This window comes from Schistocerca gregaria, chromosome 4, assembly GCF_023897955.1.
Source record: "Schistocerca gregaria isolate iqSchGreg1 chromosome 4, iqSchGreg1.2, whole genome shotgun sequence".
NCBI lineage: Eukaryota > Metazoa > Arthropoda > Insecta > Orthoptera > Acrididae > Schistocerca > Schistocerca gregaria.
Genome location: NC_064923.1, coordinates 31,878,783 through 31,950,871, shown reverse-complemented (window position 1 = coordinate 31,950,871; position 72,089 = coordinate 31,878,783). Strand labels below are relative to the sequence as shown.

The 72,089-nt window shown below is 40.8% G+C and overlaps 1 long non-coding RNA gene across 1 annotated transcript; it reads left to right on the top strand.

The window, feature by feature from the left end:
- The first annotated feature begins 23,871 nt into the window (after window positions 1-23,871).
- LOC126266806 (uncharacterized) lies at window positions 23,872-60,588 on the top strand. The gene is made up of 3 exons (XR_007548927.1): window positions 23,872-23,957; window positions 25,243-25,339; window positions 60,180-60,588. It is a non-coding gene; the product is annotated as an uncharacterized LOC126266806 (long non-coding RNA).
- Window positions 60,589-72,089: the final 11,501 nt, after the last annotated feature.

Below are 72,089 nucleotides of genomic sequence, written 5' to 3'. Positions count from 1 at the left end.
CTTTCTATATGTCCTTCAGTATGATGATCTACAGCAGAGAAATTCTTTGGAGACAGCAGATATGTTTGTAGTACTCCTTTCTTGTAGTGAAAGCAGTGAATGCTTTTTATGTTTTGTACTCTTTATGCTGAAGAAAATATTTGAACCAAATTAAGTTTCACACTGATTCCTTGAATTTCATCAGTAGACATATGAAAAATCTGCATAGCTGTGGTTCTTGCAGCTACCTGAGCAAAAGTTAAGGCATCATCTAATATGAATTGTCACATTTTTCGTCATTCCACACTTGCCTTTTCACACATGCACCAATTCCATCTATGACTGCTTTACTGCATGATGTAGCAAAAAAGAAACTATTTTCAAATTTTCAGGTATAGTTGACAGTACCTTACTAATGTATGTAATCACAGTATCCTTGGAATGGATTAAGCTGTCAGAAACAACAACAATTGTGTGATGAGAACCTGAATGCCACAGTGACACAGTAAAAATACTAACTTGTGCTTGTATTCAACATGCACTTTGCACAAGATCTTGATAAAGGGAAATGTAATTTCCAACAAAATCAATGTGCAGCAATGCAAACTCCTTAAAATCTTGACTCAGAACAATTTCCTTTTGATACAGACTGAGGTCTCTTTGTATAGCAATGAACAAGAAACGGAAGAATTATGGAAATTTTGTATTTCACTGTATCTGCTGTGGAGTCTTCTTCTGTGATTTTAATAATTTTAGAGTTGTTTTGTTCCCTCTTCCAAATACACCATGATAGATTTGCAATTTTCAGCTTGTAAATTTATAGGCTACTTTGAAACTTCTACCATTTTGACAATTTACATTCATTCTGCCACCAAAGCTCTCTTTGTGGCTGGTTCATGATGGGTGATACATGTTTCCTATGAAGTTTGCTGATAGCATTTATGAAATTTTCATGACATTTACACAAACATATGTTATGAGGTAGTTTGCTACTTAATTGAACATGTGGTAGCTGTACTTCTGCAAACTTAGACTTCCCAATATGAACTTAATGGTTATCATATGTTTCCATGATGGACATGACTAAGTGACGAATGTGAACTGTCATTTCCTCGTTATTTCCTCTAATCATCATTGTGTCCTCCCTGCCTGGTGAATGGCAACTGACAAAACGACAGGGGAAACCAGTTACCAAAACTCTAGTTTCAGAACTAAGGTCTCTGTTTTGTGGACTACTGCCATGACTGGGTCTTTCAGACTTCCAATATGATGAATTTCCACACAAGTCACTGAACAGCTCAAGAACAACTATGATTTTACATCGCCTTGAATATGGCAAGAAACGATCAGCTCAAGCCATGGCTTTACTTAGAGCACTATGTGACTTTATTGTTGTTGTTGTTGTTGTTGTTGTTGTTGTGGTCTTCAGTCCTGAGACTGGTTGGATGCAGCTCTCCATGCTACTCTATCCTGTGCAAGCTTCTTCCTCTCCCAGCACGTACTGCAGCCTACTTCCCTCTGAATCTGCTTAGTGTATTCATCTCTTGGTCTCCCTCTACGATTTTTACCCTCCACACTGCCCTCCAATGCTAAATTTGTGATCCCTTAATGCCTCAAAACATGTCCTACCAACCGATCCCATCTTCTAGTCAAGTTGTGCCACAAAATCCTCTTCTCCCCAATCCTATTCAGTACCTCCTCATTAGTTATGTGATATACCCATCTAATCTTCAGCATTCTTCTGTAGCACCACATTTCAAAAGCTTCTATTCTCTTCTTGTCCAAACTACTTATCGTCCATGTTTCACTTCCATACATGGCCACACTCCATACATATACTTTCAGAAACGACTTCCTGACACTTAAATCTATACTTGATGTTAACAAATTTCTCTTCTTCAGAAACGCTTTCCTTGCCATTGCCAGTCTACATTTTATATCCTCTCTACTTCGACCATCACCAGTTATTTTGCTCCCCAAATAGTAAAACTGCTTTACTACTTCAAGTGTCTCATTTCCTAATCTAATTCTCTCAGCATCACCCATCTTAATTCAACTACATTCCATTATCCTCGTTTTGCTTTTGTTGATGTTCATCTTATATCCTCCTTTCAAGATACTGTCCATTCCGTTCAACTGCTCTTCCAAGTCCTTTGCTGTCTCTGACAGAATTACAATGTCATCAGCGAACCTCAAAGTTTTTATTTCTTCTCCATGGATTTTAATACCTACTCCGAATTTTTCTTTTGTTGCCTTTACTGCTAGCTCAATATACAGACTGAACAACATTGGGGAGAGGCTACAACCCTGTCTCAGTCCCTTCCCAACCACTGCTTCCCTTTCATGTCCCTCGACTCTTATAACTGCCATCTGGTTTCTGTACAAATTGTAAATAGCCTTTAGCTCCATGTATTTTACCCCTGCCACCTTTAGAATTTGAAAGAGAGTATTCCAGTGAACATTGTCAAAAGCTTTCTCTAAGTCTACAAATGCTAGAAATGTAGGTTTGCCTTTTCTTAATCTAGCTTCTAAAATAAGTCGTAGGGTCAGTATTGCCTCACGTGTTCCCATATTTCTACGGAATCCAAACTGATCTTCCCCAAGGTCGGCTTCTACCAGTTTTTCCATTCGTCTGTAAAGAATTTGCGTTAGTATTTTGCAGCTGTGACTTATTAAACTGATAGTTCAGTAATTTTCACATCTGTCAGCACCTGCTTTCTTTGGTATTAGAATTATTATATTCTTCTTGAAGTGTGAGGGTATTTCGCCTGTCTCGTACATTTTGCTCACCAGATGGCAGAGTTTTGTCAAGACTGGCTCTCCCAAGGCTGTCAGTAGTTCTAGTGGAATGTTATCTACTCCGGGTGCCTTGTTTCGACTCAGGTCTTTCAGTGCTCTGTCAAACTCTTCACGCAGTATTATATCTCCCACTTCATCTTCATCTACATCCTCTTCCATTTCCATAATATTGTCCTCAAGTACATCGCCCCTGTATAGACCCTCCATATACTCCTTCCACCTTTCTGCTTTCCCTTCTTTGCTTAGAACTGGGTCACCATCTGAGCTCTTGATATTCATACAAGTGGTTCTCTTCTCTCCAAAGGTCTCTTTAGTTTTCCTGTAGGCAGTATCTATCTTACCCCTTGTGAGATAAGCCTCTACATCCTTACATTTGTCCTCTAGCCATTCCTGCTTAGCCATTTTGCACTTCCTGTCAATTTTATTTTTGAGATGTTTGTATTCCTTTTTGCCTGCTTCATTTACTGCATTTTTATAGTTTCTCCTTTCGTCAATTAAATTCTATATTTCTTCTGTCACCCAAGGATTTCTGTTAGCCCTTGTCTTTTTACCTACTTTATCCTCTGCTGCCTTCACTACTTCATCCCTCAGAGCTACCCATTCTTCTTCTACTGTGTTTCTTTCCCCCATTCCTGTCAATTGTTCCCTTATGCTCTCCTTGAAACTCTGTACAACCTCTGGTTCTTTCAGCTTGTCCAGATCCCATGTCCTTAAATTCCCACCTGTTTGCAGTTTCTTCAGTTTTTATCTACAGGTCATAACCAATAGATTGTGGTCAGAGTCTACATCTGCCCCTGGAAATACCTTACAAGTTAAAACCTGGTTCCTAAATCTCTGTCTTACAATTATATAATTTATCTGAAACCTGTCAGGCATCTTCCACGTATACAACCTTCTTTTATGATTCTTGAACCAAGTGATAGCTATGATTAAGTTGTGCTCTGTGCAAAAGTCCACCAGGCGGCTTCCTCTTTCATTTCTTACCCCCAATCCATATTCATCTACTATGTTTCCTTCTCTCCCTTTTCCTACTACCGAATTCCAGTCACCCATGACTATTAAATTTTCGTCTCCCTTCACTATCTGAATAATTTTGTTTATTTCATCATACATTTCTTCAATTTCTTCTTCATCTACAGAGCTCGTTGGCATAAAAGACTTGTACTACTGTAGTAGTGTGGCTTCGTGTTGATCTTGGCCACAACAATGCGCTCGTGTGCTGTTTGTAGTAGCTTACCCGCATTCCTATTTTTTTATTCATTATTATGTGACTTATACAATGAAAAACCAGTTGTGCTAGATTGCTGATTACGCATCCTATGTTATACCATGTTTTCTAACTCTCTCCATAATTTTATCTGTTCTTTCTTCTAATAAGTCATTGCTTATGTGCACTTAAATGGAGAAATGTTTGTTTATGCTTCTGTTGACTTTTTCTAGTTTCTTTTAGATGCTGCTTCTTAAATTCGTCATATTTTTCTTCACCCTTTTATTTTTCCTACCTCCTTTTCTGTCTTTCTGCTTCTGCTAAGGGCATCCTGTCCTTGTAAGCTTACAAAAATATAACTGTGACTGGGATTATGTGACTCATGTTACACATTTAATTTTCTGATTTTACAATATTGGTTGAAATTGGGAAATTTTTAATAGTGTTATTAGTTACACATTCACACAAAGAAGTAAATTGCTAAACAAGACAAAGTTAGCTCTAACATTCCTCTTAATGTAAATATTAATTACATGATAGTGATTCACGTTACATGAAAGTTCATGCTGTTATATTATGTTATTCATCCTAACCTGTAATTTACCTACTTCAATTTTATACTGTTTATGCAATACAGTAATATAAATCATGATATACTAATTAGTTGAAATCAAGGTACAAAATCTCGAATAATTCACTCTGCCATCACATGAAAAACATATGGTCCTATAAAAATGGCTACAAATTATGGAGGGAAAGCAATAATGAGCAACTAACATTGGTGTCATACAGTAAAAAGTTCAGAATTTTCAAAGAATATATAAAATGTACCAAAATTTAAACTTTTAAAAATCATAAGTGTGTCCTACTTCACAAGGAATATCCCCACTGATCTATCAAGAAAGTACATTGACAGGAAATAATTTAGTAACCTTCATTTTTATGTTCAGTGCTGTTAGAGAACATCATGATTATTATGTTTATCTTATGCTCTACTGTACGTATGTGTACTGTAATTCGCTGTAGGCAGGCAAATTTCCCTCAAGACATTGTCTTCTCACTGGATGTTTGGTTGTCTCATTTATCGTCTGCTTGAAACAGGAAGTTTAAATGTGAGACCTCGAAATCGTCATAGAACATGAACAGATGAAGATGCTGATGTCGCTGTGCTCTCTGCCGTAGCAGTGAATCCGTAAGTCAGGACATCACAAATTCAACATGAAGTTGGCGTCTTGAAAAAAAGTGCACGTCAAGTTCTGCAACACTATAAATTCTATTCTTATCACGTTCACTTACTCCAAGAACTTCATGGAAATGACATCAATCATAGGGTTCAGTTTTGTCAGTGGGCTCAGCAACAACTTCTGACTAATCCGAATGTCTTTTCAGATGTTCTTTTTCTGGTGAGGCATCGCTCCAACAAAGAAATTGTCAATATGAGAAATATACATTATTGATCCATCATGATGGCTCTTAGAGGTAGTGCATCAATGTCCCTGGAACGTTAATGTTTGGTGTGGGATTATTGGAGCTTTCTTTGTAAGTGTCAACCAAAATGGGAGATGATATGCCCGTTTTTTAAGACACACACTTCCTGTTCTCTTAGATGTGGTACCTCTGAATTAGAGGATGGTCGTGTGGTATCAGGATGATGGGTGCCCTGAACATAACACCTTATTAGCACTGGTTCTGGACCATAAGTACCCTGGTAGGTGGACTGCACATGATAGGCCAGTTAGTTGGCCTGCCCAATCTCTGGACCTTACACTGCTGGATTTTTTTCTGTGGGTAGCAGTCAAGGATGCTGTGTACCAAAATATACCAACAACACCAGAGGACATACAGCAACGGATTATTGATGCTTGTACAGGCATCACAAACAAAGAAGTAGCACAATATAGGGTATCTATCATCCACAGAGTGGCCCAGTGTATGAATGCCAATGGTCATCATTTTGAGCACATGATCTAAATGCTCTGTTTTTCATGTAGTTGTAGTATCACAGTAAAAGTTACTACAAAGCGCCTTGTTGCTTCTGCATTGTCATAGGTACTGTAATACAGTACTGTACAGTGACAAGATCCAATTACTGTACAGTGCACTACTGTTGTATTTAAAGTTTATTGCTAATTTGTTAAGTGTTAAAACATTCCTTGAAGAGATTGAATGATTTAGTTAATGAAATTCACTGAAGTGATATTTAAATTAGAGAAGTTATGTATTATGTATCATCCCCATAGCTGCTAGTTTTGTGGATAAGATGGTACAGTGTGCTGCATTTTTAATACCTCTTGGAGAGGGTGAGTGTATTCTTGAATAAAATGTATATGGTTCCATTTAAAAAATTTAACTTCTATCCCATATCTCCTACATCTGTGGACTACATAAAATGTATACCCTGAGCAAGAACTACCCAATGATGTTAAAAATCATTGATGAAACAATTTTTCTTTTAACACGTCAGAAAAAAGTTATTTTGGGTGAACAAGATAAATGGGACACTTTGTACAAAAAATGTGAGAAAGATAATGTAAATAATTATAGATCAGTCACAATTTTCTCCTGCATTTCAAAAGTATTAGCAAAAGTTATGAATCACAAACGTATGAAATTTATAAATAAAAACAGCATTCTGTGCAATGAACAACATGGATTCAGAAGTAAATGGTCAACAACAACTGCTATTTATGAGTGTGCCAATTCCATGTTAAGCCTGAGAGACAAGAAACAGGAATCAATAGTGCTGTTTACTGACATGTCAAAAGCTTGTGACATGATGAACAATAGGATTCTGCTGTCAAAACTTGAAAAATATGGTGTTTGAGATCAGTCCAACAACTGGATCAGTTTCCAGAATAAAATTTCACTTTGTAGTAGAATATGTGCTGATATGAAACTTTCTGGCAGATGAAAACTGGTGTTCCGAGGTGTAGAAGCGACGCACACAAGCGACTAAGACAGACCGACAGGATGGCGCAAAGGAAAATACTCGTATCTTTTGGACGATATGACGTCATATACTCATGACTGGCTCTCTCCCTGCACAAGCCAATTTTGCAATGATTTTATTTTCTCGTTTTAGTGATTACTTATTCTTTTATTTTCTTCTTTTGCAACATGATCCAACCACCAGCAGTTTCAACGAAATGAATGGATCAAATCCCTACAACCCTTCTTTCGCCATGTAATGCGGGCAATATTCACTGAATAATTCACCTTGACTAGGAGCAATGGGTGTACCTGGTACCTTTCCACGTTGTGTGTTTTAGATATTACCTTTATTAACTTTAAAATCCACGAAGCTGATACACGGTATTTTACACTTTACCGTGTAGGCTGCATCTGGTGGTCTGCTCAAGGCTGCGAAACCTGTTGTGCATCAATAACACAATTTTATCAGCTGTCAGCTGAATTATTCTTAACAACTACAGAGAGCACTGTTTGTAGTTCGCTGTTCGTTTTCCAGTTCTGATGTGAGTTCTCGGTAGTGGGGTCCACATTGTGGTGCACAGCTGATTTGGAATATATACCATTATGAAACAAACAAACAAGCAGCCCGAACTACCACATCAGATTTATTCACCTCACAATTTATTGAAGTATCCAATACCTGGATCTTTGCCACTAACACACCAAAAGAACATTCTATAGATCTTGCTCCCCTGGATAATCTGTAGTCAAATATACGCCTTTCATTAATTAATTGCCTGTGAGAATATAGACTCATTATGTGCTTTGCGAGAGGAAAAGCAGTCTTCTTCAGGCAAAGGTTTAGATTCCGGAAGTGGGACCGTGTCTCCTAATGTTGCTTTAATGAAACAACTATCTTTTAACACTCTCCCGTCACTGTTACGGTGTTTCTCTCCTACGTCAACTGATAAAAACCATCCATTTACATCTAAAAACAGCTAACAAGTCTATGGACTGGAATTATAAAACATTGATGCAGATTTAGCAGGAGCTTTAAGACCTGATTTGCTTTCTGTCGAAGCTGCCATTACAGTTCGGTAGATCCCACACTTCCTAGTAATGATCGTCTGTTTTCTTCAAGAATTGTTGAGTTATTGTTGGTAAGTATTCAGGACGCACATTTTCTCATATTGTCTTTGACGCGTCTTCCTCAGAAGAAACAAAAGGATATCGGGCTACATATTCAAGTTTTTAAACACCTGAGGTTGCCATGGGGACTACGCCATACGCCACTTTCTGACAGAGTCGAAACTTTTCAGGGAGAAAATAAGGACACCAATTGTGCCTTAGGTGGCGGCACCCAACAGTTTGCGAGAAAATGGCGGTCAAAGTTTCGACGCCACTTCTACAGGGCACCTGCACAGTCTCAACCGTAGTGAGCTGGTTGCATACAAGCATCGCTTCGAATTTCTGCGCATTGGTTTGAAATCCAATCTTATACTGTATCTCTCTTTTCTTTATTTTTTGCTGTTGCAGAAGTATGTGACATCAACATTTTTGTGACATCGTGTAACATTATGAGTACAACTTTGCTTTCGCCGTTTTTCTAGAAGTTCGAGGCTTTGTGCAAAACTTACAAAAACTTTTAGCCTGAAAGTATTGGCCACTGCTTAATTCCGCCTTCTCGGGCAGCATACGAATACTGCGGCAGAAGAACTAGGCATCTTTTGAGGAGATCGATGAATCGATCCAAGTTTGCCCTTGTTCACATGACAGCAAGTGGTGGTCAGCCAGTCCGTGTGTCATTGATCGAAAAAGGTGCTAGTCAGACAGAACTATTGTATGTCTGGAGAATACGGCGGGTGACGTAGGACTTCCCGTTTCATTTTTTCCAAGTGCGGGTTTTGCGATGCTGCTCAAAATCACCTTTTCATCTCTTTCGCTGTATTGTGGCGTTTTCTTTCAGTGCTTGGCCCTACCACATCAGCTACTCTCGATAACGATCTCCCGTGATTGTCGGTTTCAGTAGCTTCGAAAACCTTTTCCGCTCCACTGCCATGCCGGTCCTGGACGTCAAAACGACCGTCCTTGAACCGTTAAACCATTCTCTACACGTTATTTCACTAATAGGTGCCTCACCGTAAGTCATAACGATCATTTTATGACCCTCAACCGCAGATTTCTTCATCTTAAAGCCGGAAGTAAAATTTTTCGCAAATGACGAGTATTGGACTCTTTAAGTTGACGTGCTCAAACGGGAGTAACTTTATGATGCAATCACGAAAGGATTACTATTTTGATGGCGTTATGCCTAAGCCTCCTGTAAGTTACGACCTATCACCCGGACCATTACTTGCCGCTACTGCCATATGTCGCAAAAAGGCGAAAGCAAAGGTGTAGACCTAATACAATGAAAGGTACAAGCATTTCAAATCTTATTAAAAATAGATTTTATCATCATAAAACTCATTTAATCTTATATCATGGACAGTAACTGAAAATGAAGAAATATAGAAATTCTAATATTTCAATTTTTGCTTTGATTTTTACTTTTACACTTCAAGAAGATCAATTCGTTCCCCATGGCGATATCTGTCAGAAAAGCATTCCAAGCATAAAAAATTCACGAGCAATAAGCGAGAGCACATATTTTTCATTCTCGGTTACCTTTAATAACACAAGAATACATAAGATTTACGTGGAGTTGGCTAGTCTCCCATGGGGCGCCTCCCCAGTTGGCGGATAGGGGAATTCTCAACAAACAGAAATTAGGGGGTACGATCGAATTTCAGAATTATGTGATGATCTATTGTGGAGTATCGCAAGAACAAAGAACTGCTCTCGGACTCTCCATCTGCGTGCGAAAAGCATTAAAGCTTAGAATACTTTCCTGCGTGTTTATAAATGAAAGAACGTTAGTGCTAAGTCTTAAAGCTGAGAGAGGATACGTTTCCATATTGCCTTTGTATGCGCCAGAGGAAGGCAGAACTCAAAAACGTCCGAGTGGAAGAGATCCATTAAAGACAGAAGGTGAAAATACACTGAATAACAGTAGAAAGAAGCTAACAGTTTCCCCATAAACAATTAATTACGAATAAAAAACACCTTTTTTTAACATCGTGCCATCTACAAATTTATAAGGACAGCTCGAGGCACAGCTTGCAAATAAAAAGGCGTGGGTAAGAATAAAAGACACAACAATTTATAGAAGCGTGGGTGTATCATCAGAGTACTTTTTAGTAAGAAGTGACGTAGCTTTTTTAAAAAAGATGGAAGAAACAACGCATAAACACCAAGTCGGATGTAAGAACTTAACAAGGTCCATCTACTCTAAGAATATAGCATCAAACTGTTATACCAAAAGAGACTAAATGAGAACTGTCAAACGAAACCAGTAAGCAACGGCATAAATAGAGAATGGAATACTATTAAAGAATTTACACACGCAGCCGCTGAAGCATTAGAAATGAGAAAAAAGAAATAGTCTAAAAGGGGACTACGTTTGGAATGATCATATTAGCAAGTTAACAAAAGCAAGAAGGTGGGTGTCTAAAACCTTTGTCATCGCCTAATAATTAGAATTACAGAGAGGATTCTAAAAGTAAATCTGCTTTATTACAAAAAGAAATACGAACAATTAAGCGGGAAAATTGGGACCGATAGGACTATGTCAAACAGAACAAATTCGTGGTAGACAAATCAAAGCGTACAGGATTATGAAGCACTTACATAAAAAAGAACGAGATTCTTTACAATTGAACGTAATATCCGAAAAAAGAATGGTTACAGTACTTCAAATGTCTGTGAACTGATAATGAAGAAGAACCAGAAATAAACACCAACACCAGCGACTCTGTAGATCTGATAACAACCGAAGAGCTAGACAATGTAATCAAAGAAACAAAAAGGTAAAAAATTGGCTGGTACTGATCATATAAATATGGAGCTGAGCAAATATGGATCTGATCAATTAAAGCATAGACTTAAATTTTACGAATGTTTGGTGGCTGAACGGATATGTAATAGACGAACGGAATAAAGTTTTGGTATATCATATTTGCTAGAAAGACGATAGATCACAGTGCGCAAATTATGGAGAAATAAATCTGCTATAAACTACACTCCTGGAAATTGAAATAAGAACACCGTGAATTCATTGTCCCAGGAAGGGGAAACTTTATTGACACATTCCTGGGGTCAGATACATCACATGATCACACTGACAGAACCACAGGCACATAGACACAGGCAACAGAGCATGCACAATGTCGGCACTAGTACAGTGTATATCCACCTTTCGCAGCAATGCAGGCTGCTATTCTCCCATGGAGACGATCGTAGAGATGCTGGATGTAGTCCTGTGGAACGGCTTGCCATGCCATTTCCACCTGGCGCCTCAGTTGGACCAGCGTTCGTGCTGGACGTGCAGACCGCGTGAGACGACGCTTCATCCAGTCCCAAACATGCTCAATGGGGGACAGATCCGGAGATCTTGATGGCCAGGGTAGTTGACTTACACCATCTAGAGCACGTTGGGTGGCACGGGATACATGCGGACGTGCATTGTCCTGTTGGAACAGCAAGTTCCCTTGCCGGTCTAGGAATGGTAGAACGATGGGTTCGATGACGGTTTGGATGTACCGTGCACTATTCAGTGTCCCCTCGACGATCACCAGAGGTGTACGGCCAGTGTAGGAGATCGCTCCCCACACCATGGTGCCGGGTGTTGGCCCTGTGTGCCTCGGTCATATGCAGTCCTGATTGTGGCGCTCACCTGCACGGCGCCAAACACGCATATGACCATCATTGGCACCAAGGCAGAAGCGACTCTCATCGCTGAAGACGACACGTCTCCATTCGTCCCTCCATTCAAGCCTGTCGCGACACGACTGGAGGCGGGCTGCACGATGTTGCGGCGTGAGTGGAAGACGGCCTAACGGTGTGTGGGACCGTAGCCCAGCTTCATGGAGACGGTTGCGAATGGTCCTTACGGCACTGCGTAGGATCCTACGGTCTTGGCGTGCATCCGTGCGTCGCTGCAGTCCGGTCCCAGGTCGACGGGCACGTGCACCTTCCGCCGACCACTGGCGACAACATCGACGTACTGTGGAGACCTCACGCCCCACGTGTTGAGCAATTCGGCGGTACGTCCACCCGGCCTCCCGCATGCCCACTATACGCCCTCGCTCAAAGTCCGTCAACTGCACATACGGTTCACGTCCACGCTGTCGCGGCATGCTACCAGTGTTAAAGACTGCGATGGAGCTCCGTATGCCACGGCAAACTGGCTGACACTGACGGCGGCGGGGCACAAATGCTGCGCAGCTAGCGCCATTCGACGGCCAACACCGCGGTTCCTGGTGTGTCCGCTGTGCCGTGCGTGTGATCATTGCTTGTACAGCCCTCTCGCAGTGTCCGAAGCAAGTATGGTGGGTCTGACACACCGGTGTCAATGTGTTTTTTTTTTCCATTTCCAGGAGTGTATATGCTAAAATCATAAACCAGAGATTAGAACCAACAGGGGAAGCACTCTTTTAGAGGTGCAACATGGTATTAGAAAAGGTAGATAATGTTCTGATTGTCTTTTCGCTTTGGCACAAGCAACCGAGAAGAGAAGGGGTTTAGATTGTCACCTTACTATATTTTTATCGATTAACAGAATCTTCCGTCGGTTCTTGGTAGAACAACATTATAATAACTGGTGCTTTGCATTTATTATTTTTATCCACTCTGAAAATGCGTTTAGCAAGGTAAAGCGAAAACTGCTATGGAAATCACTTAAGGCATTGGAAGTTCCAGCACTTCTGATTACGGCAAGGTAGTCATTACACAAAAATAATAAAATAAGGTTTAAATGACATTTCAAGAAGCGATAATTTTAATTTTATGACAATGCTATTTGCTGCTGATCAGGCTATAACAGGAGAATCTGAAGAAAAGGTTCAAATTTAAGTAAACAAATTGCCGTTAAAATAGAAATGTGATTGATTTCATTTCAAGGACTGGAACCCACAAGAGCCAAAACTGTTATAGATGGAGAAAGAGTTGAACAAGTATTAGAGTTTAAATATTTAGGGTGTATTTGTAAATTTGCGAAGTCAGATGATGGCCAGCTAAAATCGGCCAGATTCAAACATTTCTGTGGAACTATACAAAGCACATTAAAACACAACGCAGAGAAACATTAATTAAACTCTACAAAGTAATAGCCTTACCTATGCTGCTGTACGGTAGCGAATGTTAGATCCTAACATCTGGTCACTTACGACAAATAGAATCATTAGAGATGAAGCTCCTCGGCTTTGTTGCGGGATATTCTTTGTTAAACCGTAAAAAATACTGACATTAGACAAGAAGTAAATGTTGAACCTATTACAAAGATAACTGAAAAATACCGACTGAACTGGAAAGCTCATTCTAACGTACGTCTTGAGAGAATAACTAAAGCAGTAATGCATTATTTATAACCCAGCCGCAAAGAGAGGTACAAGAGGCCTAATCCTTGAAGTCGATGATGATGATAAGATTAATGATAAAATCTGTTTTTAATAAGGTTTAAAATGCTTATTTCTTTTACTAATAATCCTATGGTACTTCACGATGTCAGGAAAATATTTACGTCATATACTTCCGCGACATCAAAAGATAAAGAAAAAGAATATTATATGACTGGTTTTGAACGCGGAGCGGAATAATGCGAACACACGTTTACTGTTGAGCAGTACGCTCCCGCCTCAGTTCTTTGTTCGAATGCGCGAGCGGAATGACAAAGTAGCGTCAAAAGATTAATCGTCACTTTGTCGGAAACATTCGAGTGTCGATACCTAAGCGAAAACAGGTATTTTATCCATTTATTTTGATCTTTCTGTCACCCTGCGCCAGAGAGCGTTCACATGAACGGAATGGTTGCAGAATGACAGCTGTGCGATAAAGATTTGAGAAATTTCTACATTTAATGTTTTTAGAAACTCCTATATTTCTCTTATTGTTGGCAAGGGATTTTGTCAGTTTCACTTACAAAATAATTAGACATTGCATCTCAGTTTCTTTTTGTGACACGTTCCTTCTTCTTTCGCCCGGGTTTGTGGCAGAAAATGAGTCTTTAAGTTGGTTACTTCCAGAATACAGTGTATTTTAGGTATATCAACAGCAAAACTTCATTTCAAATTCGTTGCTCGCTGGATCTCATGAAATTCTTTCGATAATATGTGAACAAAAACAGTTACATAATATTTTGTGAATGAAATTGTCAGACCAGACAAGAAAAAATGAGGCCTATAATTTAGAGCTAACTTTGTCGCTAGATCTGCTACTATCTCTGCCACTCTCACATTAAGATGTGACTTCATGAAGTGACTTCATAAACCTCACACGAAAATGAAGCATGGCCCACATCTTCGCACAGCGCGTCGCCATAGTGTGCAGTGCGGCACGTCATAGTTCGTAGCAGACAAACGTCAAAATATACCACTTATTTAGTCGAGAGTGGAAAGAGATTTGGCTCTCCTTCCAGTGGCAAAAACAATTTCGATCCGTAGCTTCACTCTGTATCCAAAAATTTCTGACCTAAAATGCACCAAGTGTAAACTCGTAAGCGGCAACAATTTACACTGCAAACTTCGCGAAACATTTTGCGTTATTTACTTAAGTTTGAAATATAAAAATAAGATAATATAGACAAGAGAGCCAGTTCACTATCAAGCTGCGATATTAGACTAGGAGGTGTGAAAGAATCAATTTTTTTATCTAATAGTTTTCTTAAACTAGCGGAGAATGCGCGCAAAACCCAAAACAGTGATTTTTAATTTTTTACGCGAAAAATAACAATGTTTGTGAGAAACTGGCTACAGAGACAGTTGCAGTGGAGAACGCGCGTGAAACCCAAAACCGCGGTTTTTAATTTTTTACGCAAAAATTAAAAGTTTTACTGAGGAACTAACTACAGACACGGACGTAGCTTTGCTTCGTATACACAAACGTTAGTTAAGTTGACTAAACCCACAACAATTTCATCACCCGAAAAGGACACGATGCCACATTACTTATATCGGCGTGTGTCACGCCACTGCTATGTACTTGCTACCTTACTCAGGTGGTCGTCCTGCTTATCTCGTTTCATTGCGTTTCTGCAAAGTTTTCATGTATTCTTTAATACAAATTAAACCGAGTACTTGTTCATCAATTTCGCAGCGTTCCGTAACTGTTGCTTACGGCATCACAGATGAGGCTTCTCCCAACCAATGCATCTAGACGTTTTTTGCATGTTCGTAGTCCGATGGAATATGCTCCTGAAGCAGATGTACCTTTATAAGCTAACAACACGACACATTTTACATTTTAACGTGAGCTGTGGCGCGCCATGTCCACTACAGTGGACAGCCGTCATCGGCTGTGTTTGGACTCGGTCCTACGTGTGCCCCACTGCTGAGCTCGTGACACTGGTAGGCGGCCAGAAGACGCGTGGCTACGGTGGCGAGCACGAAACGGAAACGAGCGGCGGCCTTGGCTGTTTCTGTGAGCAGTGACTGCTGTTGCCTAGTCGTACTGCTGTGTAGGTAACGAGTTTTCATGCGACTTTGGGTTGGATTTTTATAGTTTTTGAAAAGCATTATACATTTGTCCACTCAAGTGGACATCGTGCATCACATCTACATCTACATGATTACTCTGCTATTCACAATAGAGTGCCTGGCAGAGGGTTAAGCGAACCATCTTCAAGCTGTCTCTGTACCGTGCATGCGGGGAAAAAAAACACTTAAATTTTTCTGTGCACGCCCTGATTTCTCTTATTTTACCGTATTGATCATTTCTCCCTATGTAGGTGGGTGGCAACAGAATATTTTCGGAAGCGGAGGAGAAAACTTGAGATTGAAATTTCGTGAGAAGATACCATCGCAACGAAAAACAATTAAAAATGATTGCCACTCAAATTCACGTATCATCTCTGTGGCACTATCTCTCCTATTTCGCGATAGTACGAAACGAGCTGCCCTTCTTTGAACTTTCTCGATGTCATTCGTTAGTCCCACCTGATGCGGATCCCATACTGCACAACAATACTCCATTATAGGACGGAGTAGCGTGGCGTAAGCCGTCACTTGAGTAGACCTGTTGCATCTTCTAAGTGTTATGCCAATGAATCGCAGTCCTTGGTTTTCATTATCTATATGATCGTTCCAATTTAGGTTATTTGTATTTGTAATCCCTAAGTATTTAGTTGAATTCAGATTCGTGTGACTTACCGCGTAATCGAAATTTAGCGGATTTCTTTTAGTACTCATGTGAATAACTTCACACTTTTCCTTACTCAGGGTCAATTGCCGCTTTTCCCACCGTACAGATATCTTATCTAAATCATTTTGCAATTCGTCTTGGTCATCTGATGACTTTACAAGACGGTAAATGACAGCATCATCTGCAAACAATCTAAGACGGCTACTCAGATTGTCTCCTATGTTGTTAATATAGATCAGGAACAATAGAGTGCCTGTAACCCTTCCTTGGGGAACGCCGGATATTACTTCTGCTTTACTCGATGACTTCCCGTCTATTATTACGAACTGTAACCTTTCTGACATGAAATTACGAACGCAGTCGCACAACTGAGGCGATATTCCATAGGTACGAGATTTGGTTAGAAGACGCTTGTGATGAAGGTCTTGAAAGCCTTCTGGAAATCTAAAAATATGGAATCAATTTGACATCCCCTGTCGACAGCAGTCATTACTTCATGAGTATAAAGAGCTAGTTGTGTTTCACAAGAACGATATTTTCTGAATCCGTGGTATGTGTCAATAAATCGTTTTGTTCGAGGTAATTCATAATGGTAGAACACAGTATATGTTCCAAAACCCTACTGCAAATCAATTTTAGTGATATGGGCCTGTAATTTAGCGGATTACTCCTACTTCCCTTTTTGGGTGTTGGTGTGACTTGAACAATTTTCCAGTCTTTAGGTATGGATCCTTCTGTGAGCGAGCGGTGGTATATAATTGCTAAATATAGAGCTATTGTATCAGCATACTCTCAAAGGAACCTGACTGGTATACAAATTGGACCAGAGGCCTTGCCTTTATTAAGTGATTTATGCTGCTTTGCTACACCACAGATATCTGCTTCTATGTTTCACAACTTGCCAGTTGTTCTTGGTTGGAATCCAGGAATATTTACTTCGTCTTCTTTGGTCAAGGAGTTTCGGAAAACCGTGGTCAACAACTCTGCTTTAGAGGCACTGTCATCAGTGACTTCACCGTTGTTATCGCGTAATGAAGGTATTGATTACGTCTTGCCACTTCTGTGCTATATTTATGACCAGAATCTCTTTGGGTTTTCTGTCAGATTCAGAGACAGAGTTTCTTTGTGCATATTATTAAAAGCAACTCTCATTGAAGTACGCGCTATACTTCGAACTGCTGCAAAATTTTGCCAATATTGAGGATTATGCGTTCTTTTAAATTTGGTATGCTTTTTTCGTTACTTCTGCAACAGCGATCTGACACGATTTGTGTCATCACTTATTAATCAATGTGGTGTATATCTCTGAATTGCCGTCGGTTCTAACTCTTTGAAATCATTCCACATAATGAGATCGGAAGGAGTGAAGGCTGTCTCTTAAAAAAGCGTTAAGAGCATTTTTATCAGTTTTATTAAAAAGACGTAGTTGGTTGGTTGTAGGTGTTACGGTAACCAGCCTAGCAGCAACTGCCTTGTGGTCGCTGATCCCTGTAATAGAGGTCTTACTTGACTGTTCGTTATATGGCACTTTCCTCATATAGTGGCACCTGCCGACGTGACTGAAATGCACATTATTGAGTAGAAACATTTTAGTGATCATCGATGCGTGGTTCCAGTGGCAGATCTCTTTGTGTCATTTTCGTTTCTCTCAATTTCACAACGTAATTCGAGATCGTTATGACATTACCGTCACTAAATGGTTCAAATGGCTCTGAGCACTATGGGACTTAACTTCTGAGGTCTTCAGTCCCCTAGAACTTAGAACTACTTAAACCTAACTAACCTAGGGACATCACACACATCCATGCCCGAGGCAGGATTCGAACCTGCGACCGTAGCGGTCGCGCGGTTCCAGACTGTAGCGCCTAGCACCGCTCGACCACCCTGGCCGGAGTCACTAAATGGTTTGATAATTCGTGTTGCTCCAGCTTGTGCAGCTGTCCGACCGATATTCCAAGCTGAACACTGGAGCGAAAAACAGAAGCAAATAATCAATATGTCTCGGCCCTTCTCTCTTCAGTACTGCAACAGTCATATGGGAGATTCGATATTATGGATCAATGCCAAGCATTAAATGTCCACAGACGTCGAAACAGGAGATGGCACTTGTGCATTTTCTTTCATTTCATTGACGTAGCTATGGTAAACTGCTGGCTTCTTCACAAGCAGTTTGAGAATGAAATTGAAATTCTTGTCTACAAAGCATTAGTAGCCAGCACGCTCATAAACGTTGAAAATAAACGAGAGGGAGACCCCACAGACACACCACAACAAAGAACAGGAGGCCCGCTTCTAGAGCGGCCGAGTAAATCCGATTTTATGAGGGAAATCATAGGTCAAAACTAATGGACGTCAAGAATGCGACACGACAGCGCATGCAAAAGAATGACTAAATGCGTTTGTTTAAATGTAAGGAGCCGTCGTGTCCTACCTGCTTTGAGAATTTCCATGTAAGAACAGCAGAAAACTGAATTTGTGCTGAAGTCCTCAAAACATAGATAAGGGAGAGATCCGTGCAGCATTTGCATAGGAAAGAATGGGTCAGACCAAGGTCCTGTAGGTGTAGAGAGCAGTGAAGAGGTGCAATTTCGGCCTGTCAGTAATTTTAGCCTGTTATGGGCTTTGTGTTGCGTGATTAGCGGATGAGATTTTCAACTTAGTTGCCAGTCTATGATTAGTCCAAAGTATGTTAGTGTTTTAGTTAATTGGAGAGAACGGTCTTAAATGGTTAATTGGAAGTCATGGATGTAGAAAGTGTGGGTGGTTATCCTGTAATTGTTGCCTGGGTTTTGGAAGGATCGATCTTGGGGAGCCACTGGTTACAACAGGAAATAAACTGATTGAGGTGGATTTAAAGGGATCGTTGCAATTTCTTGAATATGGGACATAGGGCAAGGAAAGTGATGTAATTAGCTTACTGAAGAAGGTAGACTGCTGGAGGCGGTTTGAGCATACTGGCTGGCACTGTAGAGCAGGTAAAGGAAAGGGAGAGAGAACAGAGGCTTGGGACACCCATGCAGCGGAATGGAAGGTACAGGAACTGATGTTACTAATAATGACAAAGGATGGGGCATTAGAAAGGAAACGCGCAATAAAGCGGACACAATTAATTCGAAGTGCGTATGTCTGAAATTTGAAAAGTAGACTAAATGCCTTACATGGTCGTAGGCTTTCTCTAGGCCGAAGGAGACAAAAAATAGCAGATTTACGACTGCTGAGCAGATGGGATAGGAGGTGGGCGAGGTGCAGGGGCTATTTAAAAATGTATGTGGTACATTGTACAAGTGCTGGAAAGCTCGATTCACGGGTGGGACAGTGGTATTTCTGTGTTTGTGCACGGTAGGGAACAGGGAGCAGACAAAGGGAGGGTTATTCGGGATGCGAAGTAGTCAGCTCTGCTAAGGTTGTCAGGTAAGGTGCTGGTAGTGAGGGATGGAGTCAGTGGGAGATGCTTTCCAGTATTTGGAAGAATTGTAGCATCTGCATGTCTGGCGAGTCCCTACTGTTCTTTTTTCTGCTTAGAGTTGATTTCTGATGTGTCCGTTTCTGCCAGTGTCATGTGAGTATTTCCTCGACAAAGAATGAGCGTTATAATAGATAGGATTCTCAGAGAAGGTGTAGAGCTTATGGAGGAAGTGTGGGTCGATAAGGATATATAGCCTTGGCAGGGATATGGGCGGATATACTGTATGACCAGGTCTGCTACAGGAATCCAGTGGCGTGGGAGATATTGTCAGGTTAGGGGGTCGCTTCCAATCTGGGTATCTGTGGATTACCAGTCAGCATTCTAGTTGGCATGGGAGTAGTGTTGGATGAAGATTTTGACGGAGGGCATGAGGACGAGGTAGTGAGGAAAACAGGTAGATAATAACTTGCAACTTGTTTGAGGACTTCTGCAGAGAGGCACGCAAGGACATTGGGTGTTTATAGGCTGACATGTGGACTGCTGTGGTTTTCAGAATGTTAATGCTGTGAGACAAGAAAAACCACTGTGGGAGTTCTTACAGACGACCAATCATGGATGTTGATTTCAATGGCGATAATATAGATGAAAAGGGTATGGTCAGTGTGGGCAATGCATGGGATGATTCAGTCAGATGTACATAGTAACACAGGTAACAATTAGGGTTTTGAAGAAGAGGCTGAGAATAAGGTGTTCAGCAGGAGTATTGAATATAGGCTGCGGCCAAACAGGGATATTCTTCTGGTGGCTGAGTGCAGCTCCACCTCTACTCAGGGGAAGAGGATTATCCGTTCAGTGGATGATGTAGGAAGAGGTTCGGATTGTGTGATGGGGTTGGAGGAATGTTTCATTTAGGAGAAGGTATGGACATTGTGTTGGGGTGGGGTATGCATTAAAAGGGGTTTATTTATGGGAAGGATGCTGTATTGCTGTTATCTCCTGATGAGAGGCTAGGGAGAGGGCTGCATGGATGAGAGATGGATAGGTTTAAATCAGGATGTCGAGACGAATAAAAAAAATGTGCACTTGGTTTCAGGAGGAGGTGGCTTGGATACTGAGGTGTAATATTGAGTCGGCAGCATGAGAAAAATTTTGTAGAGTATATGGTTTTTTTTTAGTGATGGACATTTTGAAGGCCAATGGGGAGGAATGTGAAATCTTCAGCAGTGGGAGCTGAACGGAAACAATTATTGAGATGGATAGCACAATCAATTGGAGAGACAGGTGCAGTAAATTCTGGTTTCACGAGTGGGACTTAGCTTTTCATTTTGTGAAGTAGGTAGGGTAGATGTCATTGCAGGTGTTGTAGGTGAGAGGGAAGGCGAGGTTTGGACGTTATTTAAGAAAATGAGAAGCTTTACAATGAGAGTGGGTGAGCGAATACTTTGCACTCGTAAGTGAGGTGGGCATTATGAAGGAGGCACTTTTGGCAACAAAGGTATTTAGAAGGTTTGATTTTATGACAGTGGTTGCAGACCAGGGCTCCCTCTGTAATGAGATGGTCAGTGGTGGGAGCAGATTCTGTGACTCGTGTGAGAAGATGAGACCTGAATCATTGTAGACATGGAAGGCAGTGCGGATTTCTGAGACAGGATGGAAATTCAAATCGGAGACCAGCGTCTATGTTGTGATCTCAGAGCCATTCTTTGTTATCACAGCAGTGAGGGTGAAGGGGTGGGGAGGACGCCGAGGGTGTTTGGATCTGGAGGCAGTGTTAAAAGGAGTGAGGGGGGCTTGATGTGTGAATTTTGAGTAGGAGTTCTGAGTGGAAGTTGGGATTTATGGCCTTGAAGCCCTGGATCTGAATATTTATGGATTTGGGTGATAGGAATATGAGAGATGTGCTTTCTGATTTGGATAGTGAGGGATTCGGTATTTAGGTCTTTGGGGTCGGGGTGGAGGATGAATGTGTGAACAGGTAGGGAAAAAGGTGGAACGGCAGCGAGGGTTGAGGAATTGGCGAAGGTGGGATATGTCTCGGTGGTGGTCCTTCCAATTTGCTTTAGTTGGTGCAGGTGCTTGTTGACTTGAGGGCAGGTATTGTGGCTTCTGGTATTTCCACAGCAGCACAGTAAGATGTTACATTTGCCGGCGTTGGAGCGGAGGAAGTGGCTGGTGTGGGATAATTTGGAAGTGGGTGATAGGTAAAGGAAATGGTAGAAGGTGGGGAAAAACTCGTGCTAATCGTAGTGTAGGAGAAGCAAGTCACTGCCATTGCAGATTAGACTATGGGAAGATGAGTGTGGACAGAGGGAGGTCGATTGGCGGAAGTGCTCCATGTAGTGAAGGCAGGAACAAGGGAAAGAGTGATACGAATTTTTGAAGTACTAAGAGTGTCCACAGTTGGCCAAGGGTTATTGGCGACAAAGTGTCGCCGAGATGGCAGCAGCAACGTCTGGAAAAATGTGTTAATGACGATAATAGATGAAGGTGGTGGCGATGGCAACAATGAAGACAGAGGTGGCAAATCAAATGCAGCGGCGGAAGTGGCGAGATGTGAGGTAGCTGCAGCAGTGAGACGCAAGATGAGTGCTGCGAGTTGACTACTGGATGTGGCGAGGGCTGCGATGACAACGACAACGATTCACGGGACGAGATGTAGAGGAGGAGGGTGACGGCGAACTGACGCACACACAGAAGATACAAAACACACAAAAGGCTAATACACCAACCAGTCCATAGGGAACAAGAAGTAATGACATAACCTAGCTAGTCTACATAACAGCAGCTGAAGAATTCCAACCGTCAAATGATGTGGAAAGAATGCGGTATGTAGGCAGGTGGCCACGTTCACTCGGCTGGCACTGCCACTGTTCGCTGGCCTGTTAGACGACTCTAGGTAATTCTTGGCGGTACATCAAATCGCCTCGTGCCGGCCTCTGCTTCGTGGGCAACCTGCATCTTTTATGTGCACACGCCGTCACCTTTTATGGAGATGTGCTCATGTCGAGTCATGCTTCCGACATTGCTCCTAATCTTGGACAATCTTAATGTCTGTTTATTATTGCACGTTTATTTATTATGACACTGCTCTCTGGGTAGCTACAACTTCTGTCTTGCTAGAAGCTCGTTACAAATTTCAATAAGCGTTTTCTCCCGCTAGCGCGCAGTGACGTGTAGATTGGTGCTGGCGCTATGATTATTTTGGCTTCCTTAATGGAGAGCTGTTCCGGTAGATTCAGGTTTTGCTTTGGTGATTCTGTACTGTGACCGATGCAGCGTGATTCCAAATGTGGAATACATGGACTGGAAATTACTGAAAATGAATCAGTGAATTTCTGCCCGCATTCTGTAAGTATGTTCTTACTCAACCTTCAAGCATGTTGTAATTTGATCTTTTAAGAGCTTGTATCCTTGATCACGTGTTGGATCAAGATCGGATACTGAAATCTGGCTTGTGTTTCCTGTGCAAGAAATTTGTACTCTTCAATCGAGTGCCAACTGATGATAATTTTTGTCTTATCTTCTAATAGTTCAAATTCCCTAGGTTCTTTTAATGGTTACCATTCTGGTGTCTCACAAATCAGTCTTCATCCTCCAAAATATTTTCAGCAGTGTTCGTCATGTTTTCAACAACTGCACGACTTCGGAATTTGCCAGGTGAACCCAACAGTTGATGGTACAATCAGATCTAGTTAAGGCTGTCAACACGTGTGGTCAGAGCAATTAATAGTTAAATTACAGTTGCAGTTCCCTTAGGCGATGGCAGTATTGGCGCAACACATTGCACCCACGGAATGCCTTTTGTTTTCAAGGGACAATGACGTAACACTCTGTTAAAGTCCTGTCTTCTGAGGAGGAGATCAGTATTTAACGTCCCGTCCTTAGAGGCGGAGCACGAGCTCGGATTAAGGAAGGAATCATCCCGGCATTTACCTGAAGGAGTTTAGGGAAATCACGGAAAACGTAAATCAGGGTGGCCTGACGCGGGTTTTGAACCGTCGTCCTCCCGAATGCGAGTCCAGTGTGCTAACCACTGCACCACCTCGCTCGGTTCTGTCTTCTGAGATGTCATCATAATTTTCCATTTTAATATTTGATGTCGTAAGCATGACGTGAAGGCTTATTCAACGCAACACTTTAATATTTTCGACATTAATTTCAGGAAGGAGTGGTGGCAGTACAGACAGGGAGATGTGGTCTGCTGTAGGTGACCGCGAGACCGCGGCGCTGGCAGAAGCAGCTGAGTTTCTGAGAGTGAAGCCAGAACAGACTTCGCTGTCGAGAATACACACCCTCCAGGACACGGTCAGACGCTGCAGACAAAGGCGTCTCTGACTTAGAGCGGGGCACAGAGGCCGAGTTGAACTTGGAATTTTCAGTCACCGCTGCAGCTGTCTTCTACACTCACACAGTTTAAGAGAAGTAAGCATGCGCCCTCCCTGCTGCCACCAGGATGAGGGAATTGCAGTTAGTTAATTTGCATCAGGATTTCATTTCGTTGATCTAATTTTGCCATCCAGCTTCTAATTGCATCCGTCAGCCACTTGCGCGGAACTTGTAACATTATGTGATTGCCTTATCATTTTAAATCATTCACTAATCGAGCAGTCGCTCGGCAACAGCTACAGTTAGCAAATAATGTTGCGAGAATGCAAAAGGTGAACGACCTGTGACGTAACTTGTTTATTGTCGAAGCGCCGTCAGACATGCAATGAGTTACTGACTTTGAAAACCGCGGCGCGAAAAACGGACAGAAGAAGAACACTTTTTCACATTTCTTTTTTTATGTACGAGATATTCTCGATGAACAGTTACTCATTCTTCTCTTGTCTCTTGTAACTTGTGTCGGATGCGCATGTCTCGGCGCCGTATTATTATTATGGTTAAAAATAAAATTATTTTAGTGTAAAGTAAAAGTGCAATACTGCATAGCAGTAAATTTATTGTGCGACGTATATGTGAAAACGTCAAAGCAATTATTGTCATTACCAGAAAAGAAGTGCCAGTCAAAACGGCATCCATGTTAAATTTTTCATTGCAGTGTAAGTTCTTCTATTAATTGCCATAAATTCAGATTTTATGGAATTGGTGTATGGACTATTTATTTAGTGTAGAATCTATGACTCACTCCTTCATGAAGTTATTTAATTTTCTTTATGTTTCTGCCAAATAGAGTGTTGACAGTCACGAATTCTTTCGTCGAAATCGGACGGAAGTTGTATGCGGCGAAATATTTTCTCCGCTCCACATTCTACTGGTAAATGCATGATAAACTACTGTCCCTTAGGAAATTCATGTTGAGCTATCCAAAAGTAATTATATTTTGAATAGGCATTTACTCTCCTCTGCAATGCAACTTCCGACTGATCAGACGATCCAACAAGAGGCAGCCGCACACGGTCGGCGTTCGTAAATATACTTCCACCGCTGATTATAGCTATATGTTGCAGCACAAAAGAAACATATTGTTATAATTAGCGACTACGAACGGGGACGTTTATAACGTATGTTTATGTATACACATTACGTAAACATATCGTTAGAATTGGCGCCCGAACAGGGACACGAATAAAAAAACTCAAAGGAATAAAAATTTATATAAGATACGCATTGTGGGAATATTCACAAAGAATTGTAGCTAATCTTGTGCTTTTTATTTGTTGCATGGCATCAAACACCATCCAATAAAATTTCCATTGGGCGGAAGAAACGAGATATTCAGAGTAAATTACGGAAGAGAGATTTTTTTGGAACCGAATTTGTGCGAAAATCTAGTTGCAACGCCCAAGGCAGTCATCAGTAACGTAAGTTAAAATTTCGTTAGCCGTAGCCAAGCTTCCTTAATTTCATCCGACATTAATCAATTTGTGACGATCTTTAGTAGTTGCAGTAAAAATTTGCTTTGAATTCAGTAGATTGCATTTAGTAGATTGGTAATTTCTTTAAGTATTGTTTAAACCCCATTGTTGTGTATTGCATATCATTTGTTTTTAAATGTCCGCTGCCTGTTCACGGAGCTGACCAGCCTTAGTTTTCATTTATTTTGACCATTGTGCAGCCATACTTTCTTTTCGGTCCAGAATAGTCTCTTGTTCTCGTGACTCCCGACATTCCGATCTTGTGACGTAGCGGTGACAACCGACTCGCAACCTATAAATTACATCTCTGTCAACAGCTGAAGGACGTAGCTCAAACGAACTTCATTGACTTACAGTTTTTAAATAAGTGAGCTATGGCAGACGATAAAATGTCATCACTAGATTCAAATGAACAGAACGAAACGAGTGAAGTGTCGCGTCGCTTACGGTCCCGCAGAGTAATTAGTAGGGCTGAGACACCAATCGAAACAATTGTAGAAAGTGAAGTGGGAAATCTTACGGACTTTGGTGTCTCACACCATAATGTTACCGGTACTGAACTAGACAATGCCAGCATAGTTTCTGCCACTTGTAGTCGTAGCCATATACCGGTTACAAGGGAGGCAGGTGAAAGCAATTCAGGGGTAGTGACAGACGATGTATTCAAACAGCTACTGAGTCAAATAAGTCAAATGATGCAGAACGGAAATCGCCAATTGAAAGAGGAAACTCGCCAAATGGTGAATTCCATTAAAAATGATTTGAAAGACGAAAATAGACAAATGTTAGCCTCGCTTGAAGATAAATTTTCTACAGTAATTGAAGATAAACTTTCTACAGTAAGCGAAGAAATAAAAACTGTTAGTGAAAATGTAGCCAAAGAAGTAGCAAAGCAAGTTAAGGATGCTGTTTCTCAAATGCGAAGTGGAATAATTTTCGAAGTGAATGACACTTTAGCTACCATGCACAGCGATACAGCTGACATCCGAAACACAACCAAGAATCTCGACTCCACCGTAACCACGGTTAATCACAGATTAGACAGAGTAACTACGCAGGTAGAAAAAGTAACCGAGGGAATGTCAAACTTGACTCTGAAAACTGAAACGAAAGTAAAGGAGACGCTAGATAGTCATGAGAGAGAATTTAGAGAAAAGTATGAGAACTTGATTGCTGGAAAGAACAAATTTGTCGAAGATAAAATTAACAAAGACCTAGTAGAGACTGTGAAAGCAACCTCTCTTGGTATCTTGTCAGCTCCTGGAAGCTCCGGAGATACCGTAATGTCTGAACTCGGTAGCATTAGGCGTACCCTTCAGCAAGAATTACCAAATTGGAAGCAAGAGGTCACGGAACAGCTAAATAACCTGAAGGCACAAGTAAGTAGTAATTCGCGAATACAGAGACCGAATTATCCTAACTCGTTAGCCTCAGAGGAAGAAGATAAATTATTTCGGCACTTCCGAGTACCTGTTGTAACTAAGGAATGTCAAACTTGACTCTGGAAACTGAAACGAAAGTAAAGGAGAGGCTAGATAGTCATGAGAGAGAATTTAGAGAAAAGTATGAGAACTGGATTGCTGGAAAGGAGAAATTTGTCGATGAACACACTTCACCACTACATATTCCAGTTAGTCGCCGAAACCAAAAATCTGATTCAGTAGTAAAAATGATGAAGGAAGAAAGCATGATAAAGCATCAAGTTTTTCAAACCTTTAACCCGGAAAAACGAAATATCCACCCAATTGTTTTTCTTCGTGGATTCTCTGGAATTTTTCCAAATTCGTGGACTGATAGACAGCGTATCCAATTTGTTACCGGATATGTAGGTGGCGAATCGGCAATATGGGGAACCGAAATGGTTGATAAGTGTCAAACGTATGAGGAATTTGAGAATTGTTTCCTCAGCAAATTTTGGAGCGAAGGTGTTCAGAAGCGCCTTCGTAAAGAAGTCTATAATGCAGAACAATTTGACCCCAGGAATAGTAGCCTGAGAAAGTACTTCGAAAAATATCTTGGCAAAATCAGGTATTGGGATAACCCTATCAATAGTAAAGATGTAATTATGATTCTCAAGTGTAAATTACCCATTTCGATTCGTGAAAAGCTGATAGCCATACCAGATGATGATCCAGATACCTTTGTGTCGATATTAGATTCTCTAGACCTGATCTATGAGGACATGAGAGCTAACAAACCGCGGATTCCTCCGCACAGTTCTTGGCCACAACATTACGAGAGTAACGGCTATGAAAAGCCAGGGAACGGTTACAAAAATAGTAAAGATTGGAAAAATGGAAATATAGGCAATGGGTATCCGCACAAAAGGAATAGACATAATCAACACAACCGATTCAATCCCGTGTATAACACGACTGGTAACAAGTGCGGCAATCAACCGTACAAGCACAAGTTTGGAAATGGTTTCAGTCAAAAAGGTTGGCAACAGCAGAGCGGATCGCAATGGAATGCACCGTACTCGCATGTACCGTACTCGCGCAGCCAACTCTCAAATTACGGGCAGCAACAAACAGCTGATAACGCCCACTCATACCAATACAACTCCGCGCCTGGTAAAAATCAAGCGCAGGGAATGTACAGAAACACACAGTTTAACGGCAAACCACAGTGTGAAGGTGGATTTCACAGTAACAATTCCCGAAATAATAATAGTAATAAAAATCATCAGACCCCGCGAAGGCATTACAATTCCCCTGTATTTTTCGCAAACGCGGAAGACAGTAACATGTATTGGACACCAGAACAAACGCAGCAACATTTTGACACAAGGTTTGTGCATAACAGTAATTTTGTTCCTCAGTGTTCTCATAATGTCAGATTGGTCGAACTTTCTAATGATGAAGGCCAATCAAAACCACACAAGCAGGAAAACTAAGTTCAGCATCTGAAAGCTCCCTAAATGATGCTGTGAGACAGAATGGAGGCGACCACTTCGACGGAGAGACTAACCATAACGTACTTGTACTGAGATACAATGACGGGATTGACATGAGACAAGAATTATTACAAGAGGAAGAGACGACTGACGGTGATGAACCGATAGATGACCATGTGCAAGCTATGACAAAACTTCCTATAGCCGGAATTTTGACAACTGTAACCCTAGATAGAGGTGCAAATATTAATGCTATATCCTTATGTTTCTATAAGCAAATTAGTACATTAATCAAAATTCCAACATTACCCGTCCAAGGATGTTCAATAACAGGAGCCATGGGCTCCCAGACACAAAAGGTCAGTATACAAGCTTGGGTACCACTGGAGATTCAATCAATACCCATAAAATGTATTTTCCTCGTTGTCAAGAATTTGGCAGTGCCATGTCTCTTGGGAATGGATTTTCTACGACGATATAGACCCCGACTAGATCATTATATAGGCATTTGCACACTGTTAGTACAGCAAAGAGAAGTTGCACTGGAGTTAGTGAAAGAAAGAGTAAAAAACTTTGGCACTTGTAATAGCATTAGATTACAAAGGATAGGCAGAAAACCTCCTTGTCGTAATCATTTCAATTTGTATTATGCTAACTGTGATACATTTAGTGACACAATAACAGTCAGTGACTTACCCTCTCAGGAGGAAATAACCAATAAGACTACAGAATCAACAGAGTTATCCGAACCTCAGCGACAGGAATTATTCAGTTCGTTGTCACACTATATCAACGTGTTTTCAAAACGACCCGGTATTATAAAAGACTATGAATATACTATGGAAGTGGTGCCGCACCAAACTTTCTGTCGCCGACATATCCCATACCGTATGCAAGAAGGGAAGCAGTTCGTAATGAAATTAAGAAAACGCTGAACTGGAAAGTCATAGAGTATTCTAATTCGCCATATAGTAGCCCCTTGTTGACGATTTTGAAACGATAACACCGTACGACTCGTACTTGACGCACGAAACGTAAATAAAATTGTTGTGCCAGTACGAACGAGACCTGAAGCGATTGAATAACACCTTCAGAGATTTTATGGAATTAAATATTTGAGTGGAATAGATATGAAAATGTCATTTTGGCAAGTGAGACTAAATCTTAACTCACGAAAGTATACGGCATTTATCTTCGCCGGCAGATCCTATCAATTTCAGGTCATGCCTTTTGGATTGAATGTTAGTTCTGGAGTATTCATCTCTGCCTTAGATCATGTTCTTGGTCCAGATCTTATTGATGAAGTCACTCTCTACGTTGATGATCTTTTAATTGCCACTAAAACCTGGGAAGGCCACGTTGAACTAATACAGAAAGTGTTTCAGCGATTCCTGGAATACGGAGTCATTGGCAACTTGCAAAAGTCACACTTTGGCCGAGCCAAAAAAAAAAATCACATTCTTCTGACGGAATCCGTCCTGATCCGGCTAAGCTAAGTGCAATTAAAAATTTTCCTATCCCATCTTCAAAACGACAACTTAAAGGTTATCTTGGACTCGCTTCATTCTTCAGAAGATTTTTACCAAAGCAAGTAATGAACAACCCTGATTTATTGAAATTGTTAAAGAAAAATACTCAGTGGAATTGGACTAATGACTGTCAGAAGGCATTCCTCGATGTCAAGGAAGCTTTGTTAAATAGCAACATTCGTTATCATCCAGAAAGGGAAAAGGAATTTTGTGTGGCATCTGACGCAAGTTTTCAGGGATTAGGTGCATGTCTCTTCCAGATCCATGAAACCAATGGAAAACCAGACATCAGAGTAATTAGTTTTGCTAGTAGGGTTCTTACAGAAACTGAACGATCCTATTCTGTTACTGAGTTGGAAGCTCTTGCAGTAGTTTGGGCTTTCAAGAGATTCAACTACTACATCAATGGCAAGAAAATCAAAGTCTATTCTGATCATCAGGCTCTTAGTTTTCTTCTGACGTGTAAACTCCTACATCCTCGCTTAACGAGGTCGTGTCTTTTCTTACAGGAATATGACTTCGAAATAATCTACATAAAAGGCAAAGATAACATTATTGCGGATGCTCTATCTCGCATGTCTGAAGGCTCTTCGGACAGTACTGAACTTTTGGAACAAATGTCAAATTACAGAATTCTTTTGATGAAGGATCCAATACATCGGAAATATTTTCTTAATCTTTGTAACCAGATTGTACAATTGCAGGAAACTGATTCAAAATTGAGAGGTGTGAAACAGATCCTCGAAACTAATCCTTCCCATCGCATGTGCAAATATTACAAATTGCATAATCAAGTTCTTTTCCACCGAACATCACTGTCATCAGAAAATTGGCTAGTATGCATTCCGCAGGAATATGTAGAACACTTACTCTGGTATACACATATTTCGTGGGGACGCTTTGGTCCAGAAAATTGTAAGCGTAAAATAGCAAAGTACTGTTACATACGTAACCTTCATAGCAGAATTCACAAACTCTTGAAACACTGTATCATTTGTCAAAAAAAAACAAAACCTTTTAATCTTTCGAATATACTGCCTTTGAATCCTATTATCACAGAGAAACCTAGACAAATGGTAGGCATAGATTTGGCAGGACCCCTCCCACGAGGTCGTGGAGAACTAAGGTACCTTGTAGCTGTCATTGATTTATTTACCAAACATTTGAGATTGTACGCTATGAGATCTGCAAACACTCAACTAATCATCAGTCGTTTAGAACTTGACTACTTTCCTCGATTCGGAAAACCTGAATCAATCCTCTCAGACAATGGGTCTAACTTTGTCTGCAAAAGATGGAGACTTTTCCTTGCTAGTCATCAAATTAGGCAAATCCTTGTCTCCAAGTTTAGACCGCAGTCGAACCCGACTGAGCGGGTGTTCAAGGAGTTTAATCGTTTTATTCGTACTTATATACCAAATCAGCAGACTCGCTGGGTTGACTTTGTGTCACCTTTCGAGGAAATTGTGAATAATCTACCACACCTGTCTACTGGTTTCACTCCGAGTGAGTTGATGTCTTCTGACCAAGAGAAAAATGAATGGGTTAATTCAATTCTTAAATGTAACAACACAAGGGCTAGTTTAGACGCCAGAATAAGACAAGCTCTAACAACGTTGACCACCCAAGCCAATTTACGCAAGAAGGCGTATGACAAACATATTAATAAGGTGTTAACTTATAAAGTAGGCGAAAAGGTCTTGCTAAAAACACACTTTAAACCATCGTTGCTCTTACGCAAAAATCGAAAATGGCAAAGTCTTTTTGAGGGACCTTACGAGGTCCATCGTATACCGCATACAGGTTATCTGATTTCTGATCCCGCAAATGGAAAAATAAAAGGGTTATATCATCACTCTGATCTTAAAAAATATCATGCTACAGAATAAGTCAAAAGGAAAGCTTTATAATGGCAAGAGAATGTTAGCCGCTAGTGACTAAGTGACAACTGATCTGACTTCGTAAAAAAAATGCTTAGAATAAATTACACGACAGTGAGTCTGTCTTGCTATACAGAGGAGAATTTAAAATATGTAATCTTGAGCCATAATTTAAGTACAGGCAAGCTGATAAATAATAATAAAAAAATTCTTATTTAACAAAGAAAGTGATCAACTCCAAGAACTCTAGTTTTTAAGATTTAGTTTTAAGGAGATAATATTTACGAGAGAGAAATGAAATATAAAGCGAAGGATGTGCCTAACAAGCCGGCTTCTGCGATATGAAATGCTGAAAAAGTGAAAATAAAACATAGTATGTAAGAAATTTTTTTTAAGTTCAAGGAGCAATGATCGAGAAATGAAATATATTTGCTAGATTTCTTCTTCTATGTACTATTATACCTATGCCTTTCTTCGGAATTTGTGTAAATATCCTAACCCGCCTAAACCCGTCCCGTAGACTGGACGTCACAAATTGAGACATGCGGTTGACGTGGAAGGCTGGTTTGGCATACGATTTTCAAAAGGAAGCGCGTGAACGAAGTCGGGAAAACCTAGTTTTGAAATGTCTTTATTTTTCCTTTTAAAGTCAATCCGAGACGCAAACCGAGATCGCGATAAGGAATTTGAATATTTTCTTGAATGGTGTTCTGTTCTCATGTGAGAGGGCGATCAAATGTGACTGATTGATCCTCACATCTAGTAAAATGAGAATTTTTGTTGAAATGACAGTGATAACTTTAATAAATCTAATGAATAGAAAGAGCGATTGAAATGAATTAAAATAACAGTAATAATAATTGCTAACAGATCGGAGAAACTTATGTAGTGTGACTGTGAACTAAAAGCATAATTAGTCTTAGAGAAAGATGATGAACAATGTAAAGCGAAATGTTATATATAGTTACGAACAAAGTAACAGAAATTGAAATGGACATGATAATCAAAGCTTTCAACTAGCAAGCTTCAAAGTGAGACAAACTATTTGATTATAAAGTGTACAAAAATTGTGTACATAGTAGTGTATAAGTGAAGGCTTAAATGCTGTGGAAGTCTGCCACAGAGACGAAGCAATGCATCGTTGTTATAAGTAAGTGATAATTTCATTCACGATGAAGATAAAAAGTGTTAAACGTGCAGATAGGCCGACGGACAATGACAGGCCGGTTGTGTAACCGAAGGCGGTGATGTGATTACGTGCAGTGCATCTGAAACCAAGTGAAAGTGTGTAGCTGCTTTGCAAAGTGCGAGCGCTAACCTACCTTAAAATCTTCAAAATCGACTGGAAAATGTGGAGGTAGGGATGGTTTCAATGGAGTCTCTGTCCCTGGTAATCCTCGTCCCTCCGCACCAGCTCAGCAAACCACAAAATACCACAACACCATCGACACAACGTGTTCACTGAACCGTGCGCGGAAAAGCTGAAGTACCGCCAGGAGGTTAGTGAGCGCCTCGAGTTGCGATTCAGCTCTAACAATCAGCCTGTGCCAACGTCTATCGACGCAACAAACGCGTTAAAGTTAAAGTGATGTACTTGCACGTGCTCCTGCTGCAGTTCGACGAAACGGACTTTCGATGAAAGCCGCTCCCAAAATAAAAGACTCTTATATGAATTCACAACATATCACATACTATACTAATGTTATATCCCGTGAATGAAATGCGAACAGCCAAACCACAAGCGAGTAGTGACAACGTCAAATTCCTATGAATCCCAAGTCCTAAAATTAGATTTAAGCTTAGTTCTTAGACTAATGGGTATTTATATTTTTTGTTACATATAACGTGTGTACGTATCACGAATTCTTTCGTCGAAATCGGACGGAAGTTGTATGCGGCGAAATATTTTCTCTGCGCCACATTCTACTGGTAAATGCATGATAAACTACGGTCCCTTAGGAAATTCATGTTGAGCTATCCAAAAGTAATTATATTTTGAATAGGCATTTACTCTCCTCTGCAATGCAACTTCCGACTGATCAGACGATCCAACAAGAGACAGCTGCACACGGTCGGCGTTCGCAAATATACTTCCACCGCTGATTATAGCTATATGTTGCAGCACAAAAGAAACATATTGTTATAATTAGCGACTACGAACGGGGACGTTTATAACGTGTGTTTATGTATACACATTACGTAAACATATCGTATAGTTAATTTGCATCAGGATTTCATTTCGTTGATCTAATTTTGCCATCCAGCCTCTAATTGCACCCGTCAGCCACTTGGGCGGAACTGTTAGTGGTCGTTCATGTGGTGTGATAAGTCTTGTAAAAAAGTGTATTATTTCAGGGATATACACTTCATCCAGCGATCCCCCAGGTTTTTTACCCTATCTGAAAAATGGGTTCTGTCAAATTCTGCAAAGGGAAGAGATTTGCTTATCTGGGCTGTTCGTGAAATCAAAGTTAATGTTCCAACAAGAAGCTACAAATTAAAAACAAACTGAGCCGTGGCTGGATCATGCTATGCATTGGATTAAACCTTGGTTGCTATTCTGTGTTTAGTCTCCCACAGTTATCCTCTCTTTCCACAGGTGGCAGCAGCGGTGTGTATCGATATCTGAATTTTGGACTATCTTTGACCAGCCACTGGCTGGTCTGTGTGCAGGCCATCCATAATACCAATTCCCACACCTTCTACCCCTCTGCAGGTGTGCCCCAGGGCTCTGTCCTCTCCCCTCTCCTCTAACTCCTGTACACGGCAGATATACCCCAACCCCTCCCCCCCTCCAGTACACCTCTTGCAATATGCTGATGACACCGCATTCCTCGCCCTCGCTCCTATCCTCCAACGGTCCTGACGCCTTCTCCAGAATCACCTTGACCTTTTTGCTGCATTGTGTAACCAGTGGCTCCTGAAAATCAATCCTTCCAAGACCCAGGCAATCATCGTTGGTCGTACCACTTGCTCCTTCCGGCTCCTGGATTTCTCCCTTACTGTCTGCGCCCGTCCTGTCCGCCTCACCCCCACCCTCACCTACCTTGGCCTCACCATTGACCGTCACTTCACCTGAATCCCTCATCTCCACTCCATCCAATCCAAAGCCCGGACATGAGGGTTGCACCCCTCTACCATCCTCCACACCTACATATGCTTAATCCAGCCCATCCTCTGTTATGCCAGTCCTGCCTGGATATCTGCCCCCCCCCCCCCCAAATTCTATAAGTCCCTCCAGATCCTTGAGCGTCATGCACTCCGCCTCGCCTTCCGTATACGCCTCTCGTCCCCCACGCGGATCCTCTCCTTTCCCGCATCTGCTCCTATTCCTCGAACATATCTGCATCCTCTACACCTCCCGCCGCCTTGATCCCCCTCACACCCTAGTTGCTCCTCTCCTCTCCCATCCCCACCCCCTGCCACATCTTCACTGTCGTGTCCCCCTACCCTCCATCTCTACACTCTTCATCTCCTTTCTCAAGGTGGCTTCCATCAACTCCTCCTCTCCCGAATGATGCCCTCTCTCCCTCCATTTATCCCTCCTGTCAACTCTGATCCTCACTCCCCCTCCTTTCCTCTGTCCTTTTCCCGGGCTCCCTCTCCCCCCTTCCATCCTCTTTTTTCTCCACCTCCCCTCTCTCTGCCCCCTTCTCTCCCCCGAGTCCTTTTGCATTTCCCTCCTCTGCCTCCTCTCATTCCCTCTGGCATCTGCCCTGCCCGTCTCCCCCTTTATTAGTCCTCTCCCTGCTTGGTTCCCTCCCCCCTTTTCATTTTTTTCCTTCCTCCCTCCTTGTTCTTTCCCCTCCTCCAGGTCCCCCCCCCCCCCCCATCTGCCTTTGGCTCGGCAGTGTCATCTTTGTGCCGCCATTTTCGTGCAGTGTTTTACAGTGAGTGTTCCGTGTTGTGTTTTTTGGGAAGTGTTGCGAACGGCCATCATACTGTCGCTGGGTATGCTTTTTATCTGTTGCGAACAGAAACCAGACTGTCGCCATGTTTTTTAATTGTGTGTGTACTATGTTACTTGTCTGATTCCTGTGTCTTTTATTAACATTGCCAACCCCTTTTGCTTTCTGTTTTAACTTTCCGCATTTTTCCTCCATTTTACACTTTACGTCACCGTTTTATCGCCTGTTTTTCTTGTTTCTTTTCTTCTTCTTTAAAATATCTGTAGGCTGTAGAGCAGCGTACTAAGTTGCTGCCAGCCCGCCCCCTTCCGGGGGAATTGAAAATCAATAAAGGAAAAAAAAAATATGTGCAGGCAGTTGGTTGGTTGGCGTGGAGCAGCGAGGAAATATCCGCAGCGCGTGGTTTGGCCGAGCCCGCTGGCAGCCTCTATGCGGTGTCGGAGTGTGTGGTGCTGTGCCCATTGCTATGAGGTTCATGGCTCACCAATCCTGGACATGAAATTGAATTTTGACTTACTCTACCAGTAAGTCGCGACTGTTCACATTGTGCCGTTTGCAGTTCGTTGTCGGCTGTTGGGATATTCCTGGGAGCAACAAGGTGTGTTTTCAAGTTGGCAAATTTTAGCCACCCTCTGGTGAAGTTTAACTGTACTCGGTTGTTTGAATTGAAGTGCACCAGCGGAATCTTCTGCTTTGTGGCCGTTAACGTTCCAGTTAGCTGCCCTGGCCATTGACGTAAATCTCAGGCGGTGTTGTCGCTGTCCATCACAGTGTGTAGCTTGAAAGCTCAATGTATAATTGGGAGTGGGCGCGAGTGCCTTCTACGTTGTTCCATTGAACTCCCTGTTGTGCGCTGGTTGGGTGAAGTGGAGGTTAGCCTGTCGGCGGGCCCGTTGACTGTCTGTCGGTTGGGTTGTCGTCGGATCGACAATGGTTTGCCTGTCTCACCTAAGCGAGCCTAGGCTGCGTTCACACTGGCGGCCGGGCCGCGCCGAGACGGCGTGAGCCTCCCGGAGCCGAACCGTCCACATCCCGAGTGTTTAATGCCGGCGCGAGCCGACCGCAGGCGCGAGCAGCACTGCAGTACACGCATCACACGTCTCCCTTCTGCTTTCATCACAAGTGTGACTGCACACGTCTTTTATTTTAAGATGTTACCTCACATTTCACAATCAGTGGGGAAAAATTACGTTTATTAAAATGATACATGCGAAATTACTTTTATTTCATTTATTTAATCTACCGTATTTACAAGCATTTACAACAATAGCTTGCCAGCGATCGCAGCACTGCCGTCACTAAATAGTTCGCATTTACTTGTAAACGGAGACAGATATGTGTGTCACTGAGGGACGGAAATATGTCCCCACCAGGTGACAATGCATTGTAAAGTCATGTTGTGGCACGTTACTATAAGCTGTTGTCTGTGACATCTTTTTGCGATGTTCTTACTTTAATGAATGCAGAATAATATATACATGACATTAACTTGTGTCCATCGATTTGGTATCAGAAATTCGGCTTCTATGACAGTAATGATGCAGTTTCCAGATTATGGATCGAAGTAATCAAGGTGTGTGTTTCAGGCAGTACAAACAGATATAAACTATTTTCCTTCATCATTTTATTTGTTTCATTTACAATGAAATTAGATACACAAAAATACAGTAAATAGCTAAGTACTTTTAATTCCAAAATTTATTTTTGAAAGGTTTTTTAATTATTTTAAGTTGCATTTTTAACGATATTCAACAAAAGTGTTCCTGACAGTTTTCGAAAGTAATGTGGAATTTCTGTTGAATGTGGCACCAGCTGTCTGCATATCAGCATTGTTACAAAACTTGTCAGCTTCAACATTGCATCCTTCTCTGTCAATGACGATATTATGAAGTAGACAAATGCACTTGACTATGTGATCAGCTACTTCAATGGATGTTTCAATTTCCTTCCTCAGTAGTCTCCATTTACTGGTCATTATACCAAATGCACATTCAACAACTTTTCTTGCTCTGGAATGCATATCATTGTATAGAATCTTCTCGTTGTCCAAATTTCTGCAAGGAAAAGGTCTCATCAAATTCTCTAATAAGGGGTAAGCTTCATCTCCCAAAATGACGTACAGTAGTTCCTGACACATTTTTTCAAGTCTTATTGGTGGCGGTAATAACAGCTCCCCATTTGTAAGTTTCCTATATAACATACTTTAAACACGGCTGCATCAGACTGTTTACCGTAGGCACCAACATCTACAGCTATAAATTTGTAACTTGCATCAGCAACTGCTTGGAGTACAATCGAATAATACTGTTTGTAATTGTAAAACATGCTGCCAGAAAGTGCAGGACATTGGACACGTATGTGCTTCCCGTCTATACATCCAACACAGTTTGGAAATCCCCATCCCGTATGCATTTCACTGGCAATTTCTTTAAATCGAGAAACAGTTGGCGTTGGTAAATGAATGGGAGCAAGTGACTCCCGTATGGCCATACAAACGTCTTTCACCACCACTGATACGATGAACACTCCTAATCGGAATGACGATGCTAGTGAATGAAAGGAGATTCCAGTGTACAGATACCTGAGAAAAAAATTCGTAAAATGTGTTACTCAAGTGTGGTGTTGGGCGAAGTTTTTACAGTTTTGTTTGCACAGTAGATATTTACTTAGCCCATGTCATTTCACAGTTATACAACAATAAATAATTAAAGAGACTTTTCTTGCACCCTTCTATATTCTTTCGATTAAAATAATGAAATCGAAATGCAAAGACCTGAGAGACAGTTACAGAGAATAACTTGTATAACTTGGTAAAATAAGGTCAGTGATCCAGAGGATAGTATATTAAAATGCAATTCCACTCGGGCTTTGTTCTGGCATATGATTTTCGTAAGTTCCAAGAGCTATGCAGTTCCTTATCAGTGGAAATAGAACCACTGAGTCAAAGGGCATTATCTCAAAACTCTTCGCCTATCAATCTGTCTATCTTACAAGGTAATGAAAAGAACTGTGAGCTCATCAGTGGCTCCACATGATGAACTATCACCACTGCCAAGGCTGCATCATGAAGAAAAAAGTTGGAAAATTCTGAAGGAGTATTTCTGCGATTCTTCGTTGAAGGCACAGCAAGACATTGCCCAAAATGACGAAGCTAATTACTTCCTAATGATTCTCAGGAGTCCCATAAACTCTCTTCCCCTCAGAGGTCAGCGTTTGTGAAATTTAAAATACAAAAGCATGACTACAATTAATTGGAGGTAGTGAATGGTGCACAAAGTTCTACTGCAAACCAAAAAGTGTGTACTAACGGATCTTAGCTTGTCGTTGTACACAATTTTTCTTCTGCTTTTATACTTCTGCGAAAATTTGTGTTCTGTTTCGAAATTTTGTCTTGAATGTTCTGCAGCACATACTGAAATGTATTATGATTCATTCTGTAATATGAATAAAAATTTTCAGAATAGTTTTTAAGTTCTTCATACAAAGAAAAAAACTCTCCTAAATGTCTGTCGCTGTTTATGGGATGAATCCATAACCTTCTAGTTCTTCTGTACTTCAAAACTTGACGGGTTACTGCAATACCAATAAAACAGTGAAGACATTGTTCTACACGACAGCACAGACTAGCTAAAGGCGAGCATTTGTTGACTGCAGCTGCGTTTTCTACTGACTTGCTTGTCAGCTGTCGAAGGGTGGGGATTTTTTTAAATTTATTTATTTGGCCTCCGGCAGCTAACAGCCATTTAGCCAAAGAGTGGGGATTACCTTGACAGTGCAGCGCAGCCCGCCAAGGAAGGAAAAAAATGAAGAAAAATGAAATTTGGAAAATATTTCGAGTAGATTTCCCCACCATGTTATAGTTCTGGGTGGGGATTTTAGTTTGCCAGATATAGACTGGGAGACTCAAACGTTCACAACGGGGGGCTGGGACAAAGAATCCAGTGAAACTTTTGTAAGTGCGTTATCTGAAATCTGCCTTGAGCAGTTAAACGGAGAACCGACTCGTGGCGATAACCTTCTGGTGACAAACAGACCCCAACTATTTGAAACAGTTAACGCAGAGCAGGGAATCAACGATCATAAAGCGGTTACTGTATCGATGATTTCAGCTGTAAATATAAATATTAAAAAAGGAAGGAAGATTTTTCTGTTTAGCAAAAGTGACAAAAAGCAGATTTCAGAGTACCTGATGGCTCAACACAAAGGTTTTGTCTCAAGTACAGATAGTGTTGAAGATCAGTGGACAAAGTTCAAAACCATCGTACAATATGTGTTAGATGAGTATGTGCCAAGAAAGATCATAAAAGATGGAAAAGAGCCACCGTGGTACAACAACCGAGTTAGAAAACTGCTGCAGAAGCAAAGGGAACTTCACAGCAAACATAAACATAGCCAAAGCCTTGCAGACAAACAAAAATTACGCGAAGCGAAATGTAGTGTGAGGAGGGCTATGCGGGAGGCGTTCAATGAATTCGAAAGTAAAGTTCTATGTCCTGACTTGGCAGAAAATCCTAAGAAATTTTGGTCTGATGTCAAAGCGGTAAGTGGATCAAAACAAAATGTCCAGGCACTCTGTGACCAAAATGGTACTGAAACAGAGGATGACAGACTAAAGGCCGAAATACTAAATGTCTTTTTCCAAAGCTGTTTCACAGAGGAAGACTGCAATGTAGTTCCTTCTCTAGATTGTCGTACAGATGACAAAATGGTAGATATCGAAATAGACGACAGGGGATAGAGAAACAATTAAAATCGATCAAAAGAGGAAAGGCCGCTGGGCCTGATGGGATACCAGTTCGATTTTACACAGAGTACGCGAAGGAACTTGCCCACCTTCTTGCAGCGGTGTACCGTAGGTCTATAGAAGAACGTAGCGTTCCAAAGGATTGGAAAAGGGCACAGGTCATCCCCGTTTTCAAGAAGGGACGACGAACAGATGTGACCTATATCTCTAACGTCCTTCAGTTGTAGAATTTTGGAACACGTATTACGTTCGAGTATAATGACGTTTCTGTAGACTAGAAATTTGCTCTGTAGGAATCAGTATGGGTTTCGAAAAATACGATCGTGTGACAGCCAGTTCGCGCTATTCGTCCACGAGACTCAGAGGACCATAGACACGGGTTCACAGGTAGATGCCGTATTTCTTGACTTCCGCAAGGCGTTCGTACAGTTCCCCACAGTCGTTTAATGAATAAAGTAAGAGCATATGGACTATCAGACCAATTGTGCGATTGGATTGAAGAGTTCCTAGATAACAGAACGCAGCATGTCATTCTCAATTGAGAGAAGTCTTCCGAAGTAAGAGTGATTTCAGGTGTGCCGCAGGGAAGTGTCGTAGGACCGTTGCTATTCACAATATACATAAATGACCTTGTGGATGACACCGGAAGTTCACTGAGGCTTTTTGCGGATGTTGCTGTGGTTTATCGAGAGGTTGTAACAATGGAAAATTGTACTGAAATGCAGGAGGATCTGCAGTGAATTGACGCATGGTGCAGGGAATGGCAACTGAATCTCAATGTAGACAAGCGTAATGTGCTGCGAATACATAGAAAGAAAGATCCCTTATCATTTAGCTACAATATAGCAGGTCAGCAACTGGAAGCAGTTAATTCCATAAGTTATCTGGGAGTACGCATTAGGAGTGATTATATAAAGTTGATCGTCGGTGAAGCAGATGCCAGACTGAGATTCATTGGAAGAATCCTAAGGAAATGCAATCCGAAAATAAAGGAAGTAGGTTACAGTACGTTTGTTCGCCCACTGCTTGAATACTGCTCAGCAGTGTGGGATCCGTACCAGATAGGGTTGATAGAAGATGTAGAGAAGATCCAGCGGTGAGCAGCGCGCTTCGTTATAGGATCATTTAGTAATCTCGAAAGCGTTACGGAGATGATAGATAAACGCCAGTGGAAGACTCCGCAGGAGAGATGCTCAGTAGCTCGGGACGGGCTTTTGTTGAAGTTTCGAGAACATACCTTCACCGAGGAGTCAAGCAGTATATTGCTCCCTCCTACGTATATCTCGCGAAGAGACCATGAGGATAAAATCAGAGAGATAGAGCCCACACAGAAGCATACCGACAATCCTTTCCACGAACAATACGAGACTGGAATAGAAGGGAGAACGGATAGAGGTACTCAAGGTACCCTCCGCCACACACCGTCAGGTGGTTTGTGGAGTATGGATGTAGATGTAGATGTAGAACGAAACGCACATATGTGTCGATCTACAGTAGTTTCATTAACTCTCCATTACTTTTTCTCTCAAAGTAGACAACGAGACTACAGAATTGCGCTTCAGTTTCTGCTGTAAACGTATCACATATCTCCAGTTTGTTTTTGTCATTAGTTTTACACCAAATTTTATTAGACCTATATCACTGACACTTCTACCTGCACATGTGCGCAATCGCGCACACATACAGATCATACATTTATTTATTTATTTATTTAACCTGATCAGATTAGGGCCATCAGGCCCTCTCTTACATCGGACCAGTGTTCCACACATGCAGCATTTCACACATCAGAGTTACATCATGACCATAGTTTAAATGAGAATATTAGCTTCCTCTAGTGACAATATGAATAAAGAGTAGTGACTAAGACCTAATAAAGTAAATGCAGCAGTATTTTTACAACAGGTGCTATACATACAGATTATGATAATAGCAATAATAATAACAGTAAAAAAAATGTAATGATAAACATGACTAAGACTTAATAAATTAAATGCTGGCAGTATTTTTACAGCAGGTGCTATACATACAGATTATGATAAAAGCAATAATAAGCAATAATAATAACAGTAAAAAAAATCAAATAATAATGAAAAACATGGGAAGTATTGGCAATAGTAATGAAGGTTTGTGCAGATGTACATATTATATTGGTGTGTAAAGTAGATGTTTACTAGTTTAGCGTGTTTTGGGGAATGGAGATTTAAGGAGGGGGAAAGAGGGAAGTAATAGGGTGAAGTGCATTCATGTACAGAGGAAGGCATTACTGTTGCTTAAGTAGATACGTCATTAACTGTTTTTTGAAGCTGAACATGTTTTTAAGTTCTCTAACATAACGAGGGAGGTTATTCCAGAGTCGGGTTCCCGCTACTGTAAAGGACTTGGAGAAGGTGACTGAGCGATGCAGTGGAACGGAGAGGATTTTATTATAATGGGAACGTGTGTTTCTGTCATGTTGTTCCGACACGAGCGTTAGGGACGAGGAGAGATATGAGGGACAGTTTACATTTATAAGGCAGTAGATGAGACAGAGTGTATGGAAATCTCTGCGTTTGTCTGCACGCAGCCAGGACAATTTTGCATATTTGGTGAAATGTGATCAAAAAGTCGAACGTCACAGATATATCGGACGGAGGCATTCATGACCAGTTCTAGACGTCGGGAATTTTCCTGAGAGAGGCCTTGTGGGATAATATCGCTGTAGTCAATGACTGGGAGTATAAGTGTTTGTACTAATTTCTTTTTCAGATCGAAAGGGAAGAGTTTTTTTATATTTTTGTAGGACATGAAGGGATGCTGATGCTTTTTTGCACACTTCAGTTACGTGCTCTGTCCAATTTAGATTTTCATCTATTATTACTCCCAAACTCTTTGCTGAGGGAGAGAAGTTAATATTTGTTCCATTTAGGATAAGAGGTGGTAAGGATTTCCGATGTTTTGGGCTAATGAGCTTAGAGTGAGCAAGTACCACTTGGGTTTTAGATGGGTTTAGTTTTAGACCTATGTCCTGTGCCCATTTTGACAGTGCATCGAGGTCAGTATTGAAATTTTCAATAGATTTCTTGAGATTGCTTGGTTTCGCACTTAGATACAACTGAAGGTCATCAGCATACATATGGTATTTGCAATAAGTCAGAACCGATGACACATCGTTGACATACAGAGAGAAGAGTATAGGACCTAATACTGGGCCTTGGGGAAAGCCTGACACTACCTGCCGCCATTGTGATTTTATATTCCCAGATAGGACGCGTTGCTGACGAGACGTCATGTATGAGCGAAACCATTGCACTGCACTTGGTGAGAAATTTAGACCGCTAAGTTTGGCCAGTAAGATGTCGAAGTCGACAGTATCAAATGCTTTGCTGAAATCTAAGAAGCAAACGATAGTCGCTTCTTGTCTGTCCATGGCAAGTTTCAGGTCATCTGTCACCTTTATCAGAGCAGATGTTGTTCTTCGATGTTTACGGAAACCTGATTGGTATTCGTCTAGTAGGTTGTTAGTAGTGATGTAGATAGTGAGCTGGTCATGAACTATATATTCTAAGGCCTTTGATAGTGCAGGAAGAAGGCAGATGGGGCGGTAGTCAGAGGGTGCTGTGGCTATGTCCTTTTTAGGCAGTGGCTTAATTTGTCCCAGTTTCCAGGCCTCAGGGAAAACACTTGTGATTAATGAATCGTTAAAAATGTCTGTTATAGAGGGCAGTAGTTGGTCAATAATAAGTTTTACCATCTGGATAGTGATACCATCATGTCCAGTAGATGCTGATCTAATCCGCATTATGGCTTTCTTGACAGTACTGCAAGTGACGTGCTGTAGATAGAATTTTTCTTTGCTACAGTCGTTCAACCCCATGAAGTAATCAATGATTCTCTGTTTTTTTTTTTTGTGGTACAATTCTGGTTGTAGGTAACGTGAAGAATCGGTTTAGTTCTTCAGCTGGAACCATGTGATTTTCTGCAACTTTTATTTTGCCTAAACCGAGACTACGAAGATTTTTCCACAGGATAGCTGGTTCTACGTCTATTGTCAGCTAATGTACGGGCATGTCTGAGCTTAGCGTTTCTCACCGCTTGACTGACCTTGTTTCGTTTCTGCTTATATACAGCATGATTTTCAGGTGTAGGGTGTATCTTGTATGCTCGATGTGCAGCATCTCTGAGATTCATGAGCTGTTTTAGTTCATCAGTCAGCCAGGGTGCAGGTTGCCTTTTTACTTTGTAAGTAGGCTGTTTAGGTTTTCTTATTGGTAACGCCACATAGCGCTCTGTATGAAAAATCACTGGCTGTGCTGTGCGCAGTCTGTGGCTAGTTTGCATTGTTGTCTGACATTGTAGTGTCGGGCAGCGGCAGCTGGATGCTAACAGCGCGTAGCGTTGCGCAGTTGGAGGTGAGCCGCCAGCAGTGGTGGACGTGGGGAGAGAGATGGCGGAGTTTTGAAATTTGTAAGAATTGGTGTCATGAACTGATATATATATATTATGACTATAAAGGTAAATACATTGTTTGTTCTCTATTAAAATCTTTCATTTGCTAACTGTGCCTATCAGTAGTTAGTGACTTCCGTAGTTTGAATCTTTTAGTTAGCTGGCAGTAGTGGCGCTCGCTGTATTGCAGTAGTTCGAGTAACGAAGATTTTTGTGAGGTAAGTGATTTGTGAAACATATAGGTTAATGTTAGTCAGAGCCATTCTCTTGTAGGGATTATTGAAAGTCAGATTGCGTTGCGCTAAAAGCTATTGTGTGTCAGTTTAAGCACAGTCGTGTATAAATTTTTCTAAGGGGACGTTTCATATGTCGACCCTTCGCCGAGGATACCTCACTGGAATCTTCTGATTTTTTCCTTGTAGTTTGTGTAGTTAGTGTAGCCTTTGTTTATTGCTAGCGCGTAATTGTAGAGAGAATTTCCTCTGTAGTTGTAGTTTTTCATTGTTGTACAGTAAATCAGTTGTGGCATGCATGTAGATTTGCACCAAGTGTTTCGCAGCTGCGCTTGCAATTAACTAGATATTATTTTCAGTGCTATGTTAATGTGTTCTCTTATTTTTGCTCTTCAAATTGTGTTTTTCTGTGTTGTCGTGTGAAATATTGTGACAAAAATGGCGTGTGGAAAACGTAATACTAGGCTCCAAAGTAAACTGAGAAATGACAGTGAAGACGAAAGCAGTGTGTCTGCGCCACCGAGTAATCAATTAACTAATGTTCAAAGTAGTAATTTGGTAAATGTACATAGGGAAATGGAGCGGGCTGCAAACAATGGTGTAGACAGTGAAACAATTAGTGAACAGGGAAGCATTATCGATCGATCGGTTGGCAACCGCTCACCTCAGGAGTCCGAAATGACAGGACACATTCTTGCAAATACTGTAGATTCAGGTTTTGCGTCCTCACCGGTTTCTCAAATAAGTCAAGACACATTTTCTGTTTTTCAAACTGCGAATATTGCCGGTTCAAATACATTGCCGAATAGCACTAAGGAACATGTTTCAGACACCAGTGCACTGTTATTACAATTAATGCAACAAATGGGACAAAAGCTTCAAAAGTTAGACACAATGGAACAAAATCAGAGACAAACACAGCAACAGTTGGACACAATGGAACCTAGTCTTCAAAAGTTAGACACAATGGAACAAAATCAGAGACAAACACAGCAAAAGCTTCAAAAGTTAGACACAGTGGAACAAAATCTTCGGAAGTTAGACAACACACTTGAACAAACACGTGAAGATTTAACTACTGAGTTACATAACATTGAATCGAAATGTCAAAAAATCTGTAATGACGTAAAAACACAAATTTGTGAGCATTTTCAACCTATTTTTTCGCGGCATGAAAACGCATTACAGAATCACGAAGCAGCCATAAAAGAATTGCAAACCGTTGTTCGTGAAAATCACGACACCTTGCAAGCTAAAATGGACTCAGTTGCATCCACCGATTCGGTTACGCAACTTGCAAGAACTCAGGAAAACTTAAAGAACACAGTAGATTCGATTTCAACACAAATGGACACTCTGAAACTTGGTTCAGAAAAACACACTGAGGAAATGTGTTCACTATCGGAGAAAGTAGCCGAACTTGAATGACACAAAACCGGTAGTCTTTAATGACACAGAAGAGTGCGAACAAATTAGGAAATTCAAACGAAGTCTGAATCAAATTAGTACGCAACACAAAAGAGAAATCCGGGAAGTACAAGATCAGCTGACACAGGTAATACAACAAATACGTATTTCAGAGGACACTCGCGCTCCAGTACGGGAAGAGGGACATAGAAATACGGAACAGCCACAAAATAACAACACAGGGCACTTCGGAAATTATGAAAGAAATTGGCAAGGTACACCGAATTTTGAGATGGAACTGCCGAAACGACGTAACAATGACCGACATGCGACTCGCCGACATGATGATTTTGACTATAAGCTGTTCATTACTACACGTAAATTCAAAACATTTAAGAATTCTGGCAACGACATTCATCCACAAGCGTGGCTTCATCAATTCTCTCATTGATTTCCTCCCAACTGGTCATTAGAACACAGATTAGAATTTATGTGTGGCTTCTTGGAGAATGAACCAGCTGTAAGAATGCGATCGGTCATTCACGATTGTCACAGTGAAGGAGAATTTTATCATGCTTTCCTCTCAGCATATTGGTCTCAAGCTACACAAGACCGAGTAAAACATAGCATAATGATGATGAAACACTTTGAACAATCTGAATTTTCGAGTCTTGTCAAATATTTTGAAGACATGTTGCATAAGAACCAATATCTTTCAAACCCATATACCCCTTCAGAACTCATCCGCATTTGCATAATGAAATTGCCTGAACATTTAAGGAATATTATTTTGGCAGGGCGTTGCAAAGACGACATTGAAGCTTTTCAGGGACTCTTACAAGAATAAGAGATTGACACAGACAGTCGCGGCATGCGAAAACAGGAAAACAATCACTACAGTTCACATCCGTCACAATTCCGTGACGACAGAAACAATAACTGGACACGACAAGTCTATTCTTACAATGCAAATCGTGACCAAAACAGACACCACCCATATGACAACCACTGGCGGAGTATTAGTAGTTACAGAGAAAGATCGCATTTCCGTAGTAATGACTATCACAGAGACAATCAGAGAAACAGACAATATGGAAACCAAAATAATTATTATCAAGGGAGACAGAATAACTTAAGACGCAATGGTCCAGCGCGCAGTTACGATTCAGGGAGAAATTCTCCACCATGTGACCGACAAGAAAGAAACTTTGGAATCTACCGACATGACGACAGACGATATGATCGTAACGACAGACCTGAATTGCAGCAGAACTGGCGGGATTCAAACAGAGCAGGGCCCTCTCGACAAGGTGAATTTGTAGAAGTTAGGTCTCCAAATCCCAATAACGACGCGCGCCAACAAAGACACAATAGGCAATGACTCATACCGCTGGCAGCCACAAAACGTACTTATGAAACTGACGACTCAGCTGCCGTAGCTAGTAATTACGTAAAAATGGAAGACATTAGGGACATCTTACTCCAGGAACACGACGTAAAACATAACAACTTTGCATATCCTGTGATTCACATTACTGTAAATGACGTAAAATTTACGGCAGTACATGACGCAGGCAGTCCCATTTCAGTAATTAGTGAAACAGCATTTAGCAAATGCAACAAATCGAACGATTGTCCCACTCTTCCGTTACGCAAGATTAAATTACAAGGTGCAGTCATTGGAAAGAGTGTAGATGTACGTCAACAAACCAACTTAGAATTCTTTTGTCAAAGCCACAGCTTCCCTATGAACTTTCTTATTGTTCCATTATTGTCGACGGAAATTATACTGGGAGTAGACTTTTTGAATGAATACAAAGCAATCTTAAACTTTCACGATGCTGAAATAAGTTTAGAGAAAGAAGGTAAGTCAATAGCTTTGAAATTTGAAGATCGGCTCTCAAACCATGACGAGGAAATTAATCGGCTTTACCTTCTGTTAGACAACAGTTCGGAATTTTCTACGGAACTAGACACTAATAATCACTCTGCAAGTACTGACAGAGATGATATCGACGGCATATTTGAAACTAATGAGTTAACTCAGAATAAAATTCAAACAATTGAGAATTGTAATGACACTGATAGGCAGGACCTTTTTGAGATTTTACAAGCACATTCCACAGTTTTTACACACAATACAGGAACAATCAAGGGATTTCAGTACCAATTTCGTGTTCGTGAGCATACTAAATTTTGTGTTAGACCATATGTAATTCCTGCACATTATAGCGACCGTGTTAGAACAGAAATACAATCTATGCTTGACGAGGGCATTATTGAGCCTGCAGTAAGCTCATACAACAATCCATTACATGTTGAGAAGAAAAATGGATCGATCAGGCTTGTCTTAGATTCGAGACAAATCAATACTATCATTATTCCTGAAACAGACAGGCCGCAAACGTTGGAAGAACTACTTCAAAATTTTAATGGTGTAAAAGTGTTGTCTTCCATTGATCTCAGATCCAGCTTTTATCAGATCGAACTTCACCCAGAATGTAGAAAATACACAGCTTTCCTTTGTTTCGGTGTTTGTTATCAGTTTCGGAAACTTCCTTTTGGTTTGAACATTTCTTCGGCAGCATTCATTCGCGGGCTAAATTCCATATTACCTCAGTTCTTAAAACGTCACATCACCTTATATGTGGACGATATTCTGATAGCAGAAGCCTCATGGGAACAACATAATCGCATCCTCAACAGCGTGTTACATATTTTTGCAATATCTGGAATTACAGTTAACTTGGAAAAGTCTGAACTCGGTAGGACAAAGGTGAAGTTTTTGGGACATATTATTTCTTCTGAAGGCATTCAGCCGGATCCTGGAAAGTTAGAAGCAATCAGAGCCATTCCAGTTCCATCCACAAAAAAACAAGTCCGCAGTTTTCTAGGCCTCGTAAATTTTTACCGTCGTTTTCTGAATATGCAAATTCTAGTTACACCAAAACTCTGTTCTCTCGCTGGAAAAAAATACTATTTGGAACTGGGACGAACAAGCACAGTTGGAATTCAACTCTTTGAAAGAATCGCTACTTAACGCGCCAATACTAGCTCATCCAGATCTCTCACAAGATTTTTGCCTTAGCACGGATTCTTCTAAAGTCGGTCTTGGTGCCCATTTATTTCAAGAAGCCACAGAAAATGAAATTACTGTTCAGAGAACCATTGCTTTTGCTAGGCGAGTGCTAACACAACCTGAAAAAAATTATTCCGTTACTGAATTAGAAGCTTTAGCTATCGTTTGGGCATTTAACAAATTCCGTTTCTTTCTTTATGGTAAGCACGTGAAAGTATACAGTGACCATCGTTCATTACAATTTCTTATGTCTTCAAAATTAAATCATGACAGGTTAAAACGTTGGGCATTGTTTCTGCAAGAATTCCACTTCACAATAGTCTACATTCCCGGCAAGGAGAACATTGTTGCGGACGCACTGTCACGCGCACCGGCTGGGCTCGAGAAAAGTAACACAGAAAGCAACCTCGATAAAAATTTCAGTATTCTTTACATTCAGAAAGTCGCCTTTGAAAATTTCATCACCACATCTTTAAAGGACATTGCTCATGAACAAGATAAAGATCCGATTTGGAAAGACATCAAAAGTAAATGGCATGAAAAGACACACACACAGAGTCGGCATTATTATCTGGTTAGGAACAACATACTGTTCAAACGCTGCACTGTTGATGACAAGCTATGGGTACTTTGCATTCCAGACGATTTCGTTAATAAGCTCATTTGGTACATTCATTTCAGCTATGCACATTTTGGTCCACGAAAATGTTATCATATTCTTCGAACGACTTGTCATTTTAACAATATGGAAAAGAGAATTCGAAGAGTCTTGTCTATTTGTAAACTTTGTCAAAAGGCGAAACCATCTACTGTCTCGCATCGTGCTCCATTGTTTCCTATCATTCCTTCTAAATTAAAAGAATTTGCTGCTGTTGATCTCTTGGGACCGCTTGTCAGAACATCGAATGGATTTTCGTACGTTCTAGTCGCTGTTGAACTTACTTCAAAATTTGTTTCTTTCACTCTGTTACGTAAAGCCACTGGACGGTCTATATCCAACGCCTTTGTTAAAAATTTCTTACGTGAAGTTGGACACGTTAGTAAAGTAATTTCAGATAACGGACCGCAATTCAGATCTGCTGATTGGTCACGCATGCTTCGTAACCATAAAATCAAATCTGTTTTTATTTCATTGTTCTCAACACATTGTAACCCGTCTGAACGGATTATGAAAGAAATCAATAAGCTTTGCAGACTTTATTGTCACAGAAAGCATCAGCATTGGGTCAGATATTTACACTTATTTCAAAACGTGCTGAATGAAATGCCTCATGACTCCACTGCTTTACCACCTGTTCTTGTACTGAAGAATAAAGAACCACCGAACAGAATCAGAGAGCTTGTACCTTTTCCGAATACACGTAAACTTCGACACAAAGACGTAATTGATTTGGCTATTAAAAATATAAATCCTGCTGCAGACAAAAGGAGAAAATTACACGGTAAAACAAATGCAAAGAAATTATATATTGGTCAGAAAGTTCTCATTAAAGCTCATTCATTGTCACATAAGAAGAAACACTTGAGTCACAAATTCTTTGTAGTTTACAATGGACCTTACAGAATTCGACGTATACCACATGATAATTGCGTTGAAGTTGAAACTCTGCGTACTAGGAAGAGTAAAGGTTTACACCACATTTCACATGTGAAACCGTTTATTGAAAGATAATCTGCTTTTTAACTTAGTCTTTGCCATAAAATTTTTCACTTCACTCTACTAGTACAATTTGTCACACTGAGAAACTATTAACATGCAACAATGTTTTGAAGTTAACTATCCAGTCTAGAACCTAGGGAATATTTTTAAACAGAAACTACGAATGCATTGTTATAGTAAACAGACGTCACAGTGTTATTGTGCATGTACATTCTTGCTTGTTAGTTGCACGATTACGTAACGACTATAAGGCTGACACATGTAGAACAGTTACCAGTACTGCTAATGAGATTTTAATGCAACATTTTGGTTTACTTGAAAATAAATTCTGGATTTAAAGTACTTTCTGTGAGATACCAGATGACTCAGTGGTTAGTTTATGTGACAGCTACACGATTTTATCACGACGCTACTAATGAGTGACAATTTACAATGTTGCTTTCGCACTGTATCTGTTTTATATCTGCACAGTTTTTCTGAATTATTCTGGAAAGTAAAACATGTTTTAGTAGTAAGTTTTGTGGTATAGCTACAATGAGACAGCCTTTTTCATAGAACAACAATACGTTACATTATAGCACTTTCTTGATCACGGTAAGGTACATAATAACTACGATATCTATACGCATAGCATTTCACTTTTGTTTATCATGAGGTAAGTACATTGACTTCTGCAGAACTTAGCTTTCGGAGGACGATAACTACACCACTTCCACAGAGATTATCTTACAACACGACGCACAGTTTAGCGCTACAGTACGCGTATTTGAGTGACTAATTTTGTACTTAAAACATTTATTTTCAAAGATATTTGAAATACAATGATACAAAGGTTTTCCGTGATACATTTCATTCCATTTCTGTAATCTGTAACATCTGAGGATATAATTACATTAATCCTCAGGGGGGTACACGTCTACTTTGTGTACCATGTGTTTGGCAAGCACAAGGAGCCCTAGCTAACATGGTATTTGCTTATAAAACTTTACACATCGGTACCATATTTCTCTAACACATAAATTACACAGCTATCTGGTCATTTAACTGAGAGAAACAAACATATATTATACTATATCAGTGACAGATGTTTACGTAATTACACAGTTGGATAACTTCACACTTACGAAATTGTATTTTGTCTGTACTTTGTGAGCTGTTCATACATTTTCGGAACCATTGTGATACTATGAGAGCTTTGAATGACATAACTGGGTATGAGATCATGATTTTTAAAGTATGGTTGAGGTAGATGACACTTTTGACATGAGCAGAGAATTTTTTTTAGGTTTTGAAATTATTGGAAGAAGCTACGACGATTTTGAGATTTGGCTGAGGTTTTATGATGTTATGATGACGATGTGTATTACGCTGTTGCGGTATGTTTATGATCAATAAGCTGATGCTATATGAGTTATTTGATTATGCTATCTGTTATGATGGAATATTGAAGAAGTGTCGACGAATAAGGTAAGAAATAATGAGTAGAGGTTAGGGACTCTGGTTTGTGAAAAAGGTTGTTGAAAACCAAGAATCGTACTTTAAGAGTTATGAAATGTATGTAAATGCTTGAATGTATTACAATGCCGACGAAAACTTTTTGGACACTGTTATATTAATAGAATTTTGTTTCTACAGATGTGTAATGCAAATTCTTGACCTGTGAAATTTTTTATATGAGACTGCCACTGTAGCGAAAACTGGTGTCGTAAATATTTCGGTAAGACAGTTAAGTGACCACCTGCACGTAATGCATCGTGGGCACCCAGCTGGGCGACAGCCACCTGACAAAAGAAAGCCAGTGTGTGCCTGTCAGAGACACAGGTGGAGAAAGAAAAAAGAGGCCATTATCCTCGCTATTGACATTCCTTTGTAGAAATCATCGTAAATACGACACACTCAAACTTGAAAACACTGTAGAGTTCTTAATTTATGATATTTAATGACATGAAATGATGAGAAACATTTTATATCTATTGTCTTTCTAGCTGAGAGATTGCTCATTTTGTTTAATATTCAGTTTCTATCTGCACTGCAGCATTGGTTAAAATAAAATTTAATAGATGTACTAATATCACTATTTTCTGTCTACAGACCCAGTAAAGAATCATTTTATGATTTACTTTCTTGGGAAAGAGAGCACAAATAGACATTTCCCTTCACGGGAATTTCAAAAATATTTTTTTTACGATTTGGTAACTTATCTGCTAGCGTATGTTCTCGTGATGCATTACTCTAGTGTTAAGATGTGACATAGGTATTAAACATTTTTACTGTAATATTTTTTCTGCTTCAGCTTTGTCATGTTTAGATATAAATTATTACATTTATTGCTGCCCGCTATGCTTACTTGCATTTTTTGTCATTGATGTTTGTATTAATTGTTTTGTGCTGCTGCATTGCCTCGTCCCTTAGTTTAGCATCTGAACTCAGTAGGTTTAAGTTAGCTTAAGAGGGGGTAGACTATATAAGAAACTAACTATGATGAATTGGAAGAAAAGCATTGAGAAGCTGTAAGAAAATGGTTTGGCCAAAAAAAGTAGTGTACAGTGGAGAAAAACTATTTTTGAAAGAGGATGTGAACAGAATACAGAAAGCAGGTTTAGATAGGACTTTTTGGGAATAATGATGAACTAAGGGAGATCTCTATGCAAAATACTGCAATAAAACAAACCCTGTCCTTTCCTTTCGTATTATCCCTCTATGTGTTTATGTACCCTTGTGTATTTGTCTTTTTCCTGTCTTTATGTGTTTAGCTAATAAGATTTATGTTGTAGAATTTTTCAGATACTATGTTATTTTCTTTGTAAATATCTTCAGACATTATTTATTGTGTTTTGTTTTGATGCTCATGTGTGAAGTTGATGTTTCAAAAGTTATTCTGATCTTTTATGTATGTACTTATGTCGTAATTTTTGTAACACTGATGTATTTGCTATTTCGATTCTTTTGTAAAGCCTTTACTACTGCAAATGTTATCTGTATTGTTATGTTCTTTAAAGATGTATTTTGTACCTTTGTTATTGCATTCTTATGTTATAAAATTGTAATTGACACCAGTTCATCAAATTAAGTAACTTGTAATTTACATTTCACTGCACACGTTTCTGTTGGTCATAGTATATAGACAATATGTGAGAAGTAGGGACTGATAGTGTTTGCACGTATGTTAATAGCTCAGTAAGGGACTGGATAACAGCATTGCTGGTTCTAAGGACATTTCAAAAACAATTTTTCCGAGTGCACAAGTGGTGGTTACGGACTTGTTATATTATCCGCAAGACTGTTCAATGGTGATTGTGCGCCTGCACAGTCAAACAGATGGGTGCTGGCCACCTCTACAAGGACTACAGTGGGTCTACACCTTTGATGAGCCACCAATACCATTATTTCTACAAGGACTGCAATGGGACAACACCTCTGGTGGCCCACCAATAGTAATCTCTACCAGGACTACAGTGGGTCTGCTCTGTGATGACCTACCTACCGATACTCTTCAACGTCGACTGACTCTGTTGTGACACATTACCAGTCTGCATGTCAAGAGTCAGCACTGTCTTTCCGTTGGAAGGACAACACTACGTCTTCAAGACTGCATGGAAATCCACTACTTCCGTGTGCATTTTCTTTTACTGCCCAGTCTTTGAGAAAAACACTACTATGATGAATGATCAGGACTGTCTATATGGACTGTGAGAAAATTTTAGCTTTTGACCAACATTGTATCAATAAGTATGTGCATTTGATATCTTTGTTATAGTAATTATGAAAAATTTTATCAAATCATTATTGGCCACTGCCCAAAACAATTTGTAAAAATTTTTTATGGGGACCATGGGGGCTATGTAAGTAGGCTGTTTAGGTTTTCTTATTGGTAACGCCACGTAGCGCTCTGTATCAAAAATCACTGGCTGTGCTGTGGGCAGTCTGTGGCTAGTTTGCATTGTTGTCTGCCATTGTAGTGTCGGGCAGCGGCAGCTGGTTGCTAACAGCGCATAGCGTTGTGCAGTTGGAGGTGAGCCACCAGCAGTGGTGGACATGGGGAGAGAGATGGCGGAGTTTTGAAATTTGTAAGAATTGGTGTCATGAACTGATATATATATATATATATATATTATGACTATAAAGGTAAATACATTGTTTGTTCTCTATTAAAATCTTTCATTTGCTAACTGTGCCTATCAGTAGTTAGTGACTTCCGTAGTTTGAATCTTTTAGTTAGCTGGCAGTAGTGGCGCTCGCTGTATTGCAGTAGTTCGAGTAACGAAGATTTTTGTGAGGTAAGTGATTTGTGAAACATATAGGTTAATGTTAGTCAGGGCCATTATCTTGTAGGGATTATTGAAAGTCAGATTGCGTTGCGCTAAAGACTATTGTGTGTCAGTTTAAACACAGTCGTGTATAAATTTTTCTAAGGGGACGTTTCAACTTTTCTGGTCTTTATTGGAGCATATTTCTCATACAGTTGAGTAATTTTGTTAGTGAAATCCTGGAGTTTGTCGTTTATGTCCATGAGGGGAGTAGAGGTCATCCCCCAAACTATTTCTTGTGCCTCAGATTCGAGTACAGGCAAATTTATGCGTTTGAGGTCTCGGTATGTAGACAGTTTTTGTTTCTTTCTAGGACATTCTAGTGAATATGTCATGGAAATGATGTCATGGGCAGACATGCCAGGCACAGATATTTGAGAGGTGCGGATTATTCTGTTTGGAGATTTTGTTGCGAATATATCAATGAAAGTGTGACTGGTAGTCGTGTGATGAGTAGGTGCCAGCTGAAGTAGCGTCATATTTGAGGAAGAAAGCATCCTCTTAAATTTCCCAGTGGAAGGACTATTGCACAGAAAATTAATGTTAGTGTCACCTGCTATAATTACATGTTCATATGACGATTCGAGACTAGAGAGGGCAGTTTCAAAGCAAGCCAACACACCTACTGTAGGACGTTTGTAAAGGACACATATTAAGCACTTTCTGTTAAGTGATTTGATCTCTATGAGCATATATTCCACTTGTTTATCTACATTGTTGTCGGATGTGTGTAGTACTGTAGGTGACAAATCAGAGCGTATGTACGCCCCTACTCCGCCCCCTCGTCTGTTGCATCTGTCATGCCTGAGAAATAGCCATCTAGGTTTACGGAAGTTGTAGGAATACTTGGTTTGAGCCAAGTCTCTGACAAAAATATTACGTGTATATCAGCAGTTTGAAATATATATTTGAACTCGTTGAAGTGAGCTGGAAGAGACTGGACATTTGCATCTGCAATATGCAACTTGGTGCGTTCGGGTGTTGATTGCGCGAGGAGGCTGCTGACCGATGTTTGCGGGTCGTGGTTGGTGGTGACTAGAGGGTCTGGCATGAGGAATGCGGAAGGCGTGTGAAAGAGGGGGGTGAGGGAGTTTCCTCCAGGAATCGTTAGCGCCAGGATTTCACCCGGAACAAGTCCCGCCACTTACCTTCCGTTTTCCCGGTCTTTGTTCGGCGCCTGGGCATCGTTTCAGTTGACCCACGTGGTTTACCGCATTCGGCTGCACTTGCTGTGAATGTTAATGTGAAATTAATATCTTGCTAGGTCTTAAATTTTGCCAGGTAGTTAAAAGACACGTTACAAGAAAAAAACGTGCACAATTGGCCTCAGCTGTGCCAGGTACTTCCACAGCAAATATAAGAGAAAAGAATTTAGTAACGAATTCTTTAAATACGAGAACTCAGTATTCAGATGAATAGCCTATGAAGAAACATACTTCCATGTGAGAAAAAGTACCCAAAGCTACAACAGGAAAGACCTACCCTCGAAGAGTAATTTGTTTGGACAAAGAAGAACCACAGTATACTTGACACTTGAGTTTCTGAACTCAGACAGTATATGTGAAACGCCGGCCAGAGTGGCCGTGCGGTTCTAGGCGCTACAGTCTGGAACTGAGCGACCGCTACGGTCGCAGGTTCGAATCCTGCCTCGGGCATGGATGTGTGTGATGTCCTTAGGTTAGTTAGGTTTAATTCATTCTAAGTTCTAGGCGACTGATGACCTCAGAAGTTAAGTCGCATAGTGCTCAGAGCCATTTGAACCATATATGTGAAACAAGCACCACTGTTCACTATACTTCCAGAAGGCATCAAAATTACTTTGTTCTTGCTAGATCGATCAAAGCTGTTTTTACGCGCTATTCACTGAATAGTTTTGCTGAGAAGTTTTAGGGGTGAAAGAACAACTAGCACGGCAGGAACGTCGTTTTACAGCCGTGAAACGCCGCAGCATTTAATTCCTCCATAACTGCTCTGTGACAAACATACAAATCACATTCTTATTTTTTTTTAGTGGTTTGAATGACATTTACGAAATAACAAATCTTTTGGTTAAAAACAGACAGGACAAAGACTAACGATACATTATTTTCCTGAGACGTTTGCAACAGCATATAGGTCACTAATCACACCGAAACAGCCATAATTCTTTGTAACGTCATTTATAATGCGCAGGTATGGCACTGGATGAATTTACAAGTTAAAATTCACTCATTACCCATGCAAATACTAACGAAATATGTCATACAAGCAAATATCTTACTGCTTTCATTAGGCATGTCTACTTTAAGACATTCTTATATTCTTTAATTTTCGTGAGCTTTTATGAGGGCCTACATAAACAAAACAACCTTCACTTATTTCTGTATAACGTTCATTTTAGACAACAGAGTTAGTCGACTGCATCCGTGACTTTACTACCGACATGACAGATTCAAGACCATTGTTTTCGCATTGTATGTTTGCTCTGCTGTTTCCCTCAAATAAACATATTATAATAAGTGAATTAGTTATGAAAATTTGTCCTTACTTCCCCACGTTATTTTTTGTTTTCTATTGCTGGCGATGCTTTCAGTTCTCTATAAATATTTTTATTTCTTTAATAATTCATATTATATTACTATCCAGAAAAAAATTTCTTATCGTTACTGAATCTCATCACAGTGTAACACGTGATGGACAGAGGCGATAATAACTTTGTTGTAGCTTCCAGTCTGTGGAACTGGCGGCTGTCTAGGGGACGGCCTTACACTATGGATAGGCGTGGAGGGGGTCAATGGGCGGGACTTGTTCCGGGTGAAATCCTGGCGCTAAGGGCACGTGTGTCCTCCCAGTTCTGTGCAGTGAAAGCGGTCGGGAAGGGGAGGGGGTAGGTCCCCGGGGAGACAACGGGATCTGCGGCCAAGGTCAGCAAGGTCTGCAACGGTTCTGGAAGCAGCCGTGGGCTGGCAGGGGAAGGAATTTTGCTAAACTCAACGGGAGTAATCTGCACGTTACGACACAGTGTGATATTAATTTCACTTATGAGGATTACAACTAAAGTATGATGGTGGGTTGCTAATTAAGCATGGAAGTGAGACTACCTTATGTAATAATTAACAAAATTACACGAGAAAAACAATTAAAGATGAAAATAGTTATGTGGAGAAACGAAAAGTTGATAATACAAATAATAACAAAAATTATACGAGAAAAAATAATTAGAGATAAAAAAATAGTTATGTAGGGAAACGAATAATTTGATAATACATTAGTTAAGATATAGTTGACAGTGTAAACAGTATAAACATACAGTTTAGTGGCAGCAATATTTAGGTTTTTTAATGGGTTCACGTGTGTACGGCGTGCGTGCATGGTGAGGAGAGGGGTTGGAGGTGGTGGGGATTCCCTGAAACCGTTCGTTCCAGTTGCAGCCAGGCAGTAGCAGGCCAACATCATTGTTCTTTGTTATGTGCTTCATACTGCTCTTGTCATCATGGATGTGAAGAAACTTATAAATGAAGTTAAGCTGCGCCCAGCTATTTGGGACCAGAGACTGGGCGAATACCACAACCGTGACGTAATTTCCAGTTTATGGAATGAAGTGGCACAGGAGAGCTGTTCAGATGGTAGGCATGAATACGAATTATCTTTCTTTATTCTTTTTTTTTATTTATAATGAACCGATATGCAGATATAATGTAATAAATTAGTATATATTATGAGCTATTTTGTTGTGGATTTTTGAAATGTTTTAATTTCTATTTGTAAATAAATGTTCAACGAACGAGTTTCTGACTGCCTTCGAACGTAATGCAGAATTTCTGTTGATTGTGGTACCAGCAGCTTGCATACCAGCATTGTTAGAAAACTGTTCACTTTCAATGATGCATCCTCCTCTATCGATGACGACATTAAAAGGGCAAATGACTTAGATATTTGATCAGCAATGTCAATGGGTATTTCAGTTTCCTCCTTCAGTGGTTTCCATGCATCTTTCATATTATCGGATGTGCACTGAACAACCTGTCTTGCTCTGGAATGCATTTTTCTGCACAGACTCTTCCTGTTGCTCAATTATGTGCAAGGAAAAGGTATCATCAAAGTCTCTAAAAATGGATAAACCTCATCTTCCAAAAATACATTGTGATTCATGTGACATTTCTTGAAGTTCTCCATTGGTAGGCCTCTTACATCAGTACGTTGTTTGAACAGACTTCCATCACTCTGTTTACTACAGATGCCAATATCTCTGCATAAAAATGTGTGAGCAGCAACTGCTTGGAGTACAATTTAATAACACATTTTGTAATTTTAGAACATGCTGCCAGAATGCTTAGGACACTGGGTATGTATGCGTTTTTCATCTAAATATCATACGCAACCGTATGTCAGATGCATTGAAATATTTCTTTAAATCAGGATACATTCAGCATTGCTAAAATAATAAGAGTAAGTGCTTACCATTACGGCCATTCAATCTTTTTTTCACAACCAATGATACAATTGACATTTCTATTCACAATTATCGTGGTAGTGCATGATAGGATATCCCAGTCGAAATATACCTGAGAAGCAACTTGATAAACTTGCTACTCAAACGTGGCAACGTGGAAAGCTTTTTAACAGCTTTATTAGAGAATATAATACATATTTACGTAGTTAGTCTATTTTCATACTTCTGTCGTAGTAGGGAACTATGGAACCAGTTTTCTTACACCATTTTATTGTTCTTTCAGTTAAAACGGCGAAATCTAAATGGAAATATCTGAGAGACAATTACAGAGAAGAGCTTAAAAGCTTGGTAACGTTAGGTCCGGTGATCCAGGAAAAAGCCCACAGAAACGCAATTCCAACACATGCATTTCCTAAGGGATATTTTAATTCCAAGAGCAATGCAGAGTTCGTTGTCATCAGAAACGGAACCAGCAAGTCAATCTCAACTATCTCCAGAATTTTCGTCTAACGACCACTCTAGTCCACAATATGAACGAGATCAGTCTGATATATCATCATTAGTGGCAGTTGATGAAACGTCACCACTGGCAAGCACAGTATCACAAAGGAAAAAAAAAGTAGTGGCCCAAATATTGAAGAAGAATTTTTAAAGCTCGAAAAGGACAAATTAGCTGTGATGAAGACACATCAAGACATGACCCAAAACGATGATACATACCACTTCCTGATGAATATCAGGAGAGCAATAAACTCGCTTCCAGTTCAGCGTCAAATGTTTGTGAAACGTAAAATACAAGAGCTTGTTTATAATGAACTGGAGGCAGTGAGTGCAGTGCTAGGTTCTTCAAAACAATGACTGCGCTAATTCAACTTATTCTTCATTACAGACAACTTTGCTTTTTGTATTATATTAATGTAAAACTGTATTCCGTTTTGTAATTGTTGCCTGAAATGTTCTTTGATAGTGAAACATGTTATTACTCAAACTGCAATATAAATAAAAGTTTTTCAGCAACGTTATCTATTATTGTAATTAAAAACCTTTAATAAATGCCAGTTGATATTCTTAGGGAGAGTCAACGTCCACCCTATTACAATGTGCTCAAAATTCGACGAGTCACCATAACGTGAAAACATAACTAAGATAACAATGAAATCCTTGTTACATAAGACGGTTCTAATTCAATAGTGGTGAAAAACTTCTGGCTGCACCTGTGTTATCTTCGACCTTCATCTGCTAATGAATTAAGATCCCTTTGCCGCTGGGGACAAGAGCACCAAGGGGAAAAAATACACAGAAGCAAACAGTGACACACACATCTCATCCTTTACACTGCTTTGCACTAGACGAGAATCCAACACATCAATGGACAATAATTCATTTACCTGTCCTGTTGTGCTTGAGGCTATGCTGAATTCGCGCATTTTCTTTCAGTTACAGTAGAAAAATCGAAATGGCAGCACCTTACAGAAAACGATAACTTAATCATTTCGTCGTCAAATGATAGAAACATCTGTAAATGTATTTATATTTTTGAACATCTGCTGTTTATTATATGTAACTAGAAAGAAATCATGTAGAGTGTTACAAGCTTTTATTACAATGCATCAGGAGCAAGATCTCATCTTAGATTAATATACTCTTATCTTTTAGTTCGAAATACGAAATGTACATTATACTAGTTGTAGGATGTTGATGACAAATAATTGTTTGTCTTTTGTGATGCAATGTGTGGGCAATTATAAAAGCTAGCAGATGATTGTCCAGTAGCCGAGGGAAAAATTCTTATACATTTGGATTTATCTAGACAACGAGACCATTAAAATAATACGAGGGACCGACACTAGGTCTGCGCTGATCACTAGTAATTAGTTTTTTTCTGTCCTGCATCATATGACTACACCAAACCAAGCTGTAACCGCGCGAACTCCGTGGCTTGCGGACGCGGCACTGACGCCACTGAATAGCTCGCATTACTTGTGACCAGAAACAGATATCAGTATCATTATCATTTCAAAAAATTTTTGGTACTTTTAGCTACATTTCATTCTCAACAATGCATAGTCTAAAACGGATCTAACAGTAAGCTAGCCGCTACGTAACTTTTTCGCTACAAGATATGTAAATCAAGTGCACAACGTTGACAAATAGCATCATTTCACAATGACTCTTAAGAAATGTGGAAAGATAAATGATTCAATACGAAGGTAAGATGTTACACTACCACGTGTACAAAAATCAGATTTTTTAGCCGCATACTTTCTTCAAAATCGGTTGGGAAGCGTTACGAAACTAAGAAAACACGCGAAACGAAAAGTAGACTTTTTCTTTTTCACGGCGTAAGTAACGCTTTTAAGGAAAAAATAAGTTGATAAAACCATGTGGCGAAGTCTTGTACACCGCTAATAAATTTTAAAACATGAAAATCGGAGAAGTGGATTTTGCCCCATTTCGCCGTCCCGGCTCGGCTCGGCGCGGCGCGCAATGTGAATGCACTACTCGTCGGCCTGAGCCGACCCAGTATGCGTCATCCCGGCCCGGCACGGCGGGCAGTGTGAACACAGCCAATGTTTGAATTCCAGGCCGACCTTCGGAACTTCTGAGCGCCCTTTCTTGTTTGTTCTTGTTGTTTGTACTTGTATGGCTTCTAGCCGATTTCTAGATTAAGATTGTTTTGCCCTTAAGGCGTCAGATGGTTTGGGCCTTGAAATTCAAATGGTTCAAATGGCTCTGAGCACTATAAGACTTAACATCTGAGGTCATTAGTCCCCTAGAACTTACAACTACTTAAACCTAACTAACCTAAGGAACTCACGCACACGCATGCCAGGCAGGATTGGAACTTGAGACCGTAGCGGTCGCGCTGTTCCAGACTGAAGCGCCTAGAACCGCTCGTCCACTACGGCCGGCTGTTTGGGCCTTCAGCCTAATTTAAGAACTGTTTTACGTAAAGCCTTTGGTATTTTTAAAATTAGTGTTTTTGAGTCTTAAGTGTTAGGCCTTCAGCCGATTTTGAATTTGTTTTGCTCTTAAAGTGTCAGATTGTTTGGGCCTTCAACCGATTTTGAATTAAAGTTGTTCTGCTGTCGGATGGTTTGGCCCTTCAGCCTGATTTAAGAACTGTTTTACGTAAAGCGTTTGGCATTTTTTTTTAAATTAATGTTATTGAGTCTAAAGTGGTGGGCCTTCGGCCAATTTTGAATTTAAGTTATTTTGCACTTTAAGTGTCAGATTCTTAGGGCCTTCAGCCGGTTTTGAATTAAGGTTGTTCTGCTCTTAAGGTGTTAGATGGTTTGGGCCTTCAGCCTAATTAAAGAACTGTTTTAAGATAGGGCTTTCTCTTTTAAATTTCTGACTTTGGCTGAGCTTTAAGTTATTGGCTTTCAGACGTTTTTAAATTAAAGTGGTCTTGCCCTTAAGGCATGAGATTGTACGGCGCATTCGGCCGCTAATTTAGTCCTGAAACTAAAGCTGTGTGTCTTTTTTTTTTTAAATTTCTTTCGTGGCTCTTGTAATGTTTGATCAAATAAAAGGTTGTATGTTCGAGTATAACTGACAGCCACTTATTTTGGCCCCTTTCCACAACTTAAATTACCTGTCCTGACCTGTGCGTTTAGCTGGGCATCTCACAAACCAATCGATGCAAGTTGTGTGGCAAAGTAAGCAGTAACGAGCACCACAGAATACGGATCGCGCTACCGCAATTGCGACACTTACATTCCTCTGAGCAGCTAGTGTGAGCCGATCAGCATGAGCTCGCAGCTGGAGATGGCCCGGAGCAGAATGAGCGAAATCAAAGTTCACAACTCGCGACTCTATTGTGAGAATTGTTGCTAAATTCGTGAACGAGCAGGAGAATGCACAACCTTTTGTGTAAACGACAGTTTTTTTTAATATAAAGTTGTTACTGGGGCGAAGGAGCATCTATATGACTGGACAAACTAATGTACTTGCCAAGAACAGTGCCAGGTACACTATTTCTGAACCAAATTTTTTGACCGAATGCTTTTTTTGTCTCTTTGAAGCACACACAAAAAGGCAAAAATGCCGTGCTCAGTTTTTTCCATGGTGGGGGAGGGGTGAGGGGTGGGGGGTCCGCGGCGTGCACTGGCCACAGGGGTTGCAGGCGGCTGCCCAGCACTCAGTTTCGGAGACTGGCTCACTTCCCGACTTCCCCGAAACTGTCCATGTCCCCACAGGAAGCCCTCTCGACCTATGGGATACACAGACTTCTGGCGACAAAAGAGGCCACAAAGACGTTTCCCGTGTCGCACCAGCCTAGTTCGGCGACCTCGAGGCTGCGTTTTCAAACACAGCATCCCAGTGTCCTCACTAAAATACCTTCGAAATAGCGGCAGAAAATTAATTAATGTCGAATCGCGATATGAGACAATCACGTCACATTGTGAGACTGCTGTCCCAGTGTTTTAGGAAATGTGAGTGCATATTGCTGAACAGGGCCCCGTGAGACGTTTAACTAGACCGAGTCATGCACACTGACAGAATAGGCTGAAAACACTGCGACAAAGCTGAACACGCTTCGTCGGTTCCCGCACTGCCCTGCCCTGCGCTCCGCCAGCGGGGGCCGCAGTGACCGCAGCACTGTTTATTCCTCACTTACATAAACACAAACATAAACACCCATTATTATTTAGCAAGGAGATGCTGGAACTGCCTCCCGCAAGTGATCGAGCACTTCTGACTCGTGCTCGTTGCACTTTGCAGCTCCCTCTGAGAAAAGGCAGCAATTTCTTGACGACTGTTACTTTCAAGTTCACCTGAAGTGCGTGGATTTGCTTTGTACGCTTTCTCTTTTAATGCTGCCCAGAGTCTAAATTCGCAGGGGAACGAGGTGGTCGTACATTGTTAGTGATAGCTCTATCTCGAAACACACAGTGAATGTCCTGTAACGAGAAGTCGGCTACACGTGCAGCCGCAGAGTCGTGCTGAAAGTTCACGAAACCACGCCCTCTCTCACATAAATGGTCAAATACAGGATGTAAAATGTTTTCCATACCTCTCTCGCTGCTAACTGTTTCCTTCCTTTTTTTTTTTTTTAAAAAAAAGATTTATTGTTTTCTCAGCGGGAATAGGGCACCACACTTCAATTTTTGATCATACAGGGTGCCTCGTGTATTACTTTAGGATTTTCAGTAACGGTTATTTTGTGACTTAACGTATGCACTAATTGGAACCGCGATTCGTCCGGAAAAGAAAGCTGGGTGAAGGTCACTTTCTCCGTCACGCACCGTATGCAAAATCTATTCACAAAACTGCAACCCTTTCGCACAGTCACCCGGTTTAAGTTCTTACACTACAGTTATTTTATAGGGCTGTAACTTCAGTAAGTTCGTAGTCGTTGGAACAGAGCCATAGGAAATTCCCATTTGCTGAGAAAGACTAGGAAATGATTTGGTTCAAATGGCTCTGAGCACTATGGGACTTAACATCTATGGTCATCAGTGTCCTAGAACTTAGAACTACTTAAACCTAACTAACCTAAGGACAACACACAACACCCAGACATCACGAGGCACAGAAAATCCCTGACCCCGCCGGGAATCGAACCCGGGAATCCGGGCGTGGGAAGCACGAACGCTACAGCACGACCACGAGATGCGAGCTAGGAAATGATTTTCTAGCTGACCTTTTCAGGACCGTGCGCAATGTTACCCAGTTTCTTCTGTGAATACCATACGTCCGTCTTTCCTGTCAATAGCCTTTCTGTCTCGCGAAGTTCATTTACCGGTCGAGGAACTCGAACATCAGGAAATTCCTCTCGAAATAATCCCCTTACAGCACGCGCTGATGCTGCACACGCGTGTGAATCAAACACGAATACTCCCAGGCGAATAGAATACTTGCATCGCGCCAGATCACTTCATACACTTACACTGTACTCCATCGTCCACAAGCGTCCTACCTGCGCAGGCGAATAGAATACTTGCATCGCGCCAGATCACTTCATACACTTACACTGTACTCCATCGTCCACAAGCGTCCTACCTGCGCAGCGGTTGTACGCAGAAAAAAGCCACGGAGGGCGATCGTACCCGACGCCAGCAGGCGGTTGCGTTGGAGACTTTTCACCGTGTACACATGGTGGTGACTGGATCACACAGCCATTTTCATTGTTATGAAGGCATTTTCATTGCAGCAAAGGTAACTGAGGTATCTAACCGAATAAATATGTAACGAGCCAGAGAAGACCTCGGGTCCCTGTAACAAAATACTCACAAAATGTACCTGGACAACCTCCGAAATGCTGTTGGTAGAGTTTGGATTCATCCAGTATGCGTAATCGTTTGGTTTGTGCAATCGACATCAACACGTAGCGTTTAAAATGCAAACACGGCGAAATTATAACAAAATGTAAAATTTTACGTTTCCAAGGGGAAGTACTGTCGGTTTGAAATGTGGCCATCGTTTGGGAAAACCCGCGTACCAGTTTACATAAACTGTGGCTTCTTCTTCTGCACTAGTGCTTCCAGAACTTGATGATAGAGTGTACAGGAATACAAACACGTGGCGTCTGTTGTGCGAAGAGATGTTCGGCCAGTGGAGCAGTTGTTTCTGACCTTTGTCAGCAGGCCACTCATTCGAGAGTCACGAACTGTTTTTCGATACAATGTGCCCACATACATCAGGAATTCAAACGTGGATGTTCGATATATCATTTTTCAGAGTCCACTAACCAATTTCTGTTTGCTACTGGAATAGTCAAGTTAGTTACAAGCCAATAACAATGTACTGCAAGCGCGCATTCCTTAAACTACCACAAAAAGCAGCTATGTGTAGGACAGAGTTAATCGTCAGTTAAATACAAATACTTCGTATTATCGAAACTGAGATCACTGTTTGTACTGACATATTAAATAAAGACATTAAGTCCAACGTTATAAGTAAATGCGGAATTAGAAGTAGGTAAAAGAACAATTTACGACACTAGGAATGGAAGATAACTTCCTGTTTATTTTTTAAATCTACTGGATGCCGCGCATTTCAGCAAAGCTACAATAACATTCAACACAAATATATAATAAAACAAGAATGAAACAGGCCAATTTTGCCGAAGCTTCTGATAATTTCAATGCAATAACAGTTTCACGTTGTAATAGTTTACTCTTGACTCGTCACTGGTGTCTGACGTCAATGGCTATTTCCATCACACCGTCATGCCTCCAGTACTCCTGTACTTTTGTACCTTGTACCTTTTTGCAGTAACCTTTCCAGTCTTCCTCAGTAACAGCCTGAAAACAAGCGCCGGCCGCGGTGGACGAGCGGTTCTAGGCGCTTCAGTCCGGAACCGCGCGACTACTAGGGTCGCAGGTTCGGATCCTGCCTCGGGCATGGATGTGTGTGATGTCCTTAGGTTAGTTAGGTGTAAGTAGTTCTAGGTTATAGGGGACTGATGACCTCAGATGTTAAGTCCCATAGTGCTCAGAGCCACTTGAACCATTTGAACACAAGCACTTGCAAGGGTCAACAGATTTTCAGGTCACACGCCGCCTGTAATGTTGCGCTCCCAAAGAGTCTTCTTATTTTTGCCGACGCCGACTCAATGGCATTCAAATCGCAAATGTATGGCGACAATAGAATTACTTTCTGGCACTTTCTTGTTGTCAGTATGTCAACTGCATACGACTCCGCTGCTGCCCTACTGTCCCAAATCCGGGAGTACAGAGCCTTCTTTCTCGTACTCTCATCACATTGGATTTTTCTACTCTGCAGCCACTGTATCACAGATACTTTCCTAGCGTATTTTGTGAGCGGTTTGTTGAGTTGTATGCTGTAGTAAGGTGCATTGTCCATGATTATAACGGAGTGTGGGGGAAGATTTGGGAGAACAACTTCTTCGAACCATTTTTCGAAATTAGCATAATTCATCTGCCCATGGTAATCTGTTTTTGTTGATTTGGCCCAGAACTGTTGCTCTGTCAGCCTAAAGAATCCGTTTTTAGGACCCACCTTTCCAACTATTAGTCTTCTGGAGACGCTTCCCCACGCAGTGACACCCACAACATCTATTTTTTTTGACAACATTTGCCGCACGTGGATTCGTCCAAGTCAAAAATTTCTGTGCCAGCCTCCCTGATATTTTTCAGCTCGACACGGAACCAGAACCGCCAATGCACAATATCGCTACGTTCCAGTAATAAATTCCTCTTGTTGAAAACACGCGAAACCAATGGACTTTAACACTTTTCTGAGAGAGGTGGTACTTCATCTTCAACCGATCTTTTGTTCAAGAACTGGCAGAAGTTTTCGCACAGTGGGCACAATGGAAAACCCTTCCTGATGACTTCAATTTCCCCGCTTTTTCTCCAAACCTGAAGAGAATAAAACGCTTTTTTTTACTAACTGAAATGTTTGCAGAAATGGGCTAAAGTGTACGATTAGTCATTTCTATAATCATCTTTCTATTGGGTCTGTCACTAAAAGAGTACACATTTTAAATTAATTACAACCAAATGTGGAGCTATTTTGAAATATTCTCTAATAGGATTATAACCGAAACTAATCTCTTTTTGCTAGGAGTTGCTGAATATACGTCTGGGTGATTCCTGGCAAAATTAATTACAACCAGATGTGGCGCTATTTATAAATATCCTCTAGTAGGATTATAACTGAAAGTAACCTCTTTTTGCTAGGAGTTCCTGAAGATACGTCTGGGTGATACTTGGCAAATTCTCTTACTCTCGCATTACTACGCAGGCTCTTCGCACTCTACGTCGCAGCTCTGAGGCAAGACTGTCAAATCGGGGGTAGCAATGATTTTTTTTTATCATCATTGCAGCACTTCATTACATTCATCATTATTTTACGACAACCGCTCCATATAACCGGATTCTTTTACCGAACTGGAGTCGACTGTAACTCCCGCAATGGGCCAGCAATCGGCTCATAACTCATTTTGGAAAGAATGAAAACAGCTACTACACACTGGCAGCAACAGCACAGATAAGTGACCGACAAAGCAGGCAACAAAGCAGACGAGTGCAGTCGACGCCGCACAGTTAGCAACATGTACAAATCGCCACGCCACGCCATCTGCCGGAACTAGGCAGGCCGCGTACGGTGACAAGTTATAGTTCCCCGCTACTATTACTGTTTCTACTGGTATCAGGTTTTGCTTTGTGCAGCGGTTGTAAATATTAGGAGTTCTACGTATTTAAGAGCTGTACAATATATTAAAGCTATTTGGAGGATATTGTTAATTCTTCAGTTACTGAGTGTTATGGTGAGTAAAATGCTGCGTACTTTTAAAACTAGTTACATAACATGGGAATGGCTTAAACCATACTTCGTCTGTCGTGCACCGTCGTGTATCTTGAAACGGATGATCATCTACCACCATACAACAAGTGAAATCTGCAAACGCACTTAGTTTCTGTAATACCTCAGTCTTGAAAATGGAAATTTATGTTAGTTGCTAATAGCTTCTATTTCAAAATATTTTAATCAGTAACTGGCTTTTTATACTACTTCTTTTTAATTTGATTTAACTTAATGATTATCGGTATATAGTAGAGTATATTGTTAACACACAAACTAATAAATACAGTAGTGCCAAGATGTTTCTCCATCTGACACTTTTAAATTTAAATAGAGTATTTGTTCCTGGTACTTGATCATGTTGTACCTTGGAATAGTTTTTCACATTTGGTAAAAACCTGACTTTCAGGAGTGGTTTTTGTAATTTCAGAAGAAGACTGCAGCACACATAAAGTGGATGCTGTCATTTCAGAATGGAGTAAGAAAATTTGTTAAACTTCTATTGCAGGGCGAAAGTGTGAAAAAGTGTTCGAAGTACAAAGTTCCCCACTATCTGCAAAGTATTTATTTTGCGTGAATGTGTTTTAAGAACGCGATTTTGTTTGTGGTGGCACGGATGGAGGGAGCAAGTCAAGTTTTCCATTTGTTTTCAGCTTTATGCGTTGCTGTTGTTGTGATGCCTAGTGCAGGGCACAGGACAGCTGTTATTCAAAGTGTCGGTGCATGTAAATGTAGTCGGCTTTTCTCAGAGTGAGAGGGAGAACTAGTCCCTGCGAAGAGATGACATACGACGAAATCAGAGCTGGGAGCAGTTCGCGTGAAAGACGCAATAGTTCTGAAATCCCGCGACAACTCGATCTAGGTACACTCATCTACTAGTCAGTTCCATTAAACGCTCGGGCCTCCTTCAAACTGTTACCGAAATGGTATCTGTGTCTTCTGTCTTGTTGACGGGGAAGGACCTGGGTCCTGTTCGAGAAGATCTTTTTCTTCCCCCCCCCCCCCCCTTCCCCCCTGCTCCAACAGCGAGGGATGGAGGCAAGCGTTCCCACCAGACCTCGCTGGATTAGCTCAGTGGGTGAGATGTTCTTGTATACTTATCTCTGCGCCTCATCAAGGGGATCGGTAGGCGTGTCGCATGATCGATACTGCACGAAATGGGGCGACGAGTGTAGGCACTTATAACAGGCAGTGTTAGTTATCGTGCCAGATTTAGGTGATTGTAATCGCCGACTCGCTTTGTAAACTGTCGTATGCACTGTCAAGTATCGGACGTTGGTTACCAGTGTTTGAACGTCTTATGTGTTAAAGCAGCAACAGACAACCAAGCAGTCGACTACGGAATAGGAACCGAGGAACACGGCTGATTTTACGAGTTATAATCCACTTCTTTTGTTTAAGCACATAATGTGATAACAGTCGTAATCGGTTTCGGCCAAACGTTCTCCGTTTTTCAGGCAGGAACCGCTGGCACTATGAGACTGTTAACTGATGCTGCTGCTGTGTGCTGGAACGTTTCGTCGTTGAACCATGTTAAGGAACTGCAAAAGACTTGTACACATTTTAACTCGTTGCGATGAATGGTGCCCCTCTTTTAATGTTGATAAATTCAAAATGTGAAACACAGGGTACAACCCGATACTACCTGATTACAAGATCAGCGATGAAATTCGAGCACCTCGCGACGTACAGGTATCTGGGGTAATCCAGAGAAGCAATATGAAATGGAACGATGACATAATATCAGTGTTAGGGAAGACTTATCGTTAGATTTGTCAGGGGAGTTGTGGGAAATGAATTGCCTCACTAAAGGAACTCGCGTACATGAGGCCCACACCCGAGGAGTATAGGGGGGCGTCGCCCTAGCTCTCAGGGAAAGGAAAAAATATAGTGTCGTCACCAGTTTTTCTTTCAAAAAGTGATTTAAAAGTTGATATTATCCAGGTTTTTAACAATGTTGAAACACGAACTTTATTACGGCTACTTATTGATCGACTGTTTTGCTTTGCATTGTCAATGCGCTTAGCTTGTCGTTTGCTAAGACATTCTCGCTGCTAGCCTCGTAGGCCAGTAGGCGAAGCAGTCGGCCAACCGGAACATTCTCTGACAACTATTCCTTTGAATTAAGTTTGTTGGTTATCTAGGTCACTCAGTTAATGTTGTCGATAATACAGGTCACTCAGTGTTGCTTTTACGCCCCTTTGGCCAAGTTTGAGTTTTAACAGTATATTTGTCTGCAACGAATATTTGTAAAGTAATCGTGCTTAACATACCCTATCACATACGCTAGGGTGTTTAGCCTTAGTGGAATTGTCTCGTTTCCAGCAGGTCTAAAGTTCATAAGTCTGCTTACGTTTTAACTCGAGCCGCTGTACTACTAAACGGTTAATCCGCTCCAACGTACACGACCCCACTTTCAGGTTGCCTGTCTAAGGCTCGATGCACATGACCGATTTATAGTCGCGCGATCGTAGCGTCAGTTTCTCGCGCGTTTTCAGCAGTGCATGTGGAACACCACGGCGGTAGCGATGCGAAACAGCAGCGAGCGAATCGCAATTTGCCCTCGCCAGCCACTGCTGCGTCGCAGCCATCTCGCCGATCGCCGTGGAGCAACAGCCGTTGCACGTGAATGGGGCAGCACACACGTGTTCGCAGCAGCACCAACAGCTGCAGTCAGCCTGCCATGGATGCAACCGGTTTCGGCGTCGAATTGTTTATTGAAGAGATGCAAAACTACCCAGAAATATGGCATACTTCTCGCAAGGAGCATCACGATCGAATTAAGAAGAGAGCCGCTTACTTTCAAGTGTGTGAAGAGTTTTGTGTGGGTTTTGCTGCGAAACCGGATCAGTAGAAAAATGATATAGGTAAGTATCATCGTTAACACTATTTTGTGCTTGTGTTCTAGTGGTGG